The sequence below is a fragment of the Bombus huntii genome, chromosome 1, assembly GCF_024542735.1.
Source record: "Bombus huntii isolate Logan2020A chromosome 1, iyBomHunt1.1, whole genome shotgun sequence".
Taxonomy (NCBI): Eukaryota; Metazoa; Arthropoda; class Insecta; order Hymenoptera; family Apidae; genus Bombus; species Bombus huntii.
This window is the reverse complement of record NC_066238.1, coordinates 8,833,180-8,905,268: the sequence shown is the minus strand read 5'-3', so window position 1 is coordinate 8,905,268 and position 72,089 is coordinate 8,833,180. Positions and strand designations below refer to the sequence as shown.

General features: G+C 45.6%; 1 protein-coding gene across 1 annotated transcript; it reads right to left on the bottom strand.

Annotated features, from left to right (window-relative positions):
* Window positions 1–28,425: 28,425 nt before the first annotated feature.
* On the bottom strand, window positions 28,426–65,931 carry LOC126872699 (iroquois-class homeodomain protein IRX-6-like). Its single transcript, XM_050632814.1, has 5 exons — window positions 60,469–65,931; window positions 44,674–45,165; window positions 42,082–42,194; window positions 30,991–31,295; window positions 28,426–30,843 (listed from the first exon to the last, which is right to left on the bottom strand). Exons 1-5 carry the CDS (start codon window positions 60,505–60,507, stop codon window positions 29,921–29,923), a joined length of 1,872 nt encoding a protein of 623 aa, XP_050488771.1. The 5' UTR covers window positions 60,508–65,931; the 3' UTR covers window positions 28,426–29,920.
* Window positions 65,932–72,089: the final 6,158 nt, after the last annotated feature.

Sequence of the window (72,089 nt, the reverse complement as noted above, 5' to 3'; positions counted from 1 at the left end):
TAGACCAAATATAACCCACGCATTTTGCACGTTTCCATTGTTTCCCCATAAAGTAGGGCGTTATCCCTTATCAAAAGTGCATCTTATATTTTATAGAAATTTGCGCGACATAAGGTAACGTTACATTAGTTAGATTTGTTCAGGCAGTTTCTCAACATTCGTGCTGCTCCCAGCCGATCTTGATCTTTTTCTTCTGTTTCTTCCTCTCTGGCTGCAGTTTAATCTTCTCGCCTTGTATCCACGCTTTCTGGGCCCTGTTCATTTTTTGTCTTTCATTTCGCTCTTTATCTTCTGCTTGTTCTCTTCTTCTTTTCTCTTGTCTTCATCCGGACACACGATGTTCCCCGGGATCTTCCTCCGTTCGTCGCTTTTTTTCCTACTTTTATCTTTCTAATTCGTTTTTCTCGAATTTTCTTCCTTCTTTTCTTTTTCTACATTTTTCGCGCTCCTTCTTCTCCATAAGCCCCCTAGTCCCATTATTTCAGGCATTAGTTTTCATGGATCCATGGCACATTCGTGAATTACTACGTCTACGTTTCTTACAAAAATATATTATACTAAGATTTTACAAAAATTGTTATATCTGCAACGGAAACTGTAACTGCCGTACACTTCGATCTTCATCTTCGTCTTATTGCTTGAATCGAATTCCTTGCGGACCCGTCAGTTTCCGGTGGCGAGACGCGAAGAGGTTGCGCAACGAGGTGGCGTGGCTCGAAGGGGTCGAACACAATGGGGATAAATTATCGGCGTGGCGTAGAAGGTCAGCGATTCGAGTGGCGTCGTGAGGCACGGTGCCGATTACGGTTGACGTTAATTTAGCCGATGAAACGCGCGAAACGAGACTTACGAGGCACGAGATGGTGAATGAAAGGGAACGAAGGAAGGTGTACTCTACTCGGCGAAGATTCCTCGCCGCGATCGTGCTGCCACGTCGGCAGAAAAACGACGAACACAACGGCTGTATCACGCGATTCCACCGGCAACTTCGTAAATTTCAATTTATACCCGTGTCGGCCGACCCTGTTCATCCGTTTAAGTGCCACGCGAACGGCGCTACTAACGCGCCAACGAAAAGCAGGTGATTTCTACACTCGCGCTCCGACATGCACATCAAAACATCGATCGACTATTCTACTATTCGGTAAACTTGCTGGGATTCAGTTTTATCGTCTTGCTTTTGCTGTATGACTTGTTTCGATCGCAGAACGATCTGCCATGTTTTCCTTGCGAATTACATATTTAATAAATTGAGTAAGTTTCGTCGAGCTATTACCGGCTATCTAAACACCAGTTGTCGGCTGTATCCTAAAAGTTACGTACTTGACATTTACAAATGTACTAGATAATAGATCGTTTATTAAGCAAAGGAACATACAGTCTACCATGAAAACATGTTACGTAGATTTTTCAACGTTGAATCACATATTTCGGGATTATTTTTTATAAGAAAAGGAAAAAAGAAGAAAAGCCAATCATTCTTCTACCAATTCGAGGATTTAACCAGGAAGGATCTAGCGTTGTTGGATATGGATCTTTTATGTCCTACAATCCGTTTCGTTAAAGCTGGATAATGTATCGGTGATTACAATTTCAGAAGGGACACGAGTCTTCGACGTAATTCGATCGAACTTGAAATCGAGCTAATTCGCTGATCGCAAACTTACAGCGTTTCATTAAACTGCTGTTCTGTTCACTCTGGGAATTTCGTGCTCGCGATCCGCAATTACTGATTTACCATTGCCGCGAGGCCATTTCCAGGTGGCGAGTTGTTTCTTCGACGCGTTAATTATTTGACGCGACGCTGGATGAAAATTTACGCGCAGTCACGATTGTGTCGACGAAACGAGTCAGTTCGGTGAAAGCTGTGGTCAATTAATGCGATACTGGTTGTAACATTACCTGGTGAGACAGATAACAGACACTGTGCTCTTGTTGCAGGCAATTCTGTTTCTAGTATGAAGCAGGTTAAATAATATCTTCCACCAATTGAAAATAGATTATTCGTTCGTTGCGTTAAAATTTCCTTATCCTCTTCGATACGAGAACCGTCCTCGGATAACAAACTGTTATTTAATTAAAAAAGCGTATAGTTTCAAGTATTTCATTACAATTAACCGTGACATTGTCGAATCACAAGACAATTGTTTGTAAAAAAAAAAAAAAAAAAAAACGGTGTCCAGCACGAAGAGCGTGAAAAAACGTCACAAAAAGCGCATCGAATCGCGACAAGTTTTAATGGCGATTAAAAGATACGAACAGTAAGAATCACGTGAGAATCGCGGTTTTGTGAAAAGTCCGCGTCGAACCCAGTACGAATCCGCGTACGCGCGCGATGAAAAATAAAATCTATGATTACCTTGTGCAGGTGCTTCGTAGTGACATCGAACGAACACAATTGCGCGCGACGTCTCGTTTAATCAAGGCCGAATGTTTTACGCTCGATCATTAAAAGCGAAACGGCCCGTGTTATACGCGAATGCATAAACCTGAACGGCGATATCGGCTTTTACGTCGGTTTTATTTAAATAAACTTCAACAACCCCGACACCCTCGACCTCCGCGACGATCCTCCGCGACGTCGCGAGACGATCCAACTGCTCCCGGTGGAAGGTGCTTTACGCGATCGTACAAAAGGCAATAAACCTTGTTCCTTGCACCAATGATTAGTTGCTTCGAGTTTCCTTCTTTTTCTTTTTTTTCTTTTTTTTTTTTTTGGCAAATGGTATTGTACCGTAACGAAGTGCTGGTTAAACGTACGGTGATATAGTGGAGTTATAAAACCAGCGAGGAGTTAGGATAAACGTGTTTTGGCTGCCAGAACAAAAATATACGAAGGAAATTACAACTTTCCTGTATCCTGATTCCTATTATGCAATAAATATCAATCCGATAATATTTTTCAAACGATTTTTTCGATCGCCAGAGCCTAATTTGCTTAGTCAGCCTGGAAATCGTAAGAGACGGTCGATTTTCTCGGAAACAAAGCTCGTGTGAACACGCGTCATCGAGTTACACTCGATCCACTGTACTGGTGCAAGGGGGCGAGTTGATCGACGAGTTGATGAATACGAGACGCGGCTCTCAGGCTCTGTTTCCCAGAAACTCGTAACGTTTCGATCAGCTGAATCGCAAATGAGAGAAAAATATTCTCTGCGCGATTCCCGCTAATAATGCATCGACAAGCCGGCTTATCGCCACAACCGATCGGCCAGATCTAACACGGGTTTGTCGCATGAGTAATCGATATAATACTCGCGCCAGGATACATGCGTCCGATTTATGTTTAAAAGCGCCGATGTATCGAAAGAACACGAGGTATCGAAATAACGACGCTGTATAATCTCATTTCATTACGAATAGAAGTTCCAACTATTTCTGTGTCTTCCACGGTAACTTCTTTTTCTTTTCCTGCGAGGTATTGCCGTTGAAAGTTCAAATACACAATTTCATTGAAAAATGTAGTTACAACTTTGGAGAATGGGCCGACGCTCCAAACTAAACATACAGAATAAAATTCTACAAGACCTCTACAAGACCGTAATAAAACCTGTCTGGACCTACGGAATCCAACTATGGGGAACAGCAAGTAACTCCAACATTGAAATACCTCAACGCTTCCAATCGAAAACGCTAAGATCCCTAATTGACGCGCCTTGGTATGTTACCAACGAAACAATACATCGCGACCTCAAGATACCCATAGTCAAAGAGGAAATAGGAAAATATAGCGACAGATATAGCAAAAGAGTGAACAAACACCGAAACCCCCTAATCACTGGACTACTTGATACGTCGGACCAGATCCGCAGGCTGAAGAGACACTACCCGCTAGATTCAATTAGTTATTTAAATTAAGTAATATTTACTTATTTATAATACTTACTTACAAATTATACTTATCTATAATAAGTATTAACTTATTATAAATAATTAGCCTTGTCACTGCGCCACGCCAGAAAAATTACTGAAAATTCTCAATGCGAGAATTGATTGTAAATTAAATAAATATATAAAAAAAAAAAAGACTTTGGAGAATGAATCGTGTGGTAAAGATGACTATTCAAATTACAATAAAAATGATAAAAGGATGAAATCCTCAAGATACAGAAAGCCTTAGAATCTTCGAAAGGATAATCTCTCATCGAAGACAGTGGCCAATTATTTTCTGTCAACCCCCATCTCACCCTCAAAGTCCATCACACGGACAACACTCACGAAGCTAACCATTCAGCATAGTCTAGTACCGCGCAATCGTCTAGGAAACATTCGCAACGGAAGATATTATCTCGGAGATAGATTCTCGATAGTGGAAACGGTCATTAACGTCGCGTCAAAGGGTGAGAAGATCGCGAAATCGGCGTAGACTCGCGAAGGTTGTTCTCGGAGGCTAGTGACGGACAGCCGGGCGAGGCCCGCGCACGAACAAGAAGAGAAACGAACGCGGCTAACTCGCGTGAACCGCGTAGGCCGCCTAACGAGCTCCGGCGAGCGATGTGTACGACGTTCTCTCTCCTCTCGGCATGCTCTCGTTATCCGAGCTCAACACCGAGGCCCACCGACCTATACGTGCGTGTGCCCACGATACGTGCCCCTTAAACAGTGACTTAATCACCCGGCAGCATCTCAGAATCGCGCGGAAATGTTCTGTTAAAGGTCGTGGCTTCTTCGCCGTCTGCCAGTTGATGCCTTTTGTCCAGCTGTTTTATTCCAAGAATCGTTCCCATTTCCATGACCATCGAATCGACGGTCGATCAGAGAAATTTTAATCGTATCGATCGAATCTGAAAACACGCCAACGCCTCCTCTTATCAACTACGCTTCTCTGACAGCTCTCGTCACTTTTCTCTAGAAACCAGGCAAAAATCGTAGTTCGTAGCTCGACGTTAATTGTACACGGTGGTGATCTTCTCTTCGAGTTATACGAAACCGCGTTATAAAAGAATATTGTCACGAATTAACGAAGACTGCCGGGAAATAACTCTGACACTGTCCCTAAGAGTTTTCGAGGGATCTGCACAAGCCACATCCTTTCAGAGACGAATGAAACGGAATCGTTATATGGCACGTAAGCTTCCTAAATCGATCGAGAAGCGAAAGACGGTCGCGTATCGTCCATCAGGAGCGCGGTGGTTGCGGCCGCAACGAGGCAAGGCGTCGGAAACGACGGTGCAAGGAAGAAACCATTCCCCTCGATTCCATCCATTGAACGTCGGCCAGCATCGTTACCGGGCTGCAACAATACGTACGCGAAAGAACTTGGAATTCCGAGTTGACGACGCTCATGGCCACCTCGCCGCTCGTTCTTTGATAAATTGATTCCAGGTGTAAGAGTGTCCCCGTCGTCGTCCCCGTTGCCGTCGTCGTCGTCGTCGTCGCGAGTGCGCGCGTTTCCAGCCGAGTAACGATGCCGGTCGGTCATTGTCTCAGGTATTATCGAGACGGGCATCTCTCGACGCCTCTTCCAGCTGCGGGGGCGAACGGGACTCGTCTTCCATTTTTTCTTCTCCCCCGTTTCTTTTCCTCTTTCTCCTTTTTCTTTTTTTCCCTTCTCTCTCGCGCTTCCTTTCTTTCGCTCGTTCGTTTCCTCGTCTCGTCGACGCGATCGTCGTCGTTCCGCCTCGTCGTTCGACCTCGAGGAACGAGAACGAACGCGAGAAGAAAAGCTCCGCACCTCCGACTCTTGGGCCATTCTTTCAACCCGTGGAAACAGAAGGGTGTCGGCTCGCTAGGTCGACCAAGCGGAAAATTATAAATAATGACGAGCCTTTACGCTCTCGAGATCTTGCCCCCGACTCCCGGCTTACCACCTGACGACGAGATATCAGAGGGTGGCAGGACAGAGAGCTTTTGGGTATCGATGCGGGTGCGATGATAGGTGGCTTCGTTCGATCAGCAAATGGGTGACCGATATTTAAACGAAAGCAATTTTGGGGACGATCGTGCGGGAAAAATCGGAGGAACTTTAGGCGAACGTGTATTGAAATATCGATAAAGGTGTGTTATACGGAAGAGATTGTTACCTATACCGATGTTGAATACGAAATACGATGATGCAGGATGGTAGAAACCGAACACATATTATATGCTCGAGAAACCATTCAATTACGTAGACAAGGAAAAAGATATAAGAAAATAAATACAATATCGAGAACAATTATGAATACAAATGAAATTACGTAAACAAGTAGATCGATAAAACAAGCAAATATATAAATAAACGAGCGATATATATAAAGTTGTCAACCGCATCGAGCGTGTCTCATCGTCATCGGTGTAAAACCAGGGTTCTCGATTTAATATACAGTATTCTCGCGACAGATACCGTGTTACCGAACAGAGACAGTAATATACTCGGCGATTTCAAACCAGTAGCTATTCGTTTCGAAGCGATTCGGTGACAAAAAGTTTCTTCGTTGATATTCAAAGTTAAAATACGCAAAAAGCGACGGCAATCAAGTGCCTATTTGCAGGAGCACAGCCCGAACGCCATAACCGGCGCCTCTATCGAGAGCGAAGAACCGAGATCGTCCACTTTCGATCGGGCACAACTCCATCAAGCGTAATCTGCATCCAATCAAGGAGCTCGTCGACCGCTCGATGGTGTGACTCGACATATAGAGAAGGATTCGTGCCGAGAGAGCCGTTTCCACGAACGGTCGAGCCGACATCTCCTTAACGATCGACCCGCTGTGTATCGGCAAGGATAATCGTCGCATCCGGTGCAAGGAGACGAGACGCTGCGAGTCTCGTTATCGCGCCACGTCTGTCGTTTGTGCGTGCGTGCTCGCGCGGTTTGACGCCGCCTCGAGGCCACCAGTCCTTGATCCTTTTTTCGCGAACCCAACGCTTTTTTTCGACGAGATTTTAGCCGAGGGACTGGGGAATTTTCGCGCGGTGTAATGAGAAGGTAGATGGGTGAGAAGATACAAGGCAAATGGGGTCCGTTGCTTCTCGTCGAATAAGTATTCACTTTACAGAAGATGAGATCGTGTAGGTGAAAAGTAACCGATTGTCTGTTAAAATGTATCGTATATCGATTGTGTTCGTAAACACTAGGATACGAATAAATCGAATAAAAATTTCATAGAACTCTCAGACCTTTTTATTACTCTACGAAACGCGTCTCTATCTTAGCGCCACTGCTAATTATTTAGAAGATATCGGCGAAGAGCAGAGAACTAGGGGAACCTAGATCACGTGTTACTGCTAACGAACGTTAAGGGTAGATTCGGATGAGAAATTAATGAAGAAACGTAGAGGAATACGGATGTTTCGAAGCGGCAACAACAGGAAGAAATAAAAGTCCTTCCAGGATTGCCCGTGTCAGGTAATCTTAATCGGTAAATGAGACATAACCAGTTCGAGGACGGTGTTTGTGTCCATTAACCGCATACCCGGCCATTAAACCGTGCCCATAAAGGCCTCCGAAACCTCAGCGTGTTTTCTCGAAACCAGAGACCGAGCGAAACATACTCGAAGATGTGGAAGACCACGTCAACGAAAGGGAGAACGAGGCCCAGAGGACTTCGCGGTAACCGGACCCCGTGTATCTTAACCTGAACTCAAAATGAATCCCAAGCTCGAGAACCACGTCTATGCATCGTAGACTTTACTGTAATCTCTGTTATCTGGTGTCTTCTCCGTTTCGAAGTAGTCATCAAATCACGAATGTAGGATAAAATGTATTTTAATCCTCGATCGAGTTGTGTATACACAGATATAATAATCTTGATTCGTGTTATCCAATTTTACATCTTATTTTCACGCTAGACTTTAAAATGAAATTAGATACGATAGAGGCAAAGAGGTTTGCACCTTAATAAACGTTAACGTTGCTTGCTCCAAAAGCAGCTTCGTAATTTTAATAATTATCAAAGTAAAAGGATCGGAAACTAATCGTTGTGAGAGTTGTAGCTTCGATACAAAATCTAAACCTTTGAGATTATCTATGACTCAATCATACTTGCTATTATATCGAAAAACCATTCGACAAACCCCTATTTTTCTAAAAACCGTCGCATTTCAACGAAGCTCGCGCAAAAATGCCAGAGCGATGGGGGCCGAAGAAGCGCGCAATCGGCGGTGTTGCGAGCGGCGGGGGCGCATCCTGTACAGCGGCGAACGCGACTCCGGCAGAAGTCCGAACGAACGATGTTTCGCATTTATAACGAAAGACGTCGGAGGAAAGCAAGGTCGCAGGACGGGGGAAGAACGTACGAACACACACGGTCCCCCGAATACACGGGGCCAGACACATAGCGTGGCCGTGCAGCCGCTCATCGAGAAGAGAGGATGTACCCTCCCTCTTCTGGCACTCGCGGTGATCGGACACCGGGAGTATCCGACGAGGTATTCGAGACTCTTGTAGCCTGTCCTCGGTGGATGGACCACGGGGAGCACGGCGGTGGGTGAGCACCGAGGCGAAGGTGGAGGGACTCGCGGCGCATCAAAGGGCGCCGCCACCAGGATATAGGGTTACCGACTCGCCATAGGCCAGGTTATTCCTCCTAATAGCCTGTATTGGGTTAGGACGGCTGTATATAGCAGTTTCGAGCTTCGTTCGCTTCGTTTCTTTCTCCCTTCTACAGTCGCCGAACCCTATCCCGATCTTCTCGTCCTCCGTCTCTTTTCTTCTCGCTTTTCTTACCCTATCTATCTGTTTGTTCGTGTCCCTCTTCTGTTTTCTTGCCATCCGACTCTCGGTCGCGTAGCTACGTGCGCACGAGTCCTCGAGAGCGAAAATCACCCTGGTCCTCTTCCTCCCCTATTTGTAGTCGGCGAAGCGTGAGCTGTAGACACGACGCGTCGTCGTCTCGACAATGGTTCGCCTCCTTTCGAAAGAGTACATCTATTCGAACAGGTCCTCGCTCGGCCCCACCACGGTTCCGCGCAAAGATTTCTTCGAGACGAGATGAAAACTATGGATCGGCTGCTTGAAAAAACAGGTGTCGAGAGTCGCGCGCTCTTTCACCGAAGCCTCTTTCCGCCTTGTCGGTGCGCGGAGGCGCGTGAATTGGTCGCGTGTGATCACGAGAACACGGTCGCGCTGGTCTCGACTTAATCCATCTTAATCCGCGTCTAGACTTACAAAATCCGAAGAAGCTCGTAGAATGTACGCTGTTCCTCGATTATAGACTCATCGAATACGTAATCCTTGACCTAATATCGCGTTGCACGAAGGATATACTGGGAGAAGAGCAGCCTTCGAACGCGCATAAAGTTGAAACGAATCTGCCATCAACGGAATCGACGCTCGATCACAAAGCACGTCGAGTAGCCGAGAGAAATTGCCAGCCACCCGCGAATGACACGAGTCCCTCCCATAAACGGCGTTCCTGCAACCACGATGGGATTCGATGCTAATAAATAGCGAGCAGCGAACCGTAGCCGCCGCGTCGCCACGATCGGCTGCGGCCTAATGCATCTAATGAGCTTAATCTATTTTTGTCGGTCGTGTAAGGGCGCAGCGACAAGGCACCGAGCGGTCGATCAATCAGTTGCTTCTATATCGGTAAATAAACGCGTCGCGAATCGCCGCGAGCCGCGTTTTCTTTCACTGACGTAACGAGTCCGATGCGATGTTACCGGTCACGTTGCAACCGTGATCGACCAGTACTCTCGCACTCGGCCGATTCCCCCGCGGTCGATCGCTCGTATATTAAGTACAGTTAATTAAAATCAGCGAACCGGTTTCGTTTGATAGAAAATTATAATGCAAAACTAATTATCGGCAAGTGGAGCACTCAACGATACATGATTTTTTTGTAAGAACATGTAAAGAGAAGTCGTCAAGGATGATTATGATGAATAGGTGAAACACGTGTCGATATTATGTTCGATTATACGTATCGCGTAAATTGTAAACGACGTCGTTTATGAAAACCATTTAAGAAACAAGGTTAACGATGATCAAAGGACGTGAAGGAAGTATGGTTGACCTAATTGAACCTGTTTGATGTAATTGAGTAAATTGGTAGGCGCTCATTTCGAACCGCGTTGCCTATTATAATTCAAAGTGTTAATGAGGGTTTCTGGTCGCCGCCAACAGTTCATCCGCGGAGAGCTTCATAAATCACAATGCAGCGCGCTGCATATTTCTACGGGTTACGAAACACATACATACATGAGAATCGCATATTTTCTTCGTAGAATTTAATTCTACAAAGAATTCGTTGCAACTAATAAAATTCCAAGATGTTTTATTTAACGCATACGAGAAACGCATAAATTATTCTATGTGTTGAAATACTTTCACGAACCATTGTACTCGCATGTGTAACATCTTTAATTACATGTTAAAAATCGATAGCTCTGACACTAAAAATGATCGTCGAAGTATCAAACTCGTCCTTCCAAAGGAGGTAGGGTGTCGTCGCTTCAAAGAAGTCCGCGGCCAACACCTGGATCGAATAAAGAACGTCGATTTCTTTCGGATAGTTTCGCGGCGATTTCACAAGTGGATTCTCGCCTAGATTTAAAGACTCGCCGAGGCAGAAGCTGGACGATTTCACGGTGGTCTCAGACTGGAATTAGTCGAACAATTCGAGCGGGCTGCACAGTTCGCGCTTCCTCGGTGTCAGGCGGGATAAATTAAAGCGGCGGAGGACACGGAGAGAGGAGCTGTTCCATCGAGCCCGATCCCTTCTGTGTTAGAATGACGGATCCGTTCGAGGGGCCATTTAGTCTATAGATACCGATCTCGACGGGGGCACCGGGTTCTCTCCTATCGCTGGAATCTTAGGCGACGAGAGCTGCCTTGATCAAAACCGCTGAAAGCCGAACCAACGACGTTTTCTGCGGGAACGAAGCCACTTGGTGGCTAGCTAGGCTAAAGGTGTTGTTTATTTCTTTGTTTCGGCCCGGTGTCGCGTTCGAGAATAAGAATTTGTAGGCAGCTCTTGAGACTCGAAATTCCAGGATCTAACATTTTGGAGAAACTACCAATATCAAATGTTCGAAGTAGTATACCAAACGTACAACTGTTCCAACTTAACTAATCGCCGCTTTATATTTCTATCAACGATACAACTCTAACCACGAGATAAACCAGAAATCTTGGCAAAGGATAGGAAGCTAGATTATTCCAGTAGGTGGTTACACGTTCCTTCATGGGACGGGAGGTAAGAAGGTTATCATTGTTTGGTTGCACGCAGCACGAAATAGGAAACGGAGAAGGTGGGCAAAATGGGAGGGAGATATTAGCGAAACAAATAACTTGGTAGGTTAAGGGTGTGAACGCGTTAGTGTATCCAGGGTCGACAACGAAAACGTGTTAGTTTCGGATTGGTAGGACACGCGGGAGGCCAGCGAAAGAGGCTTCGTGTAGTATAACCGAGTAACCAAGTGAGCGCAGTATGCTTGTACGCGGCTCATGGCAACTACTATGCGAGTAAGCGAAGCTTAGTCCCCCGTATTAGCATATGAGCGCTGCCTAATTAACGCCCCGACCACCGTCGCCGACGGGGCATTAAATAATGTAAACCTGGGACCTCGCCATTGTCTTACCTAAAGCCGTGCGTAAAACTCGGGTTAAGTCAGGGAGATTCGTTACCAGATTTCCAAGCGGCCTGCGGCTAATCTCTCTCCTGTTTCTGCCCGACTTCGGATAAATAAGAATCTGCTGTCGCTAATTTGTATACTCTGCTGATTGAAATCAGATCGTAAGATTTAATATAATACGAAAGACGTTATTATAAGATGAAATGGACGATGACATTTTAATCGATAACGTTTAGTTAAATAACGTAGTGGCTTGATAATGTTTCGATGTAATTCAGAATTACGTAATGTACAATTGTAAGAGCGCAGACACATAAACGTAATAGATGTAACGTTACTTGAAATAAATACACGCAATGAACGAGTCTGACGAAGACGTCACTGCGATCAAATATGAGCTGTTCGACAGCCACGTTAAACAACTCCGTGTCGAGACAAATAGAAACAAGCGATAACGTTGCAAGCACAAATCGCTTTACGAAAATAAAAAATAGATCTCATCGCTTTCGATGATCGTACGGATATAAAAAATCGATGGAATGGATCTAAACGAGGTCTCCGAAGAAGAGCGAATCTACGCGATATCTAGAACATCTATGCGTTGGTAATACGAGCGAATGAGAGCGGGCCCGCGCTACTCGGTCGATTTTCAAAGTTCGTGGCAGCGCTCCGTTGAACTGGTCGCAGCGGCATATTGTCAGGCGATAAAACGAAGCTGGCAGAAGGAAGGCGGCGGGAATAAATTTATGAATGCTGGAACCCGGGGCTGGCTGCATTCCACGCGGCCTGTACTCGACACACTGAATTGTCGCTCTCATTAGCGACTCGGCCCGTTTTTCTTTCTTCCTCTATCACCGCCGTTCTCGCTCTTTCGCGCTCTTTCTGGTCGTTGCGCGTTCGTCCGCCTCCGCGGAGTCCGGTATCCTCTTCGCCACCCTTTTCACCCTCCCAACTTCTGTTTCGCTCCTTTTTTTTCCTTGACTCCACCTCGGTTTCACCATCGTCCCGACAACCGATTGATATGCGTCGCGCGGCCTTTCGAGTTCATTTCCAGAACCGCGCTAATCTCGTCGACTTTAATGAATTTTAATCGAGACACCGTTGCGTCGAGAGATCGACACAGCGATCGCGATGAGAACGCCCTGTTAATTGGCCGTCCCCCTGAGAGGGGTGCGAGTCGCGTGGGCGGATCATCAGGTTAATATGAGATCGTAAATGTGCATTTACTCGGCTGACTAGTCGGAAGGAACGCGGCTGCCACTTTGGTTGATGTCACCGGATCGTTTGTATCTCACGGACGTATCGGAAACGTCTCTCTTCGGTGAATTAAGGGGACAGCGTTTGAATGTCCACCGGTTTTCAGAGATGGGCAATCGCGATTAGGTTTTGGCAGCTTATCGTTGATTCGGGTCTTGTTGGTTAAATGAATTCCTAATGAGTGAACACGCGGAATATATGCTGGAGATGGAATACATGTTCGTGCAAAAGTAGTTAAACTTGTACAACCAGAATTTGATACACTTTAAAGATAAAACGTTATAATTAGTTGCTATGTCTTGTTCTGATTTCAAATACAGAATAATTCTCTTCGTACGAATTCCATTTAAAAGATATTTAATTAAATGTTCGATTAAATGAATGTCTGCTCGTTCGATTCACTGGTACGCGCATGTACTACTATTGTATAAACGAAAAATCGTAAATTGGGCAGAGAATCGGTGAATTCTAATTAGATGTATGTGTTGCGTATCTCCCAACAAATTCGTGTAAAGCTCGACTACGTATGAAAGTACAAGCTCCAAGTATATGAAATAATATGTGCTCTACAAAATTGTTTCGTTTCAACACACTGATAATAAATGGCGATAATACAGGACCGGGGAAAAACAAAATAAAATTCAGCTATCTCAAAATTTCGTCAGAGAACCAACGACTCTGATCCATAAATTCTGACGGCTCGAGTAACCTCGTTCGATCGAACGAAATCGAAGGGACACGAATTGTCTTGCGGAACAAGAAACACGTATGGCTCGGCATGGTGAAATCGCATTGGCCGAATTCCGCGTTGTAAAATCGCGCAACGGAGCAAACAAAAATATTTGAAGCCCTCCGTTGTACGACGATAATTCATAGGCGCGACCATAGAGAAGTGTATTGCGCCGGTGTACACGATCCGTGTGGCGGCCAGACAATGGCAGAGATTGCGGCGTCGATGGTTTTCCATGTACGGTGGCTCCGTGACACGAAACATTCTGCGCGTGCCTCTCCGCGTTCGCGTCGCCTCTAAATCGTCGCTTCCGAAGATTTGCGCCGATTCGCCGCCTCGTCGATAAATCTCTTACTCCCGCTGTTTCGTATTTCGCGCGATCGCCCTTTTTTTTCTCTCCCTTCGGTTAATATCGTCGAACGTGAGCCTCTTTTGCATTGCGAGCGCGTTACGGTGCCAGCGGAGGTGGAAGGACGAGAGATCAATCGACGAAAATATTTCCAGTGATCGGTTCGCGAACGAAGGTTTCTAGGATGAGTGTCATAGTACGTGGAAAACTATCCGTGCCGAGAAATTTTGGCGGGAGAACGTTAGATAACGTCGGCCATATTAGCATGGAATATGCAAATGCGTGGAATGACAGCGGGCGCATTGGCTAATTTAAAAAACAACCATGTACGAACCCAGTTCCGGTGTACCGGACGCATATGTACACACCTGTGTCGTGACAGACGATAAAACTTTCGCCCGATAAGTTTCGACCTTTTAATGCCGTTACGTATCCGACAGACTCGTCGAACGAATACGGATACACGTTTCAATTATATCTATGCTTTTAACGAAGGCTAAAAATCACTGAAATATTTTTCAAACATAACTAGAAATATCGTACGACCAACTATGAATAGCGTCGTTCTATTCGTCGTGGAAAGATATCGTTTCTAACAACCGCGAGACTGTCTTAAGATAGTCTTCGAACGAAACTCGCGTTATTTTCTGGGTCACCGAGTCACATTGCAGGAGTAAAAATTATGATACGACCTCTTGGGAAACGGCTTTCGCTCCGGAACACACCAGGAAGATGGGTGAATGGAGATTCGGCTGAAAGGAGTCGGAGGACACGATTAAGACGTTTTCTCTCGCCTATGCAGATGCTCCTGGCAATGCGGATCATCGTAGGTCGGCCCCGCTATTCACCGATGAATCGAGGATCAATTATGCGATGTGAAATAGACAGCTTCTCGAACGAATCGCTTCCAGCGATTTCGATGAGCGGAAACGAACGTGACATAGCCTTCCGGCTATACGGAATGATCAGAGTTTCGTTAACGAAGCCCAGTTTTCTGCCCTGGTTGATTATATCGCGCCCTCGATTTATCTCTTTTCGGATACATTTTTAACGATATTGCTATAATAGGAAATATTCTATTTGTAACTGTCGTTTTCACATTTTTAAGGTTTTTAATGAAGAAGCTATTACGTTGATTTATTATAGTTCCTCTTATCCCAAAACCAGCGATATTGACATTTCTAACGAAGCAGACTGAATATCTTCTTTCTTTTCTCCGAATTATATAAATTAAAATGCGTCTTCCCAGTGACGCAATCGGTTTGCGTCGTGAGATTATATTTAAAACGACAAATATGACAGAGCAACTCGATATAACCACGTTGATTATACTCGAAGCTTGATTAATTATTTCTAGAATTATCTAATTGCTTGACATTCGATTATGAATCTTTTTCATACATTAATGATATTGACATAAGAGAGTCTATATGAATAATCTGTCACATACATTCTATCATCGTCACTTTTAATCTTGAGAGGTGGACAAATATTATATAAAATACCTTAACTAAGGAGAACGATGTTATATTCGATCAAAAAGAACAAAGAACAGATACGATCAGATATAAGAATGACATACGCTCTAAAATCGCTGTGCAAAGAGTGGATGGACGTCGGTTTGGTCGTGGGCCGTTTCAAATTTGGCGAGGAACCTTGGCAACGGACGTGCGCCACCACGACGAACAGAAGGACACTTCCTTCGTTGCTGCGAACATCGAATACCTAATTGCACGCCACGTCGACACGGCCCGCCTCTTCGTTCTCGCGCTGCTAGGTGCCAGCACGCGTTAATGACGCGTGTGTATTAAAAACGCGGTCGACTTAAAATAAACGGGCTTGCGAGCCGCGGTGATTGATGAGGGAATAGTGCGGCCGACCCGTTTCGAGCAGCTAGAAATCGCGGCTAAATCCCGTGCTAGCACACTTCCAACGGATACCTCGACGATTTGTGCTCGCCTCGTTTGCGTCACAGACGCGCAAAGCGACGTTGCGTTCGTTTCTTCTTTTTCGAACGAAGACCGAGAAAGTCACAGATCGTTTAAGTGCAAAGCGACAGTGCTTTTTGCAAATGAGGATATTCGCGTTAGAAGAATACGATTGAGCCGATAACAACGATAAAAGAAGGCGGCAAAGTTAGGTTGAAAGGTATTTTTTATCAAAATAGAATCTCTGAAACCTACGGACAAGGATTTAAAAAGTTCATATCGACGGAAAGATATAATTGAGAAATACTTGTTAATTTGTTAGAAATATTCTCAATTAGAAGATCAAGTATCGATAATTAAATTATTTACGTCGTTATGAAACGTCTATTAAAACTCGATTACGATCAATTACTCACGTAAGAAGAAATAAATCGCCGATAAAAGTGTAACGACAAACAAACTACGACAAGCTTCGAGCATCCGCGTGAAATTCGAAACACTGAGCGACGGAAGGTCGCGGTTGAAACGGGCCTGCGAGGCGCCACCACGTGACTTCCGTCGCGCGCGACTGCCACGGATCCGTCAACGTAACGATCTTGGTGACGCGTCGGTTCTTTCTGTGGCGAAGACGAAATAAGACGACAGAAAGGAACCGGTCGTTTGTCTGGCAGCGATCGTTAAGCGCGCCCTTGCCGACTGTCACGACTTATTCCGGTTATTTTAACGAATCGCGTCTAATTATTTATAATTAATAGACTCTCGACTGGGATGGGCGACGATCGAAGATCCGTCTGTGCATCGACGATATCGCGCATAATTTGTAACGTCGATCGTCACGCCGGTCGAGACTCGTACCTTTGAACGCATTAATCTTCGTCTTTTTACCGGAACCAAAAAACTCGGGCAAGAGAATGTTCGTCATGGAACGATTCTTTTTTTTTTTTTTTTAATGCATATTCCGGAATAATTGACTCGGATTTCTACGGTCTTCCGGAAAGAAAACGTTTGTATTATTTATGATACAAAGTTCATTAAGCGAGAGGAATGCGAGCGTGGCTTTTCGCTCGTGAAAGATTATTACCAGATGAGAAGACGATTGAAAAGATAATTTGTGTATTGCGAGTGTTTATCTGCTGAGATCGAACGAATTAATCCGAAAGGGGAACTTAGAAATTCAACAATTGCACATCGACGAGGATGCGACGCAGTTTAAGTTAAATGTCACTCGCGATATTATTATTCACCGAAATACTTTTATCTTTAGAAATTACAATGTTTAAATTCATCGTTGTTATACATAATTCCAAAATTGTCTAGAATCGTATCTGCCTAATTATTCCAATTGCGAGACAGCTTTGTTTAACGTACATATTCCTTTTACTAACTTTGAAACACGAAATTGATAACGCTACGAAATTGATAATAGTACGAACGTATAATCGAATGAAACGAGTTCTGCTTTCTGAATAAAGAACACTGGAGCCACGATGACCTCTTCCGCCGAAGTCTCGAAGAATTAAATCGTCCACGGCGACGAATGGCCGCGTGCGGTTTGCGTTCCATTTCCATTCATCTCGCGTGGCCGCCGCGGCCAATGTTGATTTATTTAGCCGATCTATTTCGCGTGGCTCATACATTTTAACGCGTGCATCGTTCACCTCGCATTGTACGATCCGTCATGATCTACGGATCAATGCTGATCGTCCTGTTTTCGATTCCCTGGCCACGGTCTCCGAGAAACGAACAGATTCGAGCGAGGAATGTTAGAGAAACTTGTAACGAAAAGTTCCTATGTGAACGGAAATCGAGAATATCGAGAATAGTTTACTTGTTTATATCGTATGTTTATTTGCGGATAAATGAAACCTTTGATGCACGCATACACGAAATAAAAGATACAGACCGCGGATTTGTATGTATTTGTGCGAATTTGCAAGATGCAAAATTACACGAAATGCATGCAATACGCAAAAACTAGATGAAATGTAGAAAGTAGAATACTCCTTATAATTTTTATTATACAGCTAGATAGAAGAAATTAAGTTCTACGAAATTATATTCTATTTCGCAAATTCCGTTTAGATAAATAAAGTATTATACCTTGAAGAGTTCAACAAATGATTCGATAAAGGACTGACTGCCGTTAATAAATCACCGATAGTTTACCGATGCAACGACTAGACGAAGGAAGCTATGCTTCAGAATCCATCAACTTAACCCACTCTCCCCAAGTATGTCCCTCCATTCATCTTCGTACGATTGCATCCGCGATTTCAGCGGACCGCCAAAGTCACGAAAGGGGAGGGAAAAAGGGGGCAGCCGCGAAGGGCGTAACGACGACGTTACGCTGAAAACAGTCGCCATTGGCGGTAGGAAGGGGTGGCGAAACGCAGCAGATCAAAGGCAACGAGCGCCTTCTCGGTTGGAAGACACCGGTCGGTGGGAAAATATCATAAATCCACTTTGACGGTTCGCGAGTTTAAAACCTAGCGTGCCTCGTCCTCTCTCCTCGCGGCGGCGATTCTCTCATAACAAACGTCATTTATTTATACGCGCTCACGAGGGCGGTGGAAAGATCGACGGCCACGCTGCGCGTTGGAAAAAACGCGTTGCCACCCGTAAATCGCGACGCCGGCACTGATATATATCGTGGACGAGGTGGCGCACGTGGAAAACGAACATTAATAGAACGACTGTTAGTCAGTGACATAGTCACCCCCGGCATCGGTGTATTACTAATTATGTTACGACGTGGCGTTGAGGATGTGTCACAACAAGCGTCGCCGGATGTAGCCGGCTTTTCGGAGGGTATAAAAGCTTCCTCGTTGAATTACGATTCTCGCGGCGGACGATCAAAGCGGCGTTCTCGCCACTTTAACGAGATCCCGCGTTCAACCTCCGACTCCATTATCTCGCGATGAATTCGAACCGCGATCTCGTCTCAGCCTACGTTGCTCTCGCGCGTGACAACCGGGATTGTTTGAAGGATGCTGATGGAAAGCGGAAAATGAAAGGTCGAATGCGTGTCGTAACGTTCGATCGTCGGAAAGGAACGGATCGGGCGATTGGAAAGGGGTAGCTGGGAACAGAGGGTGAGATAGGCAACGGCTAACTGAGATGGATTTTGAATTTTATGGAGAGATAAAGCGTACAGCATATTCGAAGGCCTGGAAGTTTAACAGATGGTTCACTATTCGTTGTTAGACGAGCGAGATAGATTTGGAAGAAGGAGAAGATGAAACGTGACGGCACGATGGCCTAATTCTGAATATTCTAGGGGAAAAAATCGGTCGATCGGATCGCAGGTCTGGAATTCCGAGCTCCATCTTTTTCCTCTCGAAGAATGTTCCGACTCGGCTATTCGAACCAGCGGATTTCTTATTGCTTAGTCAAAAATAATTAAACAGCGAGCCGTTAATGCGGCACTTGCAAGTTTTTCACCTCGAATATATCTCATTTTTTTTTTTTTACAGGAATCGAGCGTCATTCGATAACTCTTGCAAGCCAACGACGTCTTCGTTTAAAATATATAAATATACGAACTCTCTTCGATAAAAATGCGGCAAATAAGAAACGCAGCAGGGCAGATGCAATCCGGATTGTCAGGAAATTAGCATCGGCGATTACCTCGTTGACAATATCGAGAAAAAGGGAAAAACAAGTAGTTAGACAACGACGGACATCGATCGGTTCTCTAATTGCGCTTTTTACGGTCAATTATCTCGTTAGACGACGGTATCCCGCTGCTTTCAGAATGTTAATCCACGAGGCGAGGACGCCGTGCCGCCGGCAGAAGGCGGACGGTAACGTTTCTTTCGTCTCTGTATCGTTGCTCCATCCGCGGTCCCATAATCGAGGAGCGGGGAGGTTGGGCGAGATTCGAACGAGAACTTTTTCACCTGGGCCCCTACGGAACACCGGGAACCCCGCTGGCGTAATTAACATTCGGCACGTTTAGCCAGTCCTCGAGGAGCTTCTTGCCACCAACCGTATCCCCCTCGTTTCGTTCTGGCCAGACACTGATTGAGACGTGACCACAGGATGACGTGCCACTGCCGACTTATGTATACCGTGGCCCGCTAGCGCGTGCAACGCTTACGGCGAATTTCTTGGTTCATGACACTCTATCACGATCCGTACGATCGTTCGAGAATCGAGAAGTTGCTATTGAAAACCAATGGAAATAAATCTGACGATACTTTGAACGTTTTCAATGGTTAAATTTTAAATTTTGAAGTTTCAGGGACGAGGGTGATCGATTTTATTCAGCTACAACGTGAAAGTTTCTTGATGAAGATTTGAAGCTTGGTAGAGTATTTTATTATCTCGATAGATAATTTTATCGCGTGAGAAGAAGAAAGAAGAAGATGGACGAGTGGAAGAGACAGAGGTGAAGAGTTCGGTGCTAATGTTACTTTTCGACAGGATCTTAAAGCTTCTCAGGCAGGTTACAATAATACATTCCGTAACTTGACCTGAACTCCTCGATCTCTCGGCAAGAATGCGTTCCGTGACAACCGATGCGCGTCTGTTCTTCGTCGATGGCATCCACATGTCACCAGTCCTTGTCTGTTGCTACCCAACGGTCCCATGGATCGTGTACTTGGACTGCTAGAATTGCTTTCGAGCTGTAACTCATGTCTTCTGCTTCTTTGTTCGGATTCCAACATCGGCTACACGATCGTTGGGACGAACGTCGAACCTCATTTGAGTACGTCAATTAACCAGGTTATCCTTACTCATACGTTACGCTCGGGGGCACGAATACTTCTTTTTCTTATTTCGTCGATCGTACAGTCGTTGAAAGATTTGTATTACCGCGAAATGAGAACAGTCTGTTGACCTTTAAACTACATCGAAGTAGCGCTGTAATCTTTGGAACTTTAATAGCTAAACTAAAAATTAATCTGCGCGTTTGCCCTATAAGACGAATCAATTTCTTCGCTCCGTTCATATTCCGCAGAAACTCTACGCAGGACAAACGTTCGTTTCCCTCCCACGAAGCGATCCATCCTCCGCTGACTGATCCACGAAGCGACCAAGGTAACCTGGATCGATCGACGTGAACGTCCAGAGGATTGATTCGTCATCCATCGGGGCCGCGGCTATCGTGTTTTTGCCCGCGATCCCCCGACTAGTCACCAGTCATCTTCCACGTCGCGTCGTAGTTTTCGTGTTCTTGCCGGACGCCGTCGTCGCTCGGTCCGAGTCGTTTAATTAAATACAGTTTTTCATCCGGTAGGCCGAATCCGCGGTCGCCCCGCTGGGACGAAGGGAACCGCGACCGGGGAACGCCGGCAAATAAATCAAAGGAGGAACGACAGAGGAGGCGAGCCAATCCGTCCACTATATCGTCTTCCTGGAAGGCAAACACCAGTCGTCGATGTAATTAGTGGACGCGCGTGTCCGTGCTAACTTTCCTTTCGATCGAGCTCCGATCGAGTATCGGTTGAGCTCCAGTAGAGCTGCAGTAGAGAGAATTTGCAGGAAAACTGACAGTACAAAATTTTATCGAAAGATGCGTGTACTTTGCGGTAGAGTCTCAACATTTGAACGATAGCATCGGAAGATTAGTTTTTATTCTTAACGCTGGACGCACGTTGGATATGCAAATCGGGAATAATCGTTAACGAGAACAGTGAGGTGGCAGAAAATTCAGGAGAGTTTGAGACTCGCGGTAATGGAAGGAAGGTCGATCGAAGAAGTTTATAAAAGTTCGAAAGAGATTAAAAGTCCCCCGGTTGTCAGGCTTGCCTCAAAACAGGGAGCCGTCGCGCAGAGTCGTTATAATGATTGATGTCTTTCATATCCAAAACCATCTCCGACGAATGTTCCAATGCCTCGTTTCACCAGGCAGCGTTTTACACGCTGCAACGTCCTGTATAATATATAGGGACTAAAAAGCAGTAAACTCTTAAGCTGCTGGAAATAACGTGGAACACGTAATAATTTTCAACATTTACATACTATGCTTGGTGTAATAAAATTAGAACTTTATACCCAACGTGTGTAACCAATTCATCTAGCGAAACTCGTTAAACGTGACATAAATATATATTCGTTGCTGCAAATTACTCGTAAATGAAAGTGTGTGAAATAAGGTATACTAACAAATTGCAAGGTCAGAATGTAAAAAGAGTCGCTCTTAAAAATAATTTATACTATTGCGCACTTGAGACAAGAAAATTTCTTCTACTTCCAACCTCATAAAGCTACCCTATTTCGGTTTATATTGACAACTTAGCAACACCCTATATATTCAGTAGCGAACGACTCGTAAATCGCGTTCCCCCGACTCTGATTCCGAAAGCATTCGAGGAAGCCACACAGAGCTACGCATCAACGTTCATCCCGGACGATTAAATAAGTCATATCGTCGCGGTCCCTAATGAAGCGCCGCGGCATCCTCGCGCGTCGTTCGACGTCGTCTGACGCGATCCTCGGCCAGCGGAGAGCTTCTTTTTCCTGCTGCTCCCATCTTCCAGCCTGCCGAGAGGTCCGTGCCTTCTCTGGTTGGCCGCGTGCTCCAGACGCAGTATTTATAAACAAGCAGGAGAGCACGCAGCCCGAGACAGATCCGTGGAGAGAACCTGCAGTATGTTGATTTTTGTTCTTCGTTGCAAGCTGCGCTACAGAATCGATCTGTTCTAATCGATGATATTTTAATTGGCAAACAAATTTTCTCTCGTCCCGTAGTTTAATTGACTATCGTATTAAATACAGCGAGTAGTTGATTTCTAATAAATAAAAATGATGTTTCTATCGAAGAATGGAACATTCGCGAATTTCTATTATACCATCGTTCAGAAATAATCCTATTTCAACTTCGATTGAGTTCTCCAGGTAACAAATGGATTCTCCTTTCTGGCATCGGAATAATCATCTCGACAATTACGATTACGCAATGACGTAAACTAGTTATCGCTGTCGGTCGTTAATTCATCTTTTCACCGTCGGCCGTGTTTCCATCGGAATTCCGTACGGAGACAGGCCGTTAACCGCTTAAAAATTGATTCTATAGCAGCGGCAAGGCGAAGTCCGACCGTCCTCTCACGTTCCTCTCTAAACTGTAGCCGCTTTGACAGACTGGCGGCTGGCGTGAAAACGCTCGCCAATTAACCCGCGGTGAATTATGCACCGCCCCTTACCCACTAATTTAGTAGGTGACTTATGTCGTACTTGCCAGCCGACAAGCCCCGGACGAATTCGAGTACCTCGCTGAACGGTAAGCTTCCTTCTGCTTCTTCTTTTTCGTCCTTTTCTCCTTCTTCTTCTTCGTCGTCGTCGTCGTCGTCGTCGTCGTCGTCGTCGTCGTCGTCGTCGTCGTCGTCGTTGTCTACTTCGTCGTGCTTCTCTTCTTCTTCGTCTTCGCGGTCGTCTTCTTCTTCTTGCGGTTGATACTCCTCTTCTGTCTCTCCGGCTCGATCGCTCGACGACGAGAAGCGGCCTCGGTGTCGCCAGCAGCCGGACATCCGGCAACTCGCGAGCACTCCTTTGAAGTCTTTGAGCGACCAAATTCGCGGGATCGTACGCCGAATGAAATATCGCCGTGGCTCTTTCTACCCGTCGAGCTTCCAGCGAATCCTTAGCCCGGATATACGTCGAGACCCGCTTACCGGGGATTACTTAGTTTCTCCTCGCAATCGGTTTATTGCGCGACGAACCAAGACCACGGTCTTTAGTCGCCGCTCCTCTACAGCTTCCGAGAAATTTGCTCGCCTTTTTTCTCACAGCTACTTTCATCGACAGATTTTTTTCTCTCTGTTTCACGCCATCAAATTTCTATTCGTAGTATTTCTATCTAAGTGTGGTAACTCCAAGTATTAGAAAACGAATAAATATTCGTTGTAATACCTCTCTTAACGCTCGCGTAAATACTCAAAATGCCGTGGTTGTCTAACGACGGTGTAACTAAATTTGAATTGTATTACAATTCTACTAAGTTACGAAAATCCATCTTCAGATTTGCTAAGTATATCGTTTCCAAGGATTGTAAGCAAGCAAGCAAGGGTTTCCCAAAAGTTCTCAAAATGTGGTCCCGCGAGTAAAAGTCGATCGGTTTCCATTGGGAACTGTGGCGAGCGAACGAAAAGACGCGGTGGAAGGGAACAGACACGCGACTTTTTCATGTAATCGCGCAGGAAGTCGAAGAGTTACTGCCTGTCGTCGGTATTCGGCCATACGATGGTTTATTCAGGAACAATAGATAGCCCCGCGCAGCATCCGGGACCTACGTCGAAGAGGAGCGGCCGCATCAAACATTCGATATCGGGGCCACAAATCGGGAAGCCAGACGTCGACGATATATTATGATCGTCGCGGACGTCCCCGGTGTTCTTTACCGATTCAACTGCTGTTACTCGAGCATTCATGTCGAGGAAGACGGAGAAGAGAAAAAAAAAAAAAAAAAGAAAAGGAAGAAAAGAAGGAAAAGATCCGCGAACTTGTTCTCGGAGGTTTCCCTATGGCCTGTTTATTTCATATTGCGTTCAACGTCCTCCACATCTGACGAGAAATCTTGTATCTGGCTCTGGCTTTGCAATTCGTATCGTCGAGCAATTGTGCAATCGCGATAATTTAATCTCCGATACTCGAATACGGAACAATTCCTGTGTAATGTTGTTACGTCACTTCCATGCTTGATAATCTAGGATAAGATAATAAATAAACGTTTCATTATGTAAACTGTACGATTCTCTGATATACATCTATTCGTGATGAAATTTTTCCAGATAACCACTTCTTGACGGAGAATAGCGGCTTTTGCACAATCGATCTGATATTTTATATTGATGAATTTTTTCAATTTTCCAATACCAATAAGTTTGCACGCACGATAGTTTTGTAATGAAGCAAATAAAGCTTTACGAATTGATGATCATTGTACAAAAGAATCTTGAAAGACGAGGATCGATAATATTCTCATTTTCGACTGGGATTGATCACTGAATGAATTACAGATCGTAGAACTTGCGTAGACGTTAGACACAAAGTCTACAGCCGAGCCTGAGCGACGATGAATCTTCGAAAAAATGTTCGGGTCAGATTCGTAGAAGCGACAGGTAGCGAAGAACGCGCGGCTCGTAAAATTCGGATTTGCCTGGCCGCAGCGGTCGTTAAGAGAGAGAAATTCAAAACCGTCTTGCGATGGTCTCCGCACGATCTGGCTTCGGCCGCGGTGCCCTTTTCCACCTTGCCCCTTGGTTCTTCGACGCGATGCTCTTCGAGAGTAATCTACACGGTCGCGGGGACGATCTATCACTCGTACAACGAAACTTTGACGCGACGTCAAAACGCGGGCCCGTTAATTTTTCATGTCGTTTCACCCGGAACTCACGCCGTAACTGCAGCGTCCCGCCCCCTTCGCAGCCTGATGCGCGTCTCCTCAACGCTGGTCCAGCAAGTTGTTTCGACGTCGCCATTCATTATTCACGTCCTACACAGCCACGCTACCTTTCGACACAAGGCACGCAGTTGCGCGAGAATACGACCAGGGAAAAGGGACGATCGTGTGTTTTACAAAAACAGCTCAACTTCGTTACAACGGGGTTGTTTCAATAAACGAGAGACGCGCAGTGTTGCAGTTGACGGAAGCTTGACTCGGACGTGGATCACTTTTGAACTTTTTAGATCGTTCAAATGGTGGAAAGTTGTAGGAATTGGTCTTCCATCGAGTTGAAATTATTTTGCAGAACTATGGTTAGAATTACGCGTGGAATATTCACGAGACATTGAACAAAATTGAAAAGGACAAGATTAATTACAAGAAGATACGACTGGACACAACGACATTCGTTCTAAGATTGCTTTCCAATTTTCCCCGTAATAAATCGCAAAAGCAATCGCTTTCACCAAACCGCTCCAAGTTCAAAGAGAAAGCGGGTCCCGGGGGATTCGCAGCGTCACCGAGTAAAGACTTCAATTAAACCGGCGTAATAAAAAAAAAGTTGCAAAGTCGCGGAAGCCTAATAAAAATCTTTTCCCGCCTACGACTCCGTTAATTACCATAAGTTAATTACAACGACGTGAAAGCAGAGCCAACCCCTTGCGTCGACTTGCCAACCTCCGCTCCGCTCCCCTCGTCTAAGCCTAGTCTTGTATATGTATCGTATATATATCCGTTAGCTACCACCACTATTGCCACCCCCTTTGCCCACTTTCGTCATATTTACGAGGCGAACTTTGCTTTAAGCCTGCCGATGTTTTAACTTTATCGCGACCGAAGTATGATTTTACGAGAAGCCCGCGGGCTAAATATGCCCGCGTCGTAAAATTAACGGCGTTTCCATAAAGGAATCCGGTGTGCTTGCGTTAAAACTCGATAAAAGCCAATAAAGCATCGCCACGGAGAGCGCAGTTTAGTATAGTTTATCGTCCTTCCCCTTCACGAACTCTCACGAGCTGGTGTCCACAGTTAACCGGTGCCAACCTGCGCCCATTTGCAGCGTTCTCGGATAAGACTTACGAGGATTCTAAGGAAGGAGAGTTCGAGGACCTCGCGACCTACGGATCCCGATCCTCCGAGACCCGGGAGGATCTGGTCCCTGCGCTGTTCGCGAGGAGCCAACGACCAGCTGTTAATTTTTATTGGCTCCGGGTCGAATACGAAAGTTATCGTATTCCTTGCTATTATCTCGTACGAAATCTGTTAAATCGCGGCGAACACTGCATATCCCGTATCTTTAAAATCCAATATATTTGAGATAAAGTTCTATTTGCTTTTATACAGTAAAGCGAGCGAAAAATTTCCGATGGATCCTGTCGAGGGCAATGTTACGTAGAATTTGTTAAACTACAGAAAACATTACCATTGTGAATAGTTGCGTTAAGGGAAAATTTGATTGAATAAACCCGCGCTCTTAAACCCGAAAAACCTTGCTTTAGGAACTTTGCAGAAGAACCGTAAGACGCGATCGGTCGGTCGCAGGTTGTAGAATCGTCGCACGCATCGAGAGTTCGCACAGTGACCACGACGTACACGTAAGATAAGTGGTCGATTATCGTCTGTTCGTCGGGTAATGCCACTAAAAAACAGCATCTCCGTTGGTCGGCAGATAGTGTTGTCTCGGGTTGGTACTCGACGACACGATCATTTTACAACTGAGCTACTATATATTGGTAATGGGTCGGCTTTATCTGGTAACTCGGTCCTCTGTCCCGTGGAAACGTTGCCATAGACTTCTATCCCCCTCGTACGTACACACCTGCATTTTTGCACATCGGTATCTTTATGGTAACATAAAACGGGTTTACCGAGCAATTTAAATGCCGTTCGTCGCATTAACAGCGCGCCTTAATAGATACATTTTTGTAATTCTAAAATTAGACGCTCCACAGCGCGAGCGAAGAAGAGCGAGCAATGCGCGCCATGTAATCGCACGTACCGACAAATTAATATTACTCGTTAGATTCCCTGGAAAGCACGTTCCTCGCAGTTTCTCCGTGAAAAAGATAAAAAGAATATCGCAGGAAATATAATTAAGGAATCGAATCGTACCAATCGACTTCTTCCATACTTTAAAAGCTTGCGACGTCCATTTCGTTCCAATACTCCAACTATCTGCCCTGTTTACCATGAACGAGAATACTCGTCCAATTTTCGTAAGCAACGCACGCAAAAGGCAAAGGCCAAGAAAGAGCGAGTGTCGTAGCAAGCAGAGAGAGAGTCGAACGGAAAGGGACACGAACGTCCACATAACTCTGCGGGATCTAGCGAGCGGGGCACGGAGGCAGGACCAGCACAACAACCCTTTGAAGGTTTATGCCGATTCAGGAACGAGTTGATTCATGAAGACGGGATGGACCTCCTTGGGATCCGCGGCTCGGTGCCTCCAAGGCCGTGGCGGGTGGTCCCGCGACTTGATTTCTTGTTTCCTACACCACGCTCGATCTGGCCTGCGTTCTCCACTATCGCTCTCTCGCTCGATCTCGCCGAAGAACGCGACGGAAGAACGGATCGAGCACGGTCGTAGGACAGTGACAGAGAGAACCAACGACGGGAGAGGGCAAAAGAAGGGAACGAGGCCGGCATTCCCCGCTGTTGCCCGTATACCTATAGCGATTGTCGATTTAAATGTTTACTAATAACCAAGCTTGTCCCGCAACCACCCAGAAGTCGGTCGCTTTGCATTTTTATAAGTACATCTTACGGCCGGTTCCGAGAACGAGAAGACGTTTCATATTCATCCGCCGATGCTGCCGTCGCCGGCCGACTGTCCTCTCCTCTCCGTGATACGAGGAGGACTCCTTCTGGCGCGTATTGTCTCTCTGCTCTCGATGCATTCGCCCACGATTAGCCAGCCACCGGTATAATCGTTCGCGTTCCATCGTTACTCGTCCGTAAGTCGGATCGTTAGGACGAAGGATCTGTTTCGCTGAACGTTGGTGGTATACGCGAGAACACGTTGAATAAATTCTTCGTTTCCTTTGTATGCAGCTTTGGTAAGTTTAAAGTGAATTATCGGCAAGAAATTATGTAACGGTATCTGCAAAACTGCTCACCTTTCGCTGATATACCTGGAAGTATCCTTCATAGTTTCTTCTCACAGATCAAGACAGCAATAGGGGATCGAATGATCGATCGAAGGTACAAGGGATGGATGGGTAGATAGGGAGGAAGAATGACGAAGGCTTTGAGACGTGTTGTTTTTTTTTTTATAATGATTCGTTTATTGCGAAAGGACACAGTCTGCAAGCCATCTGCCAATGTGGCATCAACGAGCTCGCGTGAAATTTTGGACACGAATGACTAAAAGGTGATGGCGATCGTTCACTCTCGACATGACATGATATGTTGACAGTCGCTGCGCCCTGCGGCTGTCGCGTCTCGTTTAACGAGAACACCACGAACCTCCGACGTAGTATCTCCGAGTACATTCGTATTTTTCCCTTTATCTTTCTGGAAAAGCTGGACACACACACCACCCTGTGTCGCGAACAGACGACACAAGTTCCAGGTTCTGTCAGATTACGGGCGGAGTCGGGCGTGTTCGACGATAGAGCGTCGCTTGCGAAATCGACCGAAACAAAAAAAGTCGGAGATAGGAAAGGAATAGAAGAAAAAATAAAGGGGAAAGAAGAAAGAAAGAAAGAAAAACGCGTAGCGAACGATGCGTCGTCGATTATTATTATCACGATCTGCGACGGTTTCTCCAGGATTCGTCGTCGCGCTAAAGCGCTCTCGAGCAATAAATAAATAATACTTACGTACGGAGAAACTCAGGCGCAAGACGCACGCTTTCAACGTGGTTTTCCTCGCACGGGTTGTGCTCCTCCGTAATCTGTCACAGTAATCAACGATCTATACCCCGTCATGATCGACCGAGTTGACGTGAATCGATAATGTTATAATAAACATCGCGATAACAATAATAATAATCCATAATAATAATAATAATCATAATAATAATAATAATCGTCTTCGTCGTTAGTATGAATTATGATCTCCAATATTATAATAATAATATCGTACCTACTCTACATACAATACATACACTGGCCGGACGCTCTCTACTGGGCCCTCTCTACTATTTACAAACGCATAAATAATTATTAATTATTATCGTGTATTTATATATATAGTATTCTTTATGTATAATATTACTGCATAGTAGACACGCCTAGGATAGTGTATCTTTTTTCTTCGTATTTTTTTGTCTTATTTTCCTTTTAAACCGCGATTAGCTGCGCTGCTGCTCTACGGAAGAGTTAAACGAGCCTACACCATTCCATCTTTCCATCTTTTTTTTCATCTTTCATCGATCGATTTCCAACCTTTCTTTCTCTGCTGTCCCGTTCTTGCTGCGGACAGAAGAAAAATTCGCGACGAAGGACGAGAGAAAATAGGAATCAAGGAGAGAGGGGCAGGATATACCAAAGGACCGAGGGAAGCGAAAGGAATCCAAAAGGAGAAGAAGATAATGTGAGAGAGACAGAGACTAGGAACGGTGGAGAGAGATCAGGGACTTGAGGGGCAGTACATATCATGTATCTCGTTCCGACGTTCTTCGTTCAGTTACTGTACACTAATTACAAGAATGTAGTCTCTGATTATTATTGTCATACACACCACACAACGCGCGAACGGCTGCGCGGCGAACCGTCCCTCGAAACTTCGATTAATAGTAATTAGTCCATCGTCCCCGCGCATGGGAATCACACTCGCCCCGGTGACTTGAGCTCCTGCGTAGACGGCAGGCTTCCGCTCGGATGGGGCGACAGATCGGACCCACCGGAGGACGTCGTTGACGACGACGAGGGAGACAAGCCTGAAGTCGCGGTGGTCAGAAGCACGCCGCCTCCACCGGGGACACCGCTAGCCCCGTTGATCGAGAAAGATTTAACATTACCACTCGCTGACACAGCCGACGCGGAGGTCGTCAGTATACTGGGAGCCGTGGAAGGAGGCATCACCCCACTCAGACCGCCCAAGGTTCTCGAATAAGTTTCCAACAAGGCCATATCTCCGGATCCAAGGTGAGAAGCACCGTAGAGGTTTCGGTAGAAATCCGGATGCCGAACGAACTGCGTTCCCGAGTGCATAGCTGGATGAAGAGGATGATGAGGTGGCAAACGACTCGCCAGAGGGCTCACCAGCTTTCCGCCACCGCCACCTCCACCTGCGACTCCACCACCACCTCCGCCGCTTCCGCTATAAGGAGACGAGAGACCAGTCATTGCGGTCGGTGTAGGACTCTGCTGTTCACCGTCCTTGCTCGCCATGTCGGCCAAAGACCAGATCCTCGGTTTCGTGGTGACTCCACTGCCCGTAGACGACGCGGTCGTGGTCGGTGGAAGATGACTACTGGGCGGCGTGCTTTCCGGGGAAGGATGGCGCAGCAGTCGACCATGAGACGACGCAAGATACGCGGGATGCTGAAGCTGTAATGGATGCCTAGGCTCTCTCTGATCGTATAGGCACTCCGGGCTATCTGGACCGCTATCTGCTCGCGACTCGCTCCATTCGCTCTCGGTTCTACCTTGGACACCGGTGGACCCACCACTAGTGCCAAGAGAGTCCATCCGATGGGCCGGTCGTTCTCCGTCCTCGCTTGATCCGGTACCCGAATCCTTTGAGTCTGTGGCAGAGAATAGGATTTGTCTTTGGGCAATGAAAGGGAAAAGGATTGTCGGGAGACGACGCGTTTTGTTGGGAGTAAGAAAGGAATGTATAGAATCGATGAAAAGGTGGAGAAAGGTAGGCGCATGTTTGCCGTGGTTCTTACCTAGCCGGTCTTTCTCGTCCACGCTTTTTCTTCCGCTGTCGTCGTCGTCGTTGTTGTTGTCCTCGTCCTCGACCCTATTCCTCGGCTCCCATGTCATCTTGTTCTCTTTCTTCAAACGTCTCCGCGCATTCGCGAACCACGTAGACACCTGAGTCAGAGTCATCTTCGTGATAATGGCCAGCATGATTTTCTCGCCCTTTGTTGGATACGGATTCTTCTTATGATCGTTCAACCAGGCCTTTAACGTACTCGTCGTTTCCCGCGTCGCGTTTTTTCGTCTGGCGCCATTTAGATCCATCCCATAACTGAAACAGATCAAAGTAGGCGGCTGTTCAGTATCAAAGCCCACCGTCTTGTCCCCGTTTCGCGTTAAACTTTCAGTTTTCCTTTCCGAAAGATCAGTGATGTCCTCCTGTAAAATCGAGAAACGTATACGGGATTAAACACGTTTCACCGGCCAATACTAAAAGAGGCAACGAGTCGAACGAAGTCTTTAACAGGAGCCACTCGTTCATCTTTTTATTAAATTCTTCGACATCGGTCGCTTTCATCGTCGTACGATGCACGTAACCCGGATGTAAGGCGGTCGGGAACGTACATAGGTCGCGATACGTTATACGAGTGAGTTGGATAACAGAGACACATTGCGGGGAAGAGAGAAACCGGAGGAGGAGGAGAAACGTAGAAGAAGAAGAAGAAGAAGAAGAAGAAGAAGAAGAAGAAGAAGAAGGCAAAGCCTCCGGTGGAAGCTCGTGTCGGGAAACTTATCCAATCGTGAGGCTCGTTACGCCTCCCCCCAGAGCTCGGTATAAAAGTCCGAGTCCTGCTCGGTTAGAGGAACGATATAAGCGGGTAGCTACTACTTTCATCCCGAGAGCAGATCTCTATCTAACGGTTTAAGCTCCTTCCTTCCATCGCGGTCGTAGTGGAGTGGAGTGGAAAGAAGCGTAGCAAGAGAGAAAGAGAACACGATTCGTTTCGTCTCACCCTTCGGCGCGCCTCGCCCAGACCGTCCGGAGCGACCGACCCCCTGGGATCCCATTACTAAAAGACTAACCCTTATCAAAGATTAAACTTCGGTATAACTGCTGAATCGACGGGATCGAAATTAAATTTTCCAGCGGCGAGCACGGCTGGGAGATGCTTACTCCCTTCTTCTTTTTCCTTCTTTGCTCGGCTCTTGGCCTTTTTCCTTGTTCCACCCCTTGCGACATCTCGACATCTTTTCCGACGTTGCGGTCTTCCGCCCTGTGTTTCTTTATTTTCTCTCCTCTGACGTAAACGGATGAATATATTTTCTTAAGAGTTTTAACGTATCTTTTTTCTTTTCTAAGGACATACGAATTGGATAAAATTTAGGAAATTTCTACCCACGCAAAATCCACCCTCGGCGCAAAAATACGAAACGACGAGATACCGTTAGCCGAAATCCCAATAGACTCGACACGGAAGCGCACCTTCGTCGACGGCGATGCCCCGTGACGGGCAACCGCCATTATTGAGCTTTATTTTCACCCTCTTTCGTTCCAGCGAGCTGGGAAGAAAATACGGGGGAAGAAGAGAGGCAGGCGTGTGTGGACGCGCGACTGACGTGTCGACGGATCGAGCGGGTTGGGGAGATGGTCGCGACGGGATGAGATGGGAAATTAATAAAACTGTCACTTATCTGCCCCTCCCCGGGGCAGGGCTACACGCGCTATCTGCCGTCTCTTCTGTCTTCCTTTCGCCCCTATCTTTCCGTGCCGATTGTGTTTTCACTTCGCGGCCCCATCTGTCTCTCTCTTCCACCGCTGTACCGAAGTCTGTACGCGGGATTCGCAGCAGCTGAAACGAGGCGCTAAACATTTCAATTTGACATCACAGCCGCCTCCGCGAGAGTGTAGATGTAACGTGGTGGTTCGCGAGCGCGCGCACTCATACACGCGCGTTTCTCCCAGGATACGCTCTATCCTCTTTGTTCTCTAGGCTATCATATCCTACGTTCTGTTCTATCCTATCCATCCGGCAAAAGCGTCGAGGGTCGAAGGCTCGTACACGCGCGCAAAGAGAGCGAAAGAGTGGAGACGGCAAACGGGAGAAGCAGGAAGAGACGGAGGAGGAGAGAAGGAGGCGAGAGAGGTGGGCCATGGCACGGCGCGGCGTACCGGTGATACAGAGAGGAGCAGGAAGATAGAAAAGTGGCGAGAGAAAGAGAGGCGAGGATGGCTTAACTCCGGTCTGTTTGCGAGGAGCAAATGGCGTTCTGCAGTTATTTTAAAATTCAGCCGGTGGCAGGGGGTGCGGATCGGATTAAAAAATCAGAGTGGAAGCTTGTTTCTCATGATAACAGCCAGCCGCCCCCGAGAGCGGGAACTGCTGCTGCTTTCTACCGATTCCGTCTCCCTGCCAGCTACTGCCAACCCCCCGCGGTTGTCGAGCTTCTATCTCTCCGCCTCTTCCGCGTCCATTCGTCTCTCTCTTCCACATTTCGTTTCTCTGTTTCCTTTTCCTCTTGTGCGCCAGAGCGCTCCAACTTTTTCCATCTCTTTCCACACGACGCGACGCGACGCCTCGCTTCTCTGTAACGCTTCTCTTCCAATCTGTCTCTCGCTCGGCCTCCGGTATCGCCATACAACCATCGCGAACGCATACACCAAAGGGCATTTCGTCGACCGCTTTAAATACGGCCGCTGCATGCGCGCCAAGCCGTTCTCCCGTTCCCGCATATAGAGACGTGTCGTGTATATCTATATACAAATCGTATTATATACGCGTATATAGGCACAGCTATGATCGTACGTGCGAGCCAGATCGGCCTCTTTCCTCTTCTCGCTCGCCAGGGGTTGATCGCATCAACTGCTTGTTTCCATGGCGATTGCTAATCGGCCCGTCCTTTGCTTCCCGTTTCAACGTCGCGCCTTTGTTCACGTTCCTCGCACCCGCCCGGGGGTAAACGCGTCAAGCTACAGGCAATCTGCCTCCAGAGGTCCCAATAACTTTATCCGGTTCTTTCCCTACCGCTCAGCTGCCTATAAATACTCCATTTATGCTTTTTAGTACTGTCACTTTCTTCTATTAAATAACTGACACGTTTGAATATCCTTTCTGTCTGTTAATTATAGATAGGTATATCAAGATAAAGACTGAGTGATTGAAAAGAAAAGTAATTGAATCGGAAGTAGCAATAACTCTACGATAACGGAATTGGTCTTCACCCTTCCAATTCTCCGGACACGAAGATACAACACCACCCCTTAAAGAAACGGTTCGAGCGAATCAACCATTAAAGCCCGCTGAAACAGCCATTTTTCGCGACCCTCGGCCGCACGGCGGTTAACGTAAACGCGTTTGTCATGGCGTAGCTTTTAAGAGGGATAAGAACGGGGGTGAGTGACCATGGCCAGCTCGAAACGAGGCAGGTGTGCGAGCTCGACCGACTCCGCCCCTCGTTACCGCTCGTAACTAGGGGTGATATCCGACTTCTTTTTTCCCTCTCTGTCGTTCTCACGCTACCACCACTATCCCCCTTTTCCCACTCTTAGAATCTATACCCTCGACACACACCTTTCACAGGTATGGTTCCGCGGGCTCCGCGGTCTTTATCAACGCGAAAATGCAGCCATTTCGGTGACGGCGCCATCTTCCCTTGGTAGATACGTGTATGCACGCATACCGCGTCCCTTCGCACGCGTTCACTCACCTAGAAGGAGGTACCTGCCTCATGGTCGAGCTTCGGTTTAATCAACCGCGAAGCCACGCCAACCTTCTGCGGCCCCTTTTCATCCGTCTCTACCTCCGATTCATGGTCGGCTAGAATATCGCGACAATTAGATACATGTACGGTGTGTGTTCGAGTGGACAGCTTTGGACGCTTTCACTTCTTCCTTTTTTGATATCTTTTATAGTAAATATTTTTTACAGTAATCGATTGTCCACAGGTAAGCTGTGAGTCCTCTACGTATCAAGCAAAACCTTTCAAATATTCCACCTAAAACCTGATCGTCTAACATTGTCAAAAAAATTTTGTCATATTTCTTCGAAGCTCGGAAGAACAAAAAAAAAAAAAAAAGATTAAACGTGGGAATGTAAAAATATGGACATAACCGGTTCGCGGAGGGTTCCCGTCAGAGTTGGGGAATTTTTAAAAGAATAGGAATAGAATTGCTTTAAATTTCCATCGTGAACCGACGATGAGACTGTTTCGATCGATGCACGATCGAACCAAAGACGGATAAAAGGTAGAAGACGACGACGATGATTCTCTCCTGGCGGTTTATACAACGAACGCATCTACCGTGTACCGATGTCGTCGCGTTAAGTTCTCAGAAGCGCTTCGCAGACTTGCAACACGTCGCGTTGAAGTTTTGCGAACGTGGTGACAGTCGGTTGTTCCACATCCAACTTTATTACCAGTTGCTCGCAACGTGACAGATCGATCGTAAACCCGGCGGTGCGCGCGTGTGCACGCACGTGTGAACGTGCGTTGAGAAACCTGGCAGAAGAGGTAAGTGCACCCACACGCGGACACGACTAAGTCTCACGACGAAGATTATACAATCTCACTCTCACTCCCTTTCTCCGTCTCCATTGTACGTGCAACCGAGTTTATATAAAATGATACACGGTTCGCTACTTTGTCATACGATCGTTTAAATCCATCACGAAGCACACACCGCCCCGTAGGAGCCACGATTAAAGTCACTCGCCGCTGAATTATCGTCGACCGAGATTACTCGGCAGCGCGGCGCTCTGTTATGGCTAACTCGCGAAAATTTACAAAAGCCAAACGACTCGGAGCTGCGAGTTCCAGCGGCTACACGCTCGTATGTCTCGTTCTACCGTTACACCGCTGCACGAGTCTTTAACGCTCGATAAAGAACACGCTGAGTCGAGTATGTAATTTGTGTCTGAAATGTAACCAGCTACCCTTTAGGTAAAAGGACACGCTCTTCTGTAAAACATTAATTCATTCCACGCGTCTACGAACCTCGAAAAATTTCCACGCTTAACATTTTACAACTCACTCAACTGTGTTCCTTACATACATATACATATATATACCTTTGATACTCGAAACAACCTATACGTTTGCACAATTTGCAAGCGTTTTAGAATTGTACGGGGAGCCGTGTTGGCAGGTACTCAAAGAATTGATTAATCGATCGACCTATAAATCTTTAAAACGACTCTTTCCTCATAGCATGAAGCATACACGGATGACCTTTCGACACGCGTCATTCGTAAAGCAACGTTCACCTGGATGCTCGTTCTCGCGAGGAGAATATCGGTAGAAGGGGTGCGGCCCGGTCATTAAATCCAAGTCGACCGCTCGACAGGCCTAATCTGCGTCCATTAAGGCTAATGAGAAAAGCGCGGAGGCGCGGCTGCGAGACGACGACGCGCTGTCATCTGCACGTCGAAGTTTCAAGAAGAGAAGGAGGGACGCGGTGGCATGTCCCCGCTAACGAAAAACGCGTGTCGGTGACTTTTCACCGGCGCAACCCTTGCGAGGCAAAAACCACCCTCTAGGACTAAAACCGGGTCATTAAACGGCCGTACATCATCGGGGGACGTGACACGTCCTGAAACGCCGCGCGTGGGGCCCGCACTCATTAACTTTGAGATATTCCCGGTTTCTGTCGGATCCGAGGACGGTTTGACGACCGAACGAGTCCTCCGGGAACGCTATAGACGAGAATGAATTTGTCCTTTTGTACGATTGGTGCTGGAAGATCGATCGGGAGGGTCTTGGCTCTGGAGTAGCAGGTTTGAGATGAGAAATTGGGGATTTGAAAAATATGTGCAATGTTACAGGTGTTAGAATAATAGAAGAGATTCGAGTCATGGAAATTCGATCACAATCGACCGTAAGTTCCCGATATACGTAGAATAAATGATAGACTAGTATCAATTTGGATCTGGAGCTAAGCTAGGTAGACATTTTAGAAAACAAGATTATACAAATTTCAATATGTAGACACGCGAGTAGGCACTGTTGCGCGTTCTACGTAGATAGGAGAACGATCGATGAACAACGTTGTTAGACGACTAACCGTTAGGATGAATCAGATGCGCGGCATGATTCGATGTAATTCTATTGCGAGAGCGAAGACGGCAAATATTTGGCGGGGCTTTCAGAAAGGGTTGGCAATATACTCGCGACGTAAATCAAATAAGCGATCTTATCGTCGAAACGTACACCGCTTGTTGGCAACGCTAAATGGTCTTAGATAGGATCGACGTTCGTATCGTTCTAGGTTTAGTAAATAATGCACGGACAATATCCTCTCGATACAAAACTCTCGGTCCGTAAAGGTATGAAACGACGGAAAACGTTTCACAATCGTGCAACGAAGGGACCTTTCGGTATAAAAACTCCCTTTAATCTTATCAAATTCGTGGGAAACAGTGCTGGATATCGAAGAAAATGAATTCGCCTAAGAGCCAATTTCTGTCATGAACAAATATACGATCCCTCGGTAATAATTCGTCAAACAATCACACTCCTCTACTGACCGAAATTGATATATGAGGATTTAGGGTTAGATTTGATATGTATCAATAGTATAATGTTTCTAGATAACGAATGAATATATATGTGTCTCATTTCCTTTTAAGTTACAATAGATATGTAGATTGATACATTAAATATTTAGTTCCTACGTAAAGTTTCTCTAATTCCGAGAAATACTTTCATCTTGATATGTATTCCTAACTTACGAGTAATTATCATATTTGTATACTTATCTACAAAATCCATGAAAACGGTGGATTAGAAAAATTATGTAAATCAAATTAAAGGAAAGGAAACAACCATAGAAAATTCCTAATAAATCTCTAACTTCCAATGCCATGAAGCTTCTACTAAGAAAAACTTTTAGAAAACAGAAAATAAACTTCGCGATTTTTCGCACTCTCAGCTTCCTTCATTTGTTTCCTATACAAAATCTTGAACTAGATGCTCGCACCAAACATAGATTCCCCCAACTATCCGTGAAAGAAATGGGTTCGCGCACCTGTTCGCCGAGGAAAAGGCGACGACGACCGGGCGAGCGGCGATTAAGATTCGCGGATCGTCGCGACGTCCTTAAACGCGCTCGAGGCCCGAAGCGCGTGCCGACACATCGGTCGTTGTACGGACACACTTAATAATACGTGTCGTCGATCGAGGGACGCGACGCGAAACGGGAGGAAGCCGAAGCCGGACATAGGAGCAGCCTATGTAAGCGCGGCCTGTGTTCGTACAACCAGTGACTGCGCTACCCACTGGCCGCTTGTTTCTTATTGTTTACCCTATATGTCCCCGGAAGCAGGGCCAATCCGCCGGAAAGACGAGACCGTTAACCCACACGATCCCAAGACCTCGCGGCCGTGCATGCCAACTCTTTATTATTGGCTTTTTGTATGCTTATGTTAAACGGTCGACGAAGCGCGCGCCCTGGCATAATGTGCTCTGCGATCCTCGCCACCTCGTCGATTTTTACGTGACTGCTTCTCGATCCTTTCTCTTCGCTGCTATATCCTTATCCTTCTTTTCTTTCTCCTCTTATCGAATACGTTAGAAAACGTTGCAAAATTGCGACGAGTTACTAGAATAGCCGAAAAAGGATTCGCCGATGAGAAACTTCGTAGAGACCGATAAAAGTCGAAGTAGAGTAAAATCTAGATCTCTCAGAAACCAAACTGATCTTTGCTTTTTACGATCGTCTCAATTGGAGGATCATATACAGGACTGATGTTCAATCCTCAAGTTTCGCCTCCGATACATAGCATAGTTGAGTAAATAATCGTTTACACAAAAAGAACCTGTGAACACGTCGCTATCTTATTAACCAGCGCAAAAAGAAGCAGACTTAATACCGGTACACGGTGTATTGATAAAAGTTCTGCGTTACGTAAGTAGCGGTCGAACATCGAACGAGCATTATCGATGCGACAATTGTTACTCAGCTGTTATTAGCGTCATCGAGCTTGAGTTTCTTCGCGACATAGAAACGTGCGTGCGTGGGAAAAAGCATTGATAAATGTCGTGTGGTCAGGTCGATCCTCGTTGAACGTTGACTGGTACGCTCTAACGACGTTGAAAACTTTGTATCGAAGCATAACATGCAAAAATAAATCTCGTGCCGTGGCTTTTATTACAACGTTTCGAGAAAAAAGACTTCGATAACGTATCGAGTCCACAGCGACGAATAGACTGGCGTACGTGTGTGTAGGAAAAATGCAAGGAAAATAACGACTATCGAATATATGTATACCGATATTTTTGGCCGATGGATAATCCGTTGGCAACGAGATACGAACTTCTGGTGTCTACGACAATGCGTCCAAGTAGAAAAACGTGGCAATTAACATGTTTAACTCGAGTAGAAATTAATTGCGAAGTGTAGGTAGAAATTAGCCTTGTTTGTTAACGATATAGCGTCGTTAATGCGTTGAATTATTCCATGTTTCAACGACGGTGCAAGCGTTCCGTCCACCGAAAGAAAATTGATTTCAATAATATCGTGTTAAATTTGAATTCGATTGCTCGGGCAAGCGAGTACCGTGTGTCGAGGTAATCAAATCGCTGCTCGATATCTTCACCTATCGATACATCGTTTGCATTAATCAACGTATTCCTCGAGCAAGTGTCCGCCGAAGAACCGAACGAAGAAACAGTGGTCTGTGTATCAGTTCATAACCGCTTATCTTGACAAATGGAATTACGGTCGCGAGAAATTGAGACAAATCGTGCAACACGACGTATCAATCAATTCCGCGGGAAATTTAAACACTTGTATTTCCAACAAGTTGTGTCAATATAATTAGCTCATCGTATCTCCGATCGAATCGATCGATTCTCCCTTCTTTTTTCGATCGATAAAATCAATTAACATACCCCGAATAAATGAATTAGCACCGTAATGAGAACTGTCGTGATTATATTATTGTACAAAAATTTGGAATTAAATACTTCTGCGATCTTCGCAAAATATATGCACGTACTAAATACATACGTATTACGTAATTTCTGTATCGTATATTTTCAGACTTGTTTCTTCACTTCGTCCGTATAATCGTGACTGTTAAATGTCATTTACTAATAGCTAATGAAATTTCGAAATGTTTCTTGCAACACACATAATACATTCGTAAAAGGTATCTGCAAATGTTCGAATACTTTCGTCAGTCCGTGTACGATCAAAGGTAAAAAAGACTAGATTGTTCGACGTCGATCACTGACAACGGATCTCGAAGCCGGCAGGTGCATCCCCGGATCTTCCGGTAATTGTTATCGCGGCGAGGAGTTGCGGTTCCGGTGTGGACCGGCGCGGTAGGTCTCCGTAAAGGAAGACCCGGTGCGCGAACCGACTAGACCGAATGGATGCTAAGCAAGCTGTAGTACCCGATCGCTTCCTTGCATACGAAGCAGTCTCCGCCGGAAGTGCGTCACGCGGCAGTATAGATTCCACGAGGTGAGACCGGCGCGTAGAACGACGTCGTTGACTCGTCACCGGGTCGTCGGATACGTGACCGCGGGTCGCGTTTCTCCGGATCAGATCGAAATAACTGATACGTGCCGGATGTTTTATCATTTGCAACATTATCGCGACATAATACGTCAAATGTAATACGTATATACTATAAAATTCGCACGCAGAGATATCGTCAGTTTATATCCTCGTTTCTATATCCTCTTCTGAGAACCACTGTTTCAGTATTTCTTTGTGTTCGTACATAACTCTTCGGTAAATTATGTGTTACTTTATACGGAATAATTCTTCGCAACGATCTTGTAAAGAACTAATAAACTACTCGCCCATTACTGGCTACAATATCGCTTCCCCATATTCTCATTGTTTACAATCATCGATCTCATTAGCAAGTCGTAAAAGCGAGCTTACAAATCGGTTCGAGTGTCACAGTTTGGCATCTCTATGTACATAAATTCCATGGCGGGGACGCGACGATAACGATAGCGCGATATCAGCTGAAGACAGAAACGAGAAAAGGACGGAGAAAGGGGAAGGAAAAATTGAAAAATTCCGGTGACGTCGAGAAGAAGGCCGGAAACGTAGATAGACCGATTAATCATCGACAGAGTTCGCTTGGTCCACCTCTCTGTGCCATGCGTCTCCAAAGGCAAGCACTCCGAATATTTATAATCTTGCCCTGCGCAGATAATACGATTCCGATTTATCAGGCGGGCAAGACCTTTCACCGATCGCATCGTGACACGCGTTGACCGATTCCAGCGCCAAGCGCGAGAATAAAAACGCCCAAGGCGACAGTCCCGGGTCAACGGAGCGCTAATTTATTGGAATGTTTATGTGGTTCTCTGGCGCGTTATCGGGAACGCGCGCGCGAGAACGCGTCGACATCCCGACCAAAGCTGACTCGCGTGAACGCACGTCGGAGTAAAGCAAGACTTCTTCTCTCTTTCCTCTCCTATATTGTCGAGATTTCGTGTGAGAGAACAGGAGCGTATTGGAGATTCGACTTGTTCGCTCGAAAGACAATTGAGATAATTTTCAAGTGGCAGGAAAACTTTCCGCGCGGGTGACGTCGCTCGGTTTCTTCGGCGGTTAATTAACACGAGAGCACGCACGTTCGATTTGCGTTGAAGCATTTGGAGAAAGGTATATTATTCTTAGTGGTCATATCGTACGAACGTACTGCTATCTGCTCGGCCGAGTCGTATTTCTGTACCGACACCGTGTTATCGTTTCGCGCGACTTTTTTCAAGAGCGTGCAACTGAAAATAATTATACAGTTAGCCGTTCCGGCTTCGAAAATGTTCGTCGACGGTTATGCCGAGTTTCCAGCGAATCGAGGGAGATTTAGTACGCGACTGTCTTTATCACCGCGTGAAATATATGGTGGTACTTTGGAAAGCCTCCACTCGTACGTTCTCCGTGGAGAGTTCGTTGCTTTAAATACGCGGTATTTCTTTCCGAATTGTCCATAAACGTTATCCCCTAATTGTCCAAAGCGATATGCGCCATTTAGAATTTGGGAAGAATATTACCTTCTCGAGGAGAAAGCGTAGATTTCTTTTATTCTCATCTTTATTACCCTTCGGAGGGAAATCCGAAAAATCGATGTAGGAGAAATATTTCGAAAACTCACCCGTTGTACGGGTAGGTGGCGAAGGCGGCATCGTAAGGATGGTACACTGATGGATAAGGCCACGCTGCCGCGGCTCCTGCTCCAAGATTTTCCTTCAGATCGAGGCTAGCAGCCTGCAAGCAAAGCAGTTATACTTGTTAATAACGTGTGGCAACGCCTCGCATGAGTAATTAACGCAACTAAAAAAGACCAATTCTTCGATGCGTGATTCGAGTCGTGATTCGTTCCAATCTGGAACGCATGCCCAATTGCAAAACGAACGGAACATAGTGGTACTATCTTTCGATGTAGAAATGCCGCTGGACGATATCGTGTATCTTCCACTCGTTGAAGTCGACTAAAAAATCACGTGTATCACAGAACGTGTCCCAAAATGGAATTCTGTCAACGTTAAAACGTTCCTTTTAATTCTCAATTATGCTTATACTACTGGATCCTGGTACAAAAAAAGCATCTAACCAGTTTAACCAGCGGAAGTATCCACTTTTTTTTAAGGACGTGGCGGTTAATCGACGCCTTCACGATCGATCTTCAATTCATCGACGATAATGAGAAAAATAGCTGGCAAAGCGGCGATAACAGTAATTAGAATCGATGTGTGCCGTTATTGTTTGTTTCTGTAACCCATAACCCCGATGGTTTGACTTCGTATACCAGCCGCATTTAAACCTCTATCAACCGGTAGAATAATAGAACCATAGAATTCTTCTCGCCCTTCGTTCCCCCTTCTGATTCCAAACGATTCGTTGTTCTTCTCCCCGACTTTTTCATATGCATTAGTCTTGCATTAACGACATTAATTATACATCGTGTTCGAACTGCGTAGCCATCGTTGGATTGGCGTAATTAGCACTCGAAAATAACGGGCGGTTCGAGTTCCTTGACCTAGGAAATTCACGCGCCCAATGTCGCGTTTATTTGAGACTCTTTGAAAACGTTGCTGCTCGACCCATGGAATTTCATGTGCTTAAACTGAACTTAAAAGCAAAGGAGATCTAGATTTCCGACGCACATGAATATTCTAAAACACAAACGTTTTGTCGTACATTGATAACGCTAATTTTCGCTCGTGACAATATTTTTCTTTTATTTTCATTTTAGCCCATCTTACTAACGTTTTACCGATATCTTCTATCGTAAATCTTACAAATGTTTCACGATTGTTGTAATATTTGCTTGTTCGAAAACTTCCAATTTCCTTTTCTACGATTCTATTGACGAAAATATAAATACGTATAAAAATCGACCATCTGTTGTGTAAGTTTGAAATCAGTCACGAAGCAACTAGGAAATCACGATCGAAACGAACGATCTCATTAAAAACGGTGCTCGATAGGTGCAAGTAGAAGAGTCTCGAGAACATTAGCCACGAAGGTACCTCGAGTACGTGGTTCCGCGCAACCTGTGTGTGCAATCTGCTGCTCGGTTACGACGAGAGGCCACACTCTTATGCGCTTACCCCTTAAGCTCGATCATAAAGAGCGACGATAACAGGCCGGCCACGGCGACGGCTCGAACACGACAGTGTTCCACTGTTACGACAGGACGGATTCATAAATTTACGCTTCGCAGCTATTTTCTCCGTGTATGCGCTTTGTGTGTGGTCCGATAACCTCTCTCGGTCGGACGAATACACGCGATTGCCGATCCAAAGTCGCTATGCTTCTTCTCTCCTCCCATGCTCGCCTATATTAACATCACACTGTCCGGGATCTTTCGCTGCGATAACATCTCGATTATCGTTGAACGCTTCGCGAACGTGCATGCCAAATGAAAGCATCTTTCTTTCTCTCTCTCTCCTACCATTGGTGAAGAAAAACTTGCACGAGATTCGATATACGTTTACAATCCAACGCGTATAGTATCGTCGCGAGTTGGTCAATCCACGAGTTCGTTATCTCTCCGATGAAACTAGCGGTGATGTAAGATAAGCGGTAGATTCGTACGAACAATATTTTAACGAAGGTTAGACACTGGTAGAAGTTTATATTCTGGTAAGAAAAAGAAAAGAAACAAAGGATGAGAGAAAATATATAGTAAAAGATCAGGAAAATGTTAGCGATTGGGACTGATTACATTGATAGTAATGAAGACAAGAAGATCTTCGAACTGCCGTGGATGCAATGAAACGAACTTTTAAGGCTGGTGGTTGAAAGGGATGAAAAGCTGGTCGTATGAACATCGAGCGCGAGCCGCGCATTGCGTTGACGTTTATTGCGCGAGAACAGTCGCTCGAGCCGTGATAGCATAATTAAACAATGCAGGGTGAAATCGGGAAAGTACGCACCAGTGAATGGATGGAGTACAGAGAATAATTTTACCCGATTGCCGATTTTGTACAATTCTCAGCTCTGTTATTCGCCCATTGATATCCATTGTCACAAATAGTACTGGTAAAAATCATCTCGATTTCCTTTGTTTTAATAGATCCTTCGTTAAAACAAAAAAAAAAAAAAAAAATAAAAAATGATAGAATTCTGTCATTCTCCATAAATTTTTAATTCTATAAAAAAATAATTTCAAACTTTGCCTAACTTAATACAAATAATAATCTTCAATTAAAAAAAAGGAAAAAGATCTAAATCTATTCACCGTAGGCGTGTAGAAAGGTGCCTGTTCGGCCCCCAGGGGCGGAAAATAGGCTGCCATGCCCTCGGAGGCGGCGGCGGCCGCCGCTGCCGCGTACGGCGCGCTGTACATGGAGAGCGCAGCAGGTAGCGCACCCAGGCGTTGATAACCGCCGAGAATCTCGTACTGACAGGAGCAGACGGTTTGACCCGTGAGCGGATCCGTGAAAATGGGTCTTCCGGTGTCGCAACACCGTCCGGTCGGCGTTGGGCCGCCGGTCGTCGGTGGCGGATGACCCTGCGACGGGCTGACCGACGTGGTTGGGCTACCTGGCGGCCTAACCACCGCGCTGGTCACCGCCATCCTCGCGTTCGATAGACCGGCAGCTACGCCCAGGGGATGATTCGTGGTGGTGCCCGCTACGCTGACCAGCGACGAACCGCCTGCGCTCAGGATCGTACCGGAGACCGGCGAGGCCGCAGAGGACGTCAGCGACGAGCTCACTGTCACAGGACACTGGAACAACAGATAGCATAATTTTTGATAAGATTGTATAATATATACGTAGTGTGTGATAGTATTATACAGATTACATAGATATATTTAGAAGAAATAAAAGGATGGTCGAGAAAGTACTCGCGTGATATTGATTAATTACTTAAGTTAGGAAAAGATAAATTCTGTTGTTGTTATCGGTATCATTAGCGATAAGAAGCGTGTGCAGAAATTATACAAGAGATCCCTGATTGATTTTTTTGTAATCGTCGTTACAGATATTAAATTATGAAACGTGATTACTAGGCTGATGCAATAATTAGGATGACAGTGTACGAAATTCATTTGAGAGACGTATAAGAAAAAATTAACTTTTTCAGCGTTTTATCGATATATTGTGATATTCGACGAGAAATACGTATTTAGATAAAAAGACTTCTTAGCTTCGACTGAGATATGACGTATTATTATATTTACCAAACAACAGACGGCTACGTGATCGATCGTATACATGTCCAGCGCCCTGAACATTCGTCGGTACGTATCATAATTTAAACAGGAGATACATTCTTGACTAAAAATTGTTTGCATTGCCGCGTATCGGTTGCGAGCCACGCGTTAAAAGGGGGAAGGATAACTTGCGTATCTTCGCGAAAACAAGATGTTTCGCGTCTTTCGACAAAATCGTTCCGAAAACGCTGAGCTTAAACAACGACTCGTTACAACGCCACTGTTTGCTTGAAAATCCTCGACGACCGTCCTGCTCCTTTCTCTCGGTAAACAATCCAGAGTGGGAGAGTGCGTTTATGTTCCGTAGGTCACCCACTCTCCATGGATCCCTCTCTTTACCTTTTCTCGCGTTACACGCTAACTGCTCCTCTTTTTACCGCAATTTTTTATCGCGAGCTTAAAATTTACCTCCGTCTCTTGACCTACTCGCGGTCAGATTTACGCTCGACATTTGTCGTTTAAGCGACGGCGAACGACCGTGTACCAGGTGCTACGAACCGTCGTCCATTCGCGCCGCCATTAGCTGGTTACGAAATCGGGAAACTCGTAATCGTCGTGTTTTCACATTTGTAGACACTCGTTCGAAACTGCCATACGCGTCGAGACTTGCTCCTACGACCGTACGTACGCAACTGGGTACACATATGGGGAAGCATATTAACATAAAAAAAAGTTTGCTCAGGAGAGACTACCGGTATCACCGTCGAAGATTCGCTGACAACGTCAACGCCAGCATCACCGAGGCTGGACGTTTTAATCGTTACTCGATCTCCAGCCGTGTTACACGTTCTCCGATTGCACGGATGCACGCGAAGTGGAGCAGGTCGCAAGCTTCCCATTTTGCTGCGCGCCAGAGCTCGTTAAGAACGAATTAATGGTGGTTGATCGCGGGAAAATTGATCGAACGGCGTTATGAAACCCGCCACGAGTTAACTGCGAACGATATCGTGTTCGGTTGCAAGTCCGGTTGGTTTAGCGTTTCTCGAAACGGACCGATGAATTCGTTGATACGCGAGTCCGTAGGTTAGATCGTTTGACCGGATAGAAAGACAGCCGATTCGTCGTGGAAACTATTACAAATTATTCCAACCGTTCGTCGAATTTTAGCAACTTCCGTAAGAACACGCGCATAATTTACTCGGCGTTATCTAAACACGCTAATAAACGATGTAACATTTCCATATTAATCGTGCGACTTTCTCTCAGAGCGAATTGTGTGTACGAAATATCCGAAACGTATCCGTTTAACCCGATATATCCGTGGCGCGCAGCCTCCAGGGAACCGAGGGACTTCCGTTAAACACACACCTGCCGACGCGATTGTTTCCGATTTACGAAACAATAAACGCCTCCGGTGGCACGTTCGACGCCGATAATCGGCGACAGGCAGAGCAACAACGGGAGAGCAGCTGCGCGAACGAACCACACCCAGAAAGAGAAAGAGAGAGAGAGAGGATGAAAGAGAGAAACCACCACCCTAAAAGGACTTTTCCAGCAGCGCAGCGGCGTGAAAAGCCAGAGGAGCAACTGCTAAGTCTAAAGGTCTTGGACGCGCGCTCCCCCCTTTTCATCCTCGGGAAGGTAAACCGAAAATCAAGCCCGTACATAATACCAAGGCGTCCTCATTAATTCCATATCAAACAGCACGGCTAAATAGATTAGCGGGTTGAGTGGCTTTCGCGCGGCGGAGCCTAAACAAACCCCCTGCGTGTGGAACGTCCCTATTCGACCGCATCAATCCATCCATCCATCCATCCATCCATCCATCCATCGCCTCGTTTCGATGGCTCCGTAACATATTGCCGAAAGGCAGGACCGCGCGTGCATTGTATTGGGACGAAAAACGTGACCCGCCGCGCATTATGGCACCGAGAGAGTGGCGTTAATGCGTGTCCCGGTTACGCCGTTCTGTCTGACGCTTCCAACTGCCTGGCAGTATAACACTGTGATGGTCAGGATCCACGCAGCCGTGGCTGGAAATCGCGTTTGACAGGAAGGACAAAAGTATCTCGATCGAACTCGATAAAACTCGATACGCGCGTTGGAATACTCGGTTCGCCAAATACACATCGTCCCTTCTCTCTTTTTGATCATGCCGCGTTTCGAGCTACGGTTTTGCTAATACGCGCACGCGCGAATTGTAAGCTACAGGGGCTTACACCGGTTGATATTTTAATCGCGGTCGCGATGATCGAGCGACGCTCTATTTCGCGATTTATTTGCCGGTATTTGTCAATCGTTTTTGCTACAGTACGAATCAATTTTTATGGAGTCTGGTAAGAATTGTGAAAAGAATTTTGGTCCGCTCATACGTATACATAATGGCGTAGGTTAAACCTTAACTTTCATGAAGCAGACTGTTCTATGCTTATTGTTGTAAAAGCGGCATCGTATCTTTCTGTGACAGAGAACGAAATCACGATCTAATCATAAAAGTTAAAGGGACATACTTTCAAAAATTTGAATACCTGACGAAATTCAAATTCCCTAAATCTTAGCATGCACCGCTATGTTTTTCATCCCGCCATAGGTATGCTTCTATGGACAAGATTCGGTACGCCTGTGTATCGGGTAAAAGACAGAAGGTCGCAGGAGCCGCAGGAAGAGTGCATCGGGGCGGCAGATATACTGCGAGGCGGCTGTTCTCACCGGGAATCGTAAGAATCCTGTGAGAGGTCCTCGAGAGAAAAGCAGAGGACGGGAAGAATGCGCTTCGGGGCTCGGGATCGGGCATGGGGTTAAACGACGAAGCGTGTTGGCGAGTGTCCGGAGCCACGGACCATAATTCAGTGCTACGGTCCGAGAGGAGAAGAAGAAGCGGCCGCCAGTTCCTGAGTTACTCCACGCGATCGCATCGAACGAGAGAAGTGAGAGCCCGTGTGCAGCACTCTCGCAACCGTGTACACAGAACCGGCAACTATATCACACCTTGGAGCTCGTAGTCGCCAGATTCGCCTGGCTCTCGCCGCCTTTAAAGTAGCGTTCAAGGTAGCCGTGTCGTGGCTATAGAGCTGGAGAGTTCGTCGAAGCTGGCTACCACGAAGAGCGACAATTATTCGCGCGCCGAGGGATCGATATATCGAGGCATTAGCCCGATAGGATGGCTCGTTTGTTCCACGACGATGCTAATTGCTAGTGCCACGATTTCTCTCCGGGGCGCACGCAGCTCTTGGCCAAAGGAAAACGGAAGCTGCGACCACTGTCACGTATGGCAAGGATGCATTACGATACGATTACTGCACGACTCCAGCTACAGGTTCTATCGTAGCTGAACGTGTTGAGAACACGTGGAAAAAGAATTTTAGTGTTCGGTAGCTTGATGGCGACTAACATTTCTAGGTGTCAGCGCTGTAAATGTCTCGAACAAGGCAATTGGTAGCGTTAATAGTTTAGATAGAGGTGGAATGCCATAGTCGAGTTAAATCGCACGTAAGATTATCTACGAATTCTATAGAACGTCCTGTAGTAACGGAGCTTGTCCGATACCGTATATTTTCAATACTACGATAGTAGACTGTCAGACGATTATATTGAAGTAAAAAAGAGAGACAATTCTTCTAACGCGTCCTATGATACTGCAAAAGAATCGGGTTATTCTAACAAGTCCCCTGATACCAAAACCACCAAGTATATATTTTCAGAAATTATCTGTATCGGCGTGAAATCACGCGAACGGGACGCAGCGGAACGGGAATGGTAAAAGAGGAGTTCGCGGAAGGCCCGAGATATCGGATGACACCTTGTGCGCGGCTTTGCAGAAAATTCTTCGCGATTCCGCTCATGGACAATGCCATTCTAAGCTCGGCATACCTGTGTCGGCGGGCCCCACGAAAAAGCGATATATCGTGCACGCGGGGCTGCGTAGACACTCGGATGGATGATCGATGGACGTCCGATCTCGGCTATGGAAAAAACTGGAAGTCCTCGGGTGGAAACGGTCGTCGAGAGAATGCTTGGCTACGCGATCGAGAGAAGGGCCTAGCAAACCAGTACATACACTCTACTCGGCTCTCCTCCTTCCTCTCCCAGCTCCGTGCACATGGCCACGGGAGATCAGCCCTCGGTATACACGCGTTTTATGACGCGATTTATATGCACAATGTAACAGTCGCGTCGACGTGGGAACACGTAACGTCGCGATCTCGTGTCGTTCCTTTCTTCTGCTCGCCCCGACAAGAACTGTCCCTTCTCTTGGTTCCGCGGCGAGGAAAGATCATCGGGGACCGGGTCCGAAGGAAAGACACGCGATCGCGATGGTAGATTGACCAATGGCTTTTTTTGGCGGTGCACGCGGCGTGAGGATCGTCTCGCACCGCGCCGTGGCGAGGAACAGCAGCGCGGACGTGGCGCGCTCCTTCGAATTTATTGCGTATCCATATTCAGCGGGCAGATGGTTCGCTTTAACACGTTCATCGTCGCCATTCGTTGTTTCCGTGGAACGAGTACAGAGTGGGGCGGAAGCGTGGAAAAAGGGAAAAAGCAGAGGAAGGGAAGATGCTTGAACGAACGTGTCTCTCCGATATAAGCACGTTTCATCGATCGTTCTTTGAAAAACGTAGCACGCGATGCCGAGCCGCATATAACCGCCTCGGCGACTAATCGCATAGCAGAAAAAATTCGAGACCGCTGAGTGTGTTTTAAGAAATCGCGAGCACGCTGGCTGAGCAATCCTATTCGCGTGGAAAAAGCTAAAGAGCGAGAATACGAGTAGAAAGCGCGCGTTAGAACGAAGAATCGGATAGCGAGGATGAGCACACGGTACATAGAGGACCGATGCGCAGGAGCTGGATTCAGCAACGAACTACGTCGTGTTTCCACGATTTATAGATCCGAAAAGAGAATCGGTTATCCTGTGGACACAGATGCGCCGCTGTTTGCACACGAAGCATTTGTCACGCGTGTCCTGGCGAGAGAAAAGGGACCGGTCGAGAGATGATGCCCTCTTTGCAACGAGGCCCAACCGAGTCAATATTGACTCCAGGCCAGATTGATGGACCTTCTTCGCGTGTGTGTTTAGGCCTCGCAGCACTTACTTATGTTCCCACCCTGTTCTCGTTAGTCCCTGTTTAGTTCGCCCCTTGCTGTTTCGTTCGATCGTTCCGGGAAACCTACGTAAGATGCAAGATAGTAATGTACAGTAGGTTAACGTTGTCATAATTTTGATAGTTATTCTCGATTGAATGAGGACATGTTTGGTTAAGATTCGATTGAAATATTTGAAGTACATATGGAGAGAATCGTTTGAAACAGACAGAAACCAAACTGATCAACTTTATAAAGACTAATTGTTTGGTTAAATACGTATCCTGGTACTAAAATTGATTGTGATCGCACGTCTAATAAATGCACTTCCTGTAGATTGTTCGTGGAATTCTGAAATTTCGATTGTACCAAACCGAGTGTAACTTTAGAGTTCATTAAGAAACGCTTCGTAGAAAGTGCGATTATTTTATCAATAATCCGATCGCGTTTCGTTCGAACCGATTTCTGAGAACATCGATCCGCGAATTTTATTTATCGGCGTGCGTTTCGTATTATTATCGAACAAAACTTCCGCTTTGCTCCCGCTTTGCAATGGGGGCAGAATGAAAACACTAACCATTCATAATTACACCGAATTCGTCGATCACACCTCATTGACCAAAACGTTTGCGAAACCTTCAAACGGGTAAACACGTAACGAACAGCGCTCACGTACTTTCTTAGAATTCGATCCGCCAATTTCACTAATGAACGATGAAAAACCAATATTCGTGACAAAAATTATTTCAAAATATCGAAACTCGAAATGAAACAAATAGTCAATACATAAAACACGAGCAATCGTAAAATCGAGACATAAACAGGACAAAAAGAGAGCCAATGTTCTTTTCTGAAAGCTCGCAAAGAAAGAACTTTTGAAATTCTCAAAATCGAACGATACGACACGAAAACTTCTGTAACCTAAAAGATGTGCCGATCCGTAGTGAAAGACGAAATCCCTGGGGAATCCCAGGAAAATCGTGGCACATCGAAAAGACAGGAAACCTGGTCGGTTTTGGTTCCTAGGACCCCGAATGTAAACGAAATCTGATAAACCGTGAAATCGTTCGTTCTCACGGGGTTTCACTGTGGCCGCATGTGCTGCGCGGTATCCGGTTAAATTAATTCGCTGCTCGTTACTAATCGGTACGCTCCTTCACACTCGTGGCTCTCGTATATAAGACGGTTGACTGGAGGAACGTTATCAAAACGTAAGATCGAGGCAAGGGGTTGCGAACGAACGGAGAGACAATCATGGTTCCCGAGCACGGAAGAAGGTTAAAGGGCGACGAGAAAGATTTGCACGCGTTTCGACAAAAGCGAGCAGACGAGGAACGAGCGGTCTTTGGTTCTGGACTCTCCGCAGGATCGCCATCTGACACCTAAGTTTCGCCGTAATGCGATTAACAGCGTGAGTGGCGTTATCAAAAGAGAACTCGCAACGATACAATAGCGCATCCGGCGTCATTTGCTAACACTGTCAGCCGAACGATACCGGTATACATCCGTCTCTACGCATTGTCGCACGATACTTTCGTCCTCGTTGGCATGATCGTATTCTCCGTGCCGGTATACCTAGGCACCTCGATCTCTATTAAACATACACACACGTAGTCGAGCCAGGCTATTAAGCGATACCGAGGCTTATCGCTCGGAAAAAAGTTACTTTGTAATCTCAAAGCAACGTGTTAGATGTTGCGTTGCGAGAAACAAAACTCGAAACTCGAGCTCGAGACACTCTTCCTGCGACTAGTCTGTGATCTGTTTTTCACGCCTCGCTTTCGATCCTGTCTCCTTCTCTAGCGAAGACCGAATCGAGTCTTGTCTTTGTGCAGAGTCAGAGTTATGTGGTATCAATAGGACGCCGACAGGTCGAGCCGCGGGTACCAACCGCCAACACTAGAGGGCTACGACGACAACGAGTCTGTCTGTCTAACTCGCTAGCGGTCGAATATACGAGCGATCGATATAAATACCGCACCTAGGCGAGACTCTCCCTCTACGTCTAAGGCAGGGACTTCCGGACATAGCTCGAAACCCCAGGGAGGCGAACAAGTGGTGGCAAAGGGACACGAGGACCCCAGATTCGTTTCGCTTACAAGTTCAGTACGAGTCAGTACAAGCTCAGTATGCAAATATGTAGCGAATATGCTCGGCACGACCACGGGCGTTAAAAAAGTAGATTAGTTTGTAAGTTGGTAACGCTTGAGTAGCTTGGAAGAACACTCGTACGGAGCGCGACTCGTACTGAGCTTGTAAGCGAAACGAATCTGGGGTCCTCGTGTGTTCCTTTGCCACCACTTGTTCTCGCCTCCCTCGGGTTTCGAGCTATGTCCGGTAGTCCCTGCCTTAGACGTAGAGGGAGTCTCGCCTAGGTGCGGTATTTATATCAATCGCTCGTATATTCGACCGCTAGCGAGTTATACAGACAGACTCGTTGTCGTAGCCCTCTAGTGTTGGCGGTTGGTACCCGCGGCCGACCTGTCGGCGTCCTATTGATATCGATCCGCCACAGTTATCTAAATGTATACCTCGATAAGGAAATTTTTTTTTTATTTGCTTGTATAGTGTAGGTTTACCCTATGAAAGGTGTGGATTTTTTATCTTCGAGATATAGTTACACGTTTATTAATAATACTAGTTACGATTTCTTAATACATTGTTAGATATTCTTTGTTTGTGTATAAGTTCCTTCAACGATGACGAAGAACCAATGACATTAGGTAGAGCACATATTATAACAATCTCTTTGACTTCACTTTACTTCTGAAGAGAATTTTGCGTTTTTTAAGAAAAAAATGGAAGCACTATTCCAAAGGAGGTACACAGTCTGCACCTAAACGTCTCTAACAACATCAATTACCAGGAAATCTACTCTGTTCTCGAGAGCGAGTTTCGCGTACTTCGACTAACAACCACGTGGCTATTCCACCATACAAGTTACTAGCTGGCAAGGGAAAAAATTCGTCCCAACACGAATTGGAACTGACTGCAATGTTCGCGGACTGCTAAGGGTTAAACGATCTCGGAATACAGAGAGACAGACGGGGAAACCGCTGAAACAGGAAAGTCACGGGACACCGAATTCGTAATGGTTCGTTTACAAGCAGCCCCGCGGAATTTATTGCACTGCACGCGATACACACACACACACACACATACGCAGAGATCGGTGGTCGCGAACCAATGATTTATACCGTGAGAAAGATTAGGCATTCGCGACTGAACCCTTCTTTCGCGCGGGTACCACTACCGTTACACGCGCGTGGAAAACGTGTGCTCACGTCTCTGCTTGGATAAAATAGCAACGACTCCTGTAACGACAATTTCAATAAATTATCCAGCTGCCGCGCGCGCGAACGATCAGAGATCTGCGGCGCGTCTCGCCTTCCCTCGAACGCTTCCAACACCGATTACACACCGATCTTTCTACCTCAGAACTTAGCATTCTCTCTCTTTGGCTTCCGTAGAATCTGCATCGACGTCTCCCATCCCCGAGCAACGAGAAATCCATGGAACGACGTTTCTCTCAGTAAAAACTGATCGAACATTTGCGTCCTCACGGAAGGAGGATCCCATTGTTCGATGGACGTTCTTAGACCGGGAAGATTCTGTCGGTGGATTTTCATCGGTAACAGGGTTTCTCTGGTAAGGATGTTTCATTATAGGTAGGTTTCTGCGGTTCATTCGACCGAATTATTTTACAGTAACGTCGATGCAGTGATAGGGTTTTTTGTTTTCAAGAGATAAAGTTAGGATGAAGAGAAGTACGAGAGGCTTCGATATTGATGAACTCACACATAGTTGGGGAAGGGATTGGTGTTTTCGTATCCGGGAATCATTAAGTTGTCAAGACTCTATCCTTCATGGGCGAAGTTTGTAAGTGGGGCTAGTCTTCACGACGGGGAGAGGTGTTTTTCGAGATTAAATGGAGAGACACACAGTTAGAAATATATAATCTCTCTGTTTCGTTCGTAAGATTTCCACTGAACGCTTTCTTTGTACGACAAATGGTACGTCTAGTTTTCCTCGAATCCTTCAATCACTATAGAAAAAAGAAATATGTACAAATATCGCTATATTTAATATATGCTTTTTTATGCGATACAACTTATTCCAGCTAAAACGAGATAAAGTGTATGAGTAACGTTAACCTCGTATGCATTACTCGAATAATAACCGTGCATGTTTGATCCGCGAAGGTTTGATTCTCGACTCTTTATCTGCCGATTCTACGTAGCAGTATCGACAGCAGCGGAATCGAAGCGGAAGAAAGAGGCTAGCAGATTTCATAAGACTAATCGCGAACGATAAAGCCTGGCTGATTTATCGGCGACGACAATTGGACCGCTATGTCGAAATGTAACCGGAGCGCCGGAAGTCTCAGGCGCATGGTGACCGTCAACCAGCAACAATGTTCCTGTCACAACGCCGCGCGCACGGCTCCTTGCACGCGTTCAACACACGCAGCTCTATATATGCGATTGTATGCGTGTAACTGCACGGGCACCGTGCATTTATTCCAAAGGAGATCAGTGTAGGGGTGTGACAGGGGGCTGTTAGTTGGAAAGACGGTCGCGAAACTCGGGCTGAATGAATTCGAAGTAAGAAAGAATGATTAAGAAAAAAGATAGAAGAGGAAGAAAAAAGAGAATTTAAAGGCGAAGAAAATAAACGACGGTGGCTAAAAAGAGAACTAAATAAAAAAAAGGTGAAAAAGAGGAAAGTTGGTGGCAAGATAGTGGGCAAGGGAGAAAAAAGAAGGGAAGAAAGCAAAAGAAAAACGGGTGCAAAACGCGTGAGAGCGTGTGCTCGAATGAATGAATAGAAGAATCCGTGGAAAGGAGAGAAAAAGGAGGGCAGAAGTGGGTGGGAGAGAGAAAGGGGTAACAACGATCGGAAGGAACAAGAGACAGGACTTGAAAGAAAGGAAAGGAGAGGAGAGAGAGAAGAACCAGCATGCGAGAGTGAATGAATGCAATGAGGCAACAGCGAAGCACCAAGAGACGGAGAAAAGAAGTGAAAGAGCAAGGAAGAGAGGAAGAAGGAGAGCGCGAACGTGCAAGAGAGTGAGGGCGGAGGATCTGAGTCAGCTCGATTGGATCGAGTAGCGTCGAGTCAGCGAGCGAAACAGCGCTAACTGCCGGGCGCAAACTACTACCGGAGATCGTATCTATATAGCAACGTATCGTGCTGCGGCACATCTCGCTGCCAACTTGCAATAATATGGCCATTCATAATTTTTACGCGACCAGCGTCATTCAGGAATTCTAGTCGCGACCACTTCGTGATCGTCGTCCATCGTCATACGCTCTGCCCGTGTGGAACCGCATTCCGGTAGAGGCTGGAAACGCGGCCGAATTTTCTTCCCTCGCCACTCGCCACCACCCCGCGCTTCAATATCACGCGGATTACGCAGGCCTCGCAATTCCGCGAATTCCACGGCAACTCGATTTATAATTCGAGTCGTGGAGAAGGGCGGTCACGAGAAGCGGCCACGAAGGTAATTTCGTGGCGAGCTTGCGCTAATAATCGCGCTCAACGCTTTTTGTAGCTTCGTCTACAAACGTGGACTATTACTGCTATCACGAATGCCGAAGACATTGTATGTGTGTTACAAAGATACGAAAAGCATATGGAATTTTAGAAGGACGGATACTGATAAGAACAGATAGAGACTTGCCAAAAAAAGAATGTACACGCCGCGAAGCTATATTTACGTAAATCCTGGACATATGTTCGGCTTGATATGTAAAAACCAAATGGAAAGTATGAAGGTAAACGTGTATAGGATGATTTATACTTACATATGGAATGTTATGTGTTAATGATTAGTGTTAAGGTAATATTTACACGTTAGTGTACATAGAAATGTTGCCTACGGATTATCTTATTTAAGAAAGTCTATAGTACCTTTTCTGCTGATTTTTATTTTCAACGCCCATAGGCAAACAAGATAACCTTCGATCAAAAGCTGTTCACACTAAAAGTTATTTCAACTTTGTATCATACTTGCAATCTTTGCTTATCTCAAAATCGAAATCGTCCGCGATACATACATGGAGAAATACAAAAATACACTCGTTCGGTCTTGATCTTGTCTGGAGTCACTTCGCTTTCGATATGTTCAGAGACAAAAATACACGACGGATTTAAGAAAGAGTGATACGACGGAAAGGATGGAAGTATCGTTACTTCAATTAGATTTAATGACACAGATTAGCGATATGAATTCATCACGTTCTAAATTTAATGCACGGTCGTCGTTGCTGCGAGACGAGATCTTCATTCTTCGAGGGTGAACCGCTCAGTGTTTTTCAGGCCAAAATTAAAGCCCGTTGCCATACCGAGGACATTCCTTTTTCTCGCCGTAAACACTAAACACGTTGCACTCATACGAGAACGAACGTGAAACATGTTCGTTGTCGTGAATGCTTCTTAACAAGTATTCCACCAGAGGTTTCAATCGAAGAGATCTAATCGAAACGATGGTGTAAGGTTAAGTAAGAATACGGAGTGATTTCTATCGTGATGAAGAAATTAAAATTGAACGGTTCAGTGTGATTTCGTCGAGACGAGTATCATCGGTTGAATATTAAGAAAGTACTCAACGATAGCCGATGTTGAACACGCCTGAATGTAGTTTGCAGTTATTAACGATCAGTTTACACGCTTCGCGTGTTGTACGTACTTACGGCTTGCAATTCCTTCGACGGGCGCAACGACTCGTTACGTCATCGACGTAGCGCAAATGTCAACCGATACGAAGCAGATATATCCACAATAAGAGAGCTAACTACAATTAACATCTTATTGTTTATTAGACGAACAGACCACGAAAAAAGGAAGAATATAGGAGATAAAAGGACAAAACTTGGCTTCATGAACGACGGAATATAAATGCAGCTTATCATTGATTTTTAGCTAGGTTGTGACATAATTATGATAAAATGTCGCACACGCTCTTCGAGAAAGTGGCGTTCGATGATTCAACGGCTCTCTCTCTCTCTCTCTCTCTCTCTAATTATTATGGTATAACAAATGATGTGCGCTAAGCGACGCTATGATTAACTTGTAAAGATGACGGGCAACGGGAATCGGAAAGAAAAGTATGTCAACGATAAAACAACAACCGTGACTAAAGTGCTTGCTTGTTTATTTAACTGTGTTATAAGTGGAGTAATACTCATAGATAATAAACCATTAATTTTTATCGGCACTTAAACAATGTGATACGCAAACGATTCCACTATATGCTTCGTGCCTTGTTTACAGAAGGCATTATCGATTGCTATTTTGAATTGTTGGTCACGTGAAAAATTGCCACCTTTCAAACACGTTATTTTAGTCTACTAGACAAAGCGTGTCCGGTAGAAACACGGTTAACCACTTTCGTCTACAAAGTAGTAGTATAACAATTTTGTACAAACCCGCGAAGATGATTAAGCTTTTTAAACGTTACGTAATAAACTAATTTATGCAGAAAATAAAAATGTACAGAAAAAGTATATTTTAAGCATGTAGACAAAATTTCCAACTTAATTTTTAAACTTAAACACGATTTCCAGTACACAAATGTAAGACTATAAGAACATTTCTTATATTCTATAAATTATGTAGAAGTAATAACATACTTTAAGGAACGTTAATGATGGAAAAAGGGGCGTTCGAATCGTCATTTCAAAGACGCGTTGCAGCCATACCAACAGCGTAGATATCGCGGCAAAAAGGTCGTTCATGGTAAAAAGCTCGTTCATGGTAAGACGAGATAATTATTCTAGCCGGGCGCAAGCTCTTCGATCATTTCGGAACGTTGCTTTAGGCGTGGCAACACATGTTCTCAGCTCGGCGCTATGCACAGTGCATAGGTATGCAACGTACACCTATATGCAACATGTCAGGACACGTGGTACCGAATCTCTCAGGCTTGCCAACGGCTATCCATTTTCGCAACGAACAAGATCCCACGCTACAAATTATCCGTTGCGGTCATGCAACCGAAATGAATCGGTGCGGCGACTAATTGTTAGGCTTTCGACTTGAAATTTTTATGGATAACTCATTACTGATGATATAATTGGACGACATAAACAAGTTGGAAAATTGTAAACGCGTGATATATCATACATGCCACGTATGAAGTTTGTATGTTTCGCAGGGTGTGATTTTATGACAGCGCCATCTCTAAATCTCATGTTTTATCCATAATGCCTATATGTATATAGACTTTGTAATTTCAAAGTTAATAAGATATAACGATTAATCTAAATGGTAATTTTTGAAAGCTTATAACGTCTTTAATCTATGTAATCAATTCAGGTGGACAAGATTAAACTTAACTGAATATATTAAGAAATTGCTCTCGTGGCACACAAAATTCGAGCGCCATATTACACTTAAAATTTCAGCAGCGCCACCACTAAATTATGTTCTCTATGATATTCAATTCGCTTGTTAATTCTTCCTATTTTATATCTTCAAAACTCCTATAACGTAACGTTATTGTAATATTATTACTTTAATATTAGTTCTAAAAGTATTTCATACACTAATGGCTACAGAAATCATAACAAGCCATTTTTAGTATACGACAAACACATTAAATACATCGGGGAAATCCCAAAGATTAAAGAAGTTGAAAATGTATCACGTGCAATTTCGTTAATAGCCTCTTCCAACGAAATCAAGCAACAGTCGTAACTCGGGGGAACGAAGAAAGCAGCTTCCTCGACAGCTCGTAAAAGCGCGTCCGCAACGGCAGGGACGATATCCGCTTTCGCGGTGAATAGTCAACAGCATAAACGATTCATTCGCTGGTTAGCTTGGCATATGCGAAGTCACACACGAGAAGGAACAGATAGTCACAAATAGGTGAGGCTTTTGACCGTTGAATACATTTGACTTTCAAACGGTTGAAATTATATCCGGATTCGTACATCTACCGACCGAACGACAACTACATATCATGATGGTTCTAGAATTGTGTACTTTGCGTTTCTTCCGATATCGAACGTTTAACGTTGAAATATGCGCGCACTTGTCACGGATATTTCAATACCGAGTTTTGTTTCCCCAGTTATCGTAGTCACATGTAGATACAGCTAATGTTTCCTTTATTCTGCTCTTGTATAAGACCATTTTTTCCAAGACCAAGGAAATTGATTTCTAAGTGCTTCATTGCTCAGAACTTTATGAACAAAAAGGTACTTGAGGTAAATTATGCTGAATTTAAACATATACATAACATAACGACTGGATATAATGAGCTTCCTTTTTTTGTTGTAAGAGAACCTTCAAACATGATAGAAGCAAAAAGATTCTTTTAATAGTTTCGTGATAAAACGATTAGATGTGAATGACGTCACAGATAACGAAAGAAATCTATGTTGTTCCCTGTTTTTTAACATAATGCGCATGAATAAAGGGATAGATAAACATGTTTTGATCAGTTTGTCTAGCATCTATCTTTCCTATTATAACGCCACAACGTATAAATATGCAAATTCCTGTGTGTACACTTTGTATTCCTACTTTTATAAGACTCGTTTGCTCGATTAAATCAAAACTTGATACAGTTTCCTTGAATGATATCGACAATGAGGCAACGAAGTTCACAAATCAGACGATTGAGTTCAGTTACAACGCGCTGATTAATGTCATCGAAAGACATCGATTCGAAAGTACATCCATCACTATCGTAATCGTGTCACTCGACGCAATCGTAAAACTATCCTGGTAAACGATAGATTTCGAATGAAAAAAGCGAATAAGCACGAAAAGTGGAGGACTCACCTGTAGATTTGGTGATCCTCGAAAAGAGAACTGTGACATGATGTGTCGGCCACTCAGGGCCGTGATGGTCGGGCGCCGCTACGCGATCATCCTTTCAGACTGTGGCATCTGTTGCAGTCTCACCAAGTCACTCGAAACAACTATCACTTTTGCTTTTTTCTTTTCTCCGTGTATCCCTTCTTAACTTCTTTCTTTTCACCACGTGGCACGCGACGAGAAAGAAATAGAGTTGTACAGATATAGTCACAAATGACAAAACAGCGCAAAAAGCGGAGAGAAATTTTTCACTATAGATACGTAACTCGCGCGTGTTTTATTGCACTGTCTAGTACCAAACTGTACTCAACCCTGAAAGCGGTCTTCAGTCGTATACACTCGCACTGTCACAGACGCAGGCACCAGAGAGGCAGGGACCAGTTTTCCGAGCTTCGACCGCAACGCAGTCGTGTAGATGACACTGTTGGTTTCGGGACTCGTTCACGACTAGCACAGACCGATGACAACCGTAAGTCAACGAGAACAGTTCACACTAGCCACCGTGTACGATCGAGATCGAAAAATAAGGATCGTTTTGTCCAGGTAATAGAGACGATGTTTCACGAGCAGAAAACGGTAAACCATAAACTAATTACAACAGTATTAACACGGTACTTGAATGCGGGTATTATACGCGCCGGTGGATGATTCGCTCGTGTAGCTAACTCACGTCGTTGATCCGATCGACGCGCCAGCTATGATCGGTCGCGACTATCCTCCGAATCGTCGTTTCTTTTCGACGGAATCCAGTCCTCCGCTCAGCGGTTAGGAAGGCGGAGGTACATAAGTGTGAGTGCGAAGAAGAAAACGTGATATAGAAAGAGAGGAAATGAGAAAGCGAGACGGAATAGAGGGAGGAGCGAGCGAGAGGAAGCGCTAGAGGGACGGACAAGAGGCGAAACGAGAGATAGAGAGGGAGAGAGTGGTAGGTCGAGAACTCGAGCGATGGTGACGGAGAGACGTTCGTGAAAAAGGAAAGGTGAGGTTCGACTTGTTCGCGCACACCGCTCTCCTTTTTTTCTTCTCTTGCTCGTAGAATACGTCCACACGGCGGATTGTTTCGCACCCCGTGTAGTGATGTCACGGAACAGCTTGTATTTTCTTTTTTTTTTTTTTTTTTTGTTAATCGAAAATTCGTCGATACGAATTTTCTTAATTCACAGATTGTACAGTACCACGAAATCCATGCGCGCACTCTAAACAAGTAACTACAAACTGGCGCGGCTCACACGTGTATAATGCCCCGGCACTTCTGTCTTCTCCTCTGCGTGATCCGCGTGCGTGTGCGTCTACACGCGTGTGTATGTATATGTTTTCACTGTTTAGAGGGGGTACAAGGAGGGCGCGTGTCCATGCGACGACTCTTCCCTCTCTCCTTTCGAACTTGGCGGAAACTTCTTTTGCGCGCGCTACAAAGGATAATGATTCGATCAACGATAAGTATCTCGATTATCCGTTGAGTTCAATCCACACGCGCACTTTTTTTAAATCGGCACTGACATCTGATTTTGATCGGTAATCACCGAAAACGTAAATAGGTGATGGTAAATCCAGCGGTGGTTTATAAGTAGTGCGTTCGTCGAAGGAGCGAACAACGCAATCGAAATCCGTAAGTTCTGGTATCCTCGTTCCCCGAGATGACGGTTGATCGCGGTGTAGGAGGAGGCGGCGGTACAGTGACGGTGGCGCTGGCGATAACGATGGTAGTGTGCCGATGGTGGTGGTGGTAGTGACGAGAAACGGTCGGCTCGACAGTGGTGGTGGCAGAGTCGTCGCCGTAGTTCTTTTCCTTCCATGGAAAGGGGGACGATTTTTGCGAGATGGTTTGCCCTCGGTGAGACGGGTGGGAGGGTCCAGGCCGGCACGCCGCGCGGTGTAGTGGGGGAGCTGGTGCCACCTCTGCTGGTGGCTGATGATGCCACTACCGGCACCTCGAACCCACGCGAATTCGTACCGCACTCTACTAGTAGGCCGAGTGTTCTGTGTACTTCTCTTCTCTCCGAGTCAGGTCGGCATCTTCGTAGATCGGGCACGGAGCCGTACACCAGCGGTTAGCGTCGGCAAACGCGACAATAAAATATGGTGAGTCGCCCGTGGGGCCAGCTAACGCGCTCCCTGCCTACCCCCTCTCACTTCGTTACCCGTTCTTCCCTCTCTTTCTCTCCTTTTCCTCTTTCTGTTTCTCGGTCTCTCTCTTTCTCAACACGTTCCGATCTCTTCTTCTCCCTCGATCGCACGCTCCTCGTCCCTCGTGACGCCCCACCGTCGCCGCTTTCTTCCCTCTTCGTTCGGCTTTCGTTTTGTGGAGGGGATGGGTGCTCGAGTCAGAGGGGGCGCAACCGGCCGAGATGCTGCCGTTGCCACCGTGTTGGGCTCTGGTGGGGTCAAGGGAGAGGTAGGTTGCGCTAGGAGGGGCGAGAAGAGGAGGCAGAAACTACACGACAATTTTAGTTCGATAGATCCTGAAGTTTAGCCTCGGCGGCGCTGCTTTACTTGCCGCTGACTTCTTCCCGGTAGTTTGTTCGCTGCCCTCTCTCCCGTTGCTGTTCGCTTCTCCACCTCTTTCTTGGACACGACCGCACACTCTGACGTTTCCCCACCACCACCACTACCACTACGATATTCCCACTCTATTTCTTTCTCTTTCTATCTCTTCTCCTTCACCGCGGCGATCGTCAACTACTTGGTGTCCCCTCGCTACACCACTGGCCCCCACCTCCTGAGATCCTTCCTCTTGCTCCACACACAACGCGACACTTGACTACACAACTTTTCTCTCTTTCTGTCCAACTTTGACTTCGCGTTTGCTTTTCACTTCGATCCAACACCGTCGCGACGTCTCTCTCGCTCGACACTTATACAGTGAAAGGCACGATCACCAGCTGACGAACGTATTACACGAGCACGTTTACGCGGCATAAACGCGTACCGGCAGTTTAATGCGCCGATGATGCGTGGATGTCCCATCGCGCGTTTCACCACCAATTCTCATCGGTTTTAGAAAGTCCTGCGATGACAAACGACGCGCTCGCTATTGATCCTCGAGATTTCAAATTCTTTTCACGTAGCCACGGTTGAATTTAAAAACTGATTCACGTCGAACGACAAGTTCGGTCGACTATCGCCATCCGAATCGGGCGATTGGTCCGTGGCCGTTGTACGCGAGTGCGGCAACGTGCCGATGATCACTAACAATATACAAGTTGACAACGGCGAGCGACGGATACGATGACGACAACGACGACTTCGGCCGTGGCATCGCGAAAGTGTGTTTTGCGCAGTTCTTTCAAGGGAACTCGCCTCCTCGCGCTTACTTGTCGCCCTCCTGGCGCGACCGCCGATCAAAGGGGCGGGTAGGGGCGGCTGTAGGTGGTGGATCGCGAGCATAGAGGTTGCGGGGGAGGACATTCGCTAGAACGGGTGGGGACAGTCGAAGGGGCCGATGTGGTTCGCGGGGTGGGTAAAAAGGTGCACTGACATTTTTCGCCGGCCGGCAGATTGCCGATATACACACCTACCTACGAGAGTACCTGCCAGCGAAGATATTTTTGTCGTTTCGTGGTGAAACTCACACGCTCGCGCTTACCCCTCTCGCTTAAACGAATCTCTGTAGTGGTGTTCGACGGTGTATAGGAGAAAGAGAGAGAGAGGAAACTGGATAAATCGTCCCCTTCCACACTTCTTTCGTCTCCCCTCTAATACACCGCGGTGGGTGCGGAGCTCGGCTTTTTTCCCCTCCGTGGGCGCGGACTAACCTTGCCCCGCCTTTATCACCTTTCCCTACCCCCTCTATATTCGAAGCTACTCGTACTACCACCAAATCGTGCCACTGCCTTTCTCATCACCCCGCAGTGTGCGCAGCACGTTGAGCTACTACTTCGCGCTCTTGCTCGCCACGGCGACGTCGACGGAGGAACACATTGCGGAACAGAGAGATTCCGCAAGCTGGAGCGAGATAGAAGCATACGGTGAGGCACACCGAGACGTGAAACATTAGTGTACCGTTTGTTAACACCGCGGTCTACACATAGCCGCGCGCAACTCTCACTCCTCTCCTCATGGTTCCTCCGTACCCTTCTACCGGTGACTTCAAGAGGCCGCTACTATGCGTATACGCTTTGTAAGCTCGTGTGCAAGTGTATGAGTCAATATACGCGAGTGTCATTCCAGTGTGTGTCGTAGAAGGTATGCTCCTGCTCAAGGGATTTTCTCTCTTTGTTTTACTCGCAAGTCTTCCACTCCCGTCTCTCTCTCCCGCTCTTTGACTCCACCTTAAACTCCCCTTGCCTGATCAGTTTCTATCCCTACAACGGTGACTTTCCGAGAATGCGACACCGAATTTGTCGACGGCACAGAACGTCGACGTTCCGCTACGACTACGCCCAAGCTAAGCCGCTGACCGATGTCGTCGCACATCGATTTTGGATTTCCCGTCTCTGTGCGTGTGTTACGAGGATCAACCGTGCGTCTTCGGAATCGGGAATTAAGGAGCCAACAGGGAGTAATAGTGGCTTTGTATCGTGTTCCTCTCGCCATACTCTATACAAGTTACCGATAAATCGAATTACCGATGTAGCCGCCAGTGTCACGAAATTCTCGGCAAAGGACCGTTTTTAAATCGTGTGTTATCACTGCATCACCATTGACTAATAAACCTTGAATTATTTATCGCGCGACCGTCGTAAATCATATCTTTTGAAAAATTCTGTCGCATCTCACTGTTTATGCAACGTTTTCCTTTTCTTTTCGCGTGTGTTAATTCGTAAGAGGAATATCGATTACAAAATGGAATTAATCGTAATGGAGCAATTTGTAGCGAGTCAATCTACAAACGGTGGTATACCGTTGGGGGTGTTTTATTATGACTGTGCGCACTATAGGTGTCTCCGCGCTTTGAATTACTAATGCCGTGGATCAACCAACACGTTTAGCTGTAGTGAGATGAGACAGTTAACTGTAGCGCGAGACAAGGCATTAACATGTTAATGCGTCCTACTCTATAGTCTATAGTCTAGCACAGTACGTACATGCAATTCATGTTAAATGCATTGGCCCTACGCATTGTTACGCTTCAACTAATGATTCGCATTTTGCCGTGAATTTGAATGTAAATGAAAGGAAAGATGATACGGTTTAACGTTACATATACACATGCCACCTTATGCAGAATGGACTCGTGGCGTTTTGAAGAGTTGTGTGTTTGCAATTCTAAGCTTGTATAAGTGTTAATAAATTATGGAAGAAATAATTAAAGTAATGTATAAAAATCCTATTCTCTGATGCGACGCACGCTAACATCCCGTATTTACATAAGTCATTCATATTTATTATATGTAATATACATTTTCTTATCGTAATTAAATTCTTCCAAGATATTATTAAATAATTTATGCAGAGCTAAAAATAAAAATACGAACTGTTAATCAGATTGTGTAATAAAAGCACATTATTGTAAGCACAGATTGTAACAATACATTTAAACATAGTTATCATGTTCTTTATCACGGGATTTCCCTAGAATACGAAAACATAGGTTAAGATAACGTACGGTAAGCGATACACGCTGTAATAAAGATTCTTAAGTGAAGCCCGTAAGTTCAGGCATACAATAACTATTATATGCAAGCGTACGTCTTCTTTATCTGTTACTTTGAAAATGCATAAAAACTGTCACGACTACGGTCTATAATTATAGATCATGCATGATACGAGGAGCACACGTAATGCCTAGTGAAAGTTCATCCGATGTATAGATTCAACCGTTCGTTGAATCCACAATTATTCGCACGATACATGTTGCAACCACGTTTGAAACGTTTATCTAATATATCCAAACGTTGCAATTCCTCTAAATTACCCTCAAAGCTTATCTGATTCGACAACGCGCGCGTGCCACACGTAATTCGATTTGCTCGTGTTCTATACGATTCCTTCGATAACACCGTGTATGGCAATATCCTCATGCATTTGCGTTGCTTCAAACGTCAAAGCCAGTGGCTAGAATCTAGATTCAACACGAGTTTCGAATCGACACCTGGACGTTTCGTTTGTCGTCGCCGTCGATGTTGAATTTCCAGTAACTCACCAACGTCTCTCCAGTTGACATCGTATTGTCGCTGTCGAACTCATTGCATGCAAGCAAGTTTCATAGCACCTCGAAGACGGTACTATCGAATCAATTGCGGTGTTTTCTTGCACAAAATCGAAAGAAAACCATTGAAAAGAGACTTCGGTGCGCAAGATCGACGGTCAAGAAGCTCGAAGTTGTACGACCAGTCCGAAGTGGTTGGCGACCAGTCACGGGCAAGGTCGACGAAAGCTGCTGCACAGGTGGCAGCACGACTCGACAAAGGACGGTTATAGACCCTCCTCGTTGGTACCGTGGCATCGTTGCCAACGAGAAAAGTGGGGGTTTGCTTCGGGCTATTAGGTGGGGGGGTTTCCCTTTCCACTTTCCACGCGACCACCCCTCTTGCTATTCGTCCTTCTCGCACCTAAAGGGACGGCAGGGGTGCCATGTATACTTTCGACAATGTGTGCAGCAACGGTTGTCACCGTGTTGAATACCCGCACTTCGACAGGTTCCACGAGTGAGACGTTTCTAACGCTAGACCGCGGTGCAACGAGGAAAGAATCATGGACGGGTTCAGCCTGCACTCGGTAGAGTGCGCTTCGGTTGCATTTTTGAATTCAATCTTCCACCTTTCTCTCGAATGCACGAATTCTTCTCTGGAATGCGATGGATATTGGCATGGATTCAATCTGATGCTCCTATTAAGACGAAATCCTATGATCCTTGTAATCCATGATTCATGGAGGTAAGCTTGAAACAAGTGATTATTTCAATTTTGTATACATATATTGTATACATATACATGTAACAAGTCTTTATTTTCTTGAGACTCGACTGAAAGTCTTTTTCACATTATTACAACATGTATTGTAATTATTACACGCTTGTCTTAAATATTTTTCACATAATGACTCGTAAATCGTGATAACCATCGCTGCCAACTTCTACGATATTATATAATCCTATAATAAGTAATTTTCAAGCCACGTCTCAAACTTTCTTGATCGTTTCTTTTCAATTAAAACTGTTTGTCCATCAAAGTATCATATCCATATCGGGACCTTATGCGCGGCTGCTCATAAATCAAAGACGCTAAGGGATAAAGGCAGCTAGGGCACGAAAAGCCTTGGAAGCAAAGCGAAGTGTACTACTTATGGAGTGAAGTGGATAGGAAGCCCGGTATAAACTTGAGTGATTAATCTTGCCGGATTGATAACGCTCCCCCTCGGTCGTACCCTCGTGCTCCCATAAATTACGTTATAAGGAGGCTCGGGATAATTAATACCGCCTCCCGTACATAAGCACGCCGTTGTTGGGCGTAGTTGACACAAGGTGATCTGCGACGGTGTTTCCACGGCGTCATTGTCCGCGATCACTTCGCCATGAAATCCATCGCGTGAATTCTGCCGGGATTCGAACGGATTGCGCGATCTTGTTACCTACAAGATATCGCCAGTCATTGCTGCTATTTATTGTCGCTGGAACGTGGCACTCTATCACGAGTAATTCCGAAGTTATTAATGAAATTACGGTTACTATGCCTTTGATTATGTCTAAACGATGACAATGCTGTACGAATATTGTTTAAAATTACTATCAATAAGAATGATAATAAATACTATATTGATTTTTAAATGTGTAAATGGGGAAATGCAAAGATTGAAATTGTAACTTTACTAAAGATTTCTTCTATTATTGCTTGAATTATGATTGACAGTTGCTGAGAGATTCTTTAATTTCCTTTTCAGCTTACATAACGTTTTGAAGTTTGCTTTCGTTTTCTAACGTTCAAGCGAAAGAACTAAAATAGAAACATTTTTTGTCATCCGTTTGCCGATCCCGATTCAGCAACACTTCGAGTGACATAAGTAAAAATACCTGGTACCTGATAAGGGTCAGCTAGAATGAGTGGCATGTCTCATGATCGTCGGAGCCATCGACGATCACGCTGGCGTTATCAATGACGGACGGAGTGCACGTCCATGTTTCAACGCAAATCAAACAACGAATCGACCGATAGGCGATATCTTCAAAGGATTTCGGCCGACCCTTTGTCAACCTATCACTGATAAATCTGAAATCTGGTCCGTGTAAATATGTCTGTAGTTCGGCACGTCACAGGTCGATTGTGTTTCATGCAGAAGGCAACCGCAACAATCGCGAATTGTTAAACATTCACAACTTATCGTGACCATCCCTAGCTTTCATGCGAACTACAAGTTTAAAAGCTGAAACGAATCGAAAGGAAATGAATCATCGAGTGGATTAACTCTGAACGAATTTCCACGAAGTGCCCGAACAAATTCGGGTTAGCTAGTGGTCAGAAACGCTTCGATGTATCAGATCAGCGTCGATATATGTTTTTTCGTCCGACGTCGCGATGTTCGTTCATCGGGAAAAGTGAGCTCGTATCTCATCGAGCGGCAACATGAAAGATTGTTCGCAGTAGAAAAGTTAACCGGATTCGTATGTGTTCCGTTCCAATCCTATACACTACCGCGAGCTGAGTAGTCCATAAACAGCGTGATCGTTGCCATCCGCACATAGGACGCGCATGTAACTGTGAGAAGAATCCAACTGGCGGGAGAGAAGGTGAAAAGGGAGAGACCAGGGCTAGATCAGCGGTACGACCACCCTATAAAGGGAAGAGAGAAACGATGCCGGCGTTCATTAATTAAACGAAGCGTGAGATTCCCAACCCTCTTCGAACTGGTCTTTTCTTTGCTCCACCTCCTGCTTTGTTCCAAACCGGCCAACCCCCGCGGACGATCAGAAGGAGCCGCTCGCGGCCGATCATCTGCCAGAAAGTCGATCGACCGATTCGTAAATCTATTCCGAAGCCCCTTTTTACCCCTCTATCGTTAAACTGTTGGGACGGATCAAATGGATGGGATAAAGGATCGACGGATAGTTTGTGTAAGGAATACAGATGAAATAAATTTTCCTTCAGACATTTGGTTAATCGACCTACTTCTATAGCCATATTAGGTGTAATTGTAATCGATGCTCTAGCAAACGATGTTTCAGAAAGAGAGAGATACGATTCTCGAATCTTCAAGCAGAATCGAATCAATCCATTGTACTTTATATTGGTCTTTCAAATATATCAAGTGTATGTACTTCATTCAAGCAGTAAATTTAGGACAATGACACACAAGTGTAGCGCGTGCTCGTCGTAGAATTACGAGCCGCTTGGGCACGCCACGTCGACGATTCATCATTTATCATGGACAGCTTCGACTTTCTTCCGAATTTGGCTGATGGATTGTGATTTAGACGGCAAATGACAAGTCCGTAACCGCGGGCCGGATTCACCGAAAGCGCCTCGTCTAAAACACAGCGTGTTTTTCTTCGACAAGAGGGTGGTTTCTCTGAACTGGTTTCTGGATTATTGCACGACAACCAAAGAACGTTGTTCTCTTATCGGTAGACGTTCAATTATGGAGCTGTGCAGCTCTCTGAAAACTTCCTGCTGACTCCGAGCTGATAAAAAGCATGATCGATGCACAGGTACCTCGTCAGAAGGGCAACGAAGACGAGGAAACTATCGCTCGAGTGACGAAACCTTTCTACGGGACGAGAGAGATGGCTCGACCTCAACAATAATCGATGCGGATCGTCAACATCCGGCGAAACGAGCTTGAAATTCAGTGTCTGTCCGAGTTAATGGCGTACGTATTTATCGCGATCGAAATCGACAGAGCGTGGAAGGCAAGGGTAGGCGGAGAGGAACGAAAGGCGGGTCAGGCTAATCGACGAGCACTCGAATGTCGATAATCGCGTTTCGAGCACGGTGCACCCCTTATCTGCGGATATATTGACGGCACGCAGTGCTGCGAGCAACGCGTTCCCGCTTGCTTTCCTCTTTTTTTCATTTTTCCATGGTGTTAAGTGACTCAAACCGTTCGCCTGCCACGGTATGCACCGTTACGTCGTTAATGACGGCACTTTGCCTTAACAATGTAATGTCCCAGGACCGATAACGATGGCCATACGCGATATCATTTTCACTTCGACATGGGGTTCCCGCGATAGAACCGATTCGTTTTTATTTCGCTGGCGATCACGCGTATGCGCTTGTACGTATGCTTTTACGCGCGTACACACGCCTTTATAGAAAATACGATAAAGCGTTGCTTTATCAGTCGAAGACGTTCGTTTAGATGGACCGTAATTATTTTGCGAGATAGTTTGCGCAAGGAGAACTAGCGACGTTGAAAAACTCGTTGACGAGAATTAAATACAGCTAGTTTCAAACATAAAAACGTATGTAACTGGTTCAGAGTTAGAAAATTGTTAACATTGGTTATAGAGGACATGTTTTTTTTTCTTTTTTACATAATATATACATAACGAGGGAAACTCTGCAATTATATAACGTGTTAGATATATGCTCGACTACAATGACCGAGTGCTCCAAGGAAACGATAACACGGCTTTTAACGTGAATTATGCATACGCTACTTATTAAAAGCAGTCTTTTATCTAGGAACGAGTGTGATGCCGTGTACGAGAATTAGCGAGGATAGTTTGGTTGCAAATTACATCGACGTTGACAGCGACGTATTTCTTTCAATTCAACCTTGTATTTCGAAACGCGCAACCTTTTGATATCTTGTATCTTATCTGGAAACGTCGTCATCACGTGAAATATTTGCCGATGCGATCCGCTAATTATTTCGTCGTTGGGAACACAGCGGGTGTCTTCCGCGAATCGGTGTAATTAACTGTTTAATCGGTTACAATTAAAAAGAGATTAATAAACTCGCGGTAGGGAGTATTCGTTTCTCCGGCAATTAATTTCGCGGCAGTCAAGATGTTATATATACAACGGCGATGAAAACGCAGAAAACGGGAAGATAACCTTATGCAGCGATAATTATTAAGTCAAATAAGTTTCTTGATATTAACCGCGGCAGGAGACGATTAACGTTATGCGAAGCGTTTTAGTGCGTTTTAAGCGTACGTACGAACTTCGCCGGCATAACGTGTGCTATGCCACAATTATCTCTCTACGATCTTTATAAATAATCAAAGCAATTAAATAGCTACATCGCGCGGCGTGTCGACGCATCAGGATCCCGGCGATGAGAGACAGGTGCGCTACCGTTCTCGTTCCACTCGCTATTAAACGGTAATTAAAGGTAATTGCGTGAGTTTGCATCCGCTCGATAACAAAGTAACAATCGCTTCCTGTTGTAACCTCGAACCATGAGTGGGGCTGTGTACCGGTAAACGCCGAACCGCTTTCCCGTTCTATCTGAAAAACTATAACGTTTTGCTCTCCACTTGTCTCTATAAAATCTAGCTATGTTTCATTTTTACTTATAACTGCATATGAACGAAATGAATCGCGCGCCATGTACCCGTTCCCACGTTTCCTAGGATCCATAAAAATGTTGATCATGCATCGTGTTCGAGGATTCTTCGGCTGTCTTGAAAACATCGTCCGTTTTCCATTGCGGTCGGATCAGGGTACACCGATAAAGCAACCAGCGAGAAACCTCTATGG

Coding starts and splice junctions, on each gene's coding strand:
- LOC126872699 (XM_050632814.1), bottom strand. CDS start 60,507: ATGTCACAGTTCTCTTTTCGAGGATCACCAAATCTACAG. Junction 42,195..44,673: donor CACCTTTCTACACGCCTACG/GTGAATAGATTT, acceptor CTTTGCTTGCAG/GCTGCTAGCCTCGATCTGAA. Junction 31,296..42,081: donor GCCACCTACCCGTACAACGG/GTGAGTTTTCGA, acceptor GATCTGTTTCAG/TTATGGGATGGATCTAAATG.